Source organism: Leuresthes tenuis, unplaced genomic scaffold (genome assembly GCF_036924035.1).
Source record: "Leuresthes tenuis unplaced genomic scaffold, fLeuTen1.0.hap1 SCAF_18, whole genome shotgun sequence".
Taxonomy (NCBI): Eukaryota; Metazoa; Chordata; class Actinopteri; order Atheriniformes; family Atherinopsidae; genus Leuresthes; species Leuresthes tenuis.
The window spans coordinates 18,826,289-18,898,377 of record NW_027325372.1 but is presented as its reverse complement, the minus strand read 5'-3'; the positions used below and the strand labels follow the sequence as shown (position 1 = coordinate 18,898,377).

General features: G+C 40.3%; 4 protein-coding genes across 6 annotated transcripts; 1 reads left to right on the top strand and 3 right to left on the bottom strand.

The window, feature by feature from the left end:
• Positions 1-32,274: 32,274 nt before the first annotated feature.
• On the top strand, positions 32,275-37,363 carry gja4 (gap junction protein alpha 4). The gene is made up of 2 exons (XM_072370877.1): positions 32,275-32,354; positions 35,064-37,363. The coding sequence occupies exon 2, from the start codon at positions 35,073-35,075 to the stop codon at positions 36,219-36,221; it is 1,149 nt and encodes a 382-aa protein (XP_072226978.1). The 5' UTR covers positions 32,275-32,354; positions 35,064-35,072; the 3' UTR covers positions 36,222-37,363.
• A 7,890-nt stretch (positions 37,364-45,253) lies between these two features.
• smim12 (small integral membrane protein 12) lies at positions 45,254-47,738 on the bottom strand. Of its 2 annotated transcripts, none has more exons than XM_072370914.1 (2): positions 47,585-47,738; positions 45,254-46,396 (listed from the first exon to the last, which is right to left on the bottom strand). In XM_072370914.1, exon 2 carries the CDS (start codon positions 46,366-46,368, stop codon positions 46,093-46,095), a length of 276 nt encoding a protein of 91 aa, XP_072227015.1. In that variant the 5' UTR covers positions 46,369-46,396; positions 47,585-47,738; the 3' UTR covers positions 45,254-46,092. The 2 variants fall into 2 exon arrangements, with proteins under 2 accessions (XP_072227015.1, XP_072227014.1); XM_072370913.1 differs by having other exon boundaries at positions 45,254-46,389; positions 47,585-47,737.
• A 2,109-nt stretch (positions 47,739-49,847) lies between these two features.
• pef1 (penta-EF-hand domain containing 1) lies at positions 49,848-54,634 on the bottom strand. The gene is made up of 5 exons (XM_072370374.1): positions 54,532-54,634; positions 53,140-53,386; positions 51,858-52,013; positions 51,126-51,269; positions 49,848-51,053 (listed from the first exon to the last, which is right to left on the bottom strand). The coding sequence occupies exons 1-5, from the start codon at positions 54,550-54,552 to the stop codon at positions 50,824-50,826; spliced, it is 798 nt and encodes a 265-aa protein (XP_072226475.1). The 5' UTR covers positions 54,553-54,634; the 3' UTR covers positions 49,848-50,823.
• An 830-nt stretch (positions 54,635-55,464) lies between these two features.
• Positions 55,465-61,073, bottom strand: gjb9b (gap junction protein beta 9b). 2 transcript variants are annotated; one of them, XM_072370863.1, is made up of 4 exons: positions 61,029-61,073; positions 56,199-56,682; positions 55,668-56,092; positions 55,465-55,583 (listed from the first exon to the last, which is right to left on the bottom strand). In XM_072370863.1, the coding sequence occupies exons 2-4, from the start codon at positions 56,586-56,588 to the stop codon at positions 55,547-55,549; spliced, it is 852 nt and encodes a 283-aa protein (XP_072226964.1). In that variant the 5' UTR covers positions 56,589-56,682; positions 61,029-61,073; the 3' UTR covers positions 55,465-55,546. The 2 variants fall into 2 exon arrangements, with proteins under 2 accessions (XP_072226964.1, XP_072226965.1); XM_072370864.1 differs by lacking the exon at positions 55,465-55,583 and having other exon boundaries at positions 55,650-56,092.
• Positions 61,074-72,089: the final 11,016 nt, after the last annotated feature.

Here is a 72,089-nt window from a genome sequence, read left to right as displayed (position 1 = left end):
GGAAGCAGCTACTGTGTGTGTGTGTGTGTGTGTGTGTGCGCGGGTCTGTTCATGTATGTTGCTGCTGCTTCTTCCACATTGCCCAACTTCAAAAGCATCGTCTCCACTTTAATCTTCTCTTCTCCTGCACTGCGGACCCGAAAGAAAGACAGAGGAAAGAAGCCCTGGCCCTTTCTGCCCCTCCCATGCCTCCGTGAGATGCCTCCATCTTTCTGTATGCTGCTCTCTCGCAGTTTCTCTCTGTAACATATGGATCATCCACACATACACTTACCCCATCCTTAAACTGCACACACTCCCTCTCTCTCTCACACACACACACACACAAATATTCAGATACTTGCTGTGTAAACACTGCACTACTTGGCCTTGTAAAGAATTACAGTAACAGCCTCATCGTTTCTTCTCCCGATCCCTCTTGCAAGTCACATTGCATTGCAAAGCGTTGGTGCAGTGAGGAGAATGTATCAGGCATGTTAAGTCATACCAGGCGGGGGCAGAGCTGTGAGTAGTGAGAAAGCTTGAACTGGCGCCTTGCGATTTCCACCGCTGCTGCGTCAAAAATTGAAAAGCCAATTCCAATTGGACCCCAGTAATTAGAACTGACCTGCATGGCTGCGCTGAATGTGAAATGAGAGAGAAAGGAAAAAGAGAAGGGCAGAGTGGAAACTAGGACAAATGACCTACAATTCAAAAAGTGTTTCAATGGATGGGTATGAATGAAGCCCGTGGAAGCTCCCTGTCATCATAATGACCACATGATTATGTTTGACAGTCATGTTGGCTCCATCTAACCGATTCATGCCACGTTTGAAAAAGAATTAGCACATCATGAAGGGGAAACCAGCTTTCTGCTTCCTGTCCTTGTTTTGATATAAAAACTGGAAGTTCAACAGGTCTGCCTCGGTTAATCAGTCACTATGAACACCTCTAAAGGTCTCTAATGAATAATTTACAACTCAAACTTTTATCATAACCAAACTGTGACATTGCTATGGCAAATCTTGGGTGAAGGCATCTTGGGTTTGTGCTTCCTCACCACTTAATCTTGCCCTGAAAGTTGCCCTGTACTGCTATTCAAATGTTCCACTGAGACTTTTTAATCAAATGTATGAAAACAAAACAAACTTGTCATGTGGTACCTCACAAATAGTGCACAGAAGCTGTGCAATGCATCAGTCTACACAGATGTGCATGAACTGCTACGGAGCTAAAGGTGTGTTGCTAGCAAACCTTAGCACCGACTTCCGCTGACGGTAGCAGGTTGTTATTGAGATTACCTGATGAGAATGCCTGGTGAGCAAATAATTCTCCTCAGATGCTTCAACCTTGAAGTGGGTAATCTTTTTCTGCCTGTGATGCAGGATTTGAGAAATTATTTGTAAAATGTGCACCTGAACCATATCTGCATCTTAAGTTGTTCAGTTTCAACAACAATCATGTAGAGAGTAAGTTGTGATGTATCCTGTTTTTTAAACATTTTCATGCGAGCTACGATAACGGGGCCACTGTGGCTCTACCAACAGTTGTTTTGTTCTGATATATTTAAAAGCTTTTCAGCCTTCGTTAGTATGTTGAAGATCAAAATCATATACAGCTGCAGTCAATGCTTTAGACTTTGTAGACTAATGCAATACAGTCTAAAAGAAACTTACAGTTTATACAAATCACACACTAGCTACATTCATGTAGTATTTGAAATGCTTCGGCTGCTGTCTGCAACCATCTACTCCTATAATTCCAGTATATAGTGGACGAGTGTTGTATTTGCTGTGGTTATGCTTTTGTGTGTCTTTTAGAATTTTCCATAATCTCCATCTCAGATACTCAGATAGCTGTACTTCCTTTTTATTTTGAAACCGTTTCTTCCCCATGAATTTCACTTCGCTTTGCTTCACGCCGTGGCTCAGTTAGTTAACTACCTCTGTTTTTCCCCCCCAGTTTATTTCTCCAGCTCTGCTGTCACCCTGTTATATTTCACTCTTTAGATTCCCTGCCACTGCAATGCTTTTGGTTTCTTACCAGTGAGTTTTCTTTATGGTTCTTTTCTGTGTTTTCATGCCTCCTGCATTTTGGGTCAAGTTTCAACAACCACCACTCCTCTGTGGTGCTTTGGCTCTATTCTCTAACTTGAGATGCATCATAAATCTATATTCACAACAACTGTACTGTTGGAAATAATAAGATAAAGGTCATATTTTGGTGTGTTTTAATGACATGGAGTGATCCATTATGCCCTATACTACTGTATAACTGTACTGTCTGCATAACTTTTAACTTAGGGCAAGGGTAAAGTTAATTTTGTGTACGGTCAACATGAATATGTTAGCTGATTAAGTTAGCTAAAAAGAAGAAGCCAAACTGAACCATTATCCCTGAATGCTTCATACTACTAATAATAACGTAGTTGTGTCATGTCACCCTGCTGCTCTTTGCCTTGAGACGATTTCAGCTGAATTCTTTTAAGACTTTTGGCATGACTCTCAGGAAGATGCTTTGCCAAGCTGGACATGTTGGCTGCCATCGCTTTATTTCACAAAATGTAAAACTTACGATGTTAGTTTTTTTTCGCTTTATTTCACAAAATGTAAAACTTACGATGTTAGTTTTACATAGGACCTGCTTTTCAGAGCAGTTGCAAAGATCTTGTCATTAAATGAAAAAATATCGGTGCTAAAACTTACCCACTCCTTACTGTACAGAATTAGGATAAAGTTGGCATCACTTTGTACGACAATAACCTAATGTGCTTTACAGGTATGCATCTGTCCAGCGAAGAACCATCTAGAATCCTTTCTATATCTTGCTAGTGTTAATTCAACCAGAAACTTTTACAAGGAGGAAGATGGGGATAGGATGGTGCAAAGCACTAATGTAGAGACCCCTGTGCACAAGACTGCTAGCTCAAGATTTGTCCTGTAATTACATGGATATCTCTGGCTACCACACAATAAAAATTGACATATTTTACAATTCATATGTTGTCATTCCTGTCAATGGTACATTGACACTGCCTGACAGGAAACAGCAGCAGAACGCTACATTATTGTCTTACAATTTACAACTGTGGATTGTGACATTTGCACATTTCGAACGTGTGGGCAAACGTGCTTTCTGGCAGGACTGAGCTGTCTATAGGGTTCATTCTGATTAAGATATATTGTCACACTGTCTACTGGCCAGATCCTCCTTGATATCACGCACCACTATTTCTGTTCCATGCATCTGACCATTATATACACATTTCATACCTGTAGTTTTGGGTTATTCAATGCTAAATCAAACATTTTTAAAAATCTAATCAATAAACCTGTTTTATGTTTTATGTTTTATGAACATTTGGTCTTTCATTTGAAGGAAAAGAAACAAGTAAGAAAGTGTTTGTTCTTTTTATTAAAAAATTAAAATGAATTCCATCAACTCATTAAGAGGTAATGAGCCAGACTCAGCAACATGGATCCTGGACCTGCTACACCTTCAGGCATTTTTTTTTTTTTTCCAGGACCATCGATAACACCATTGCTTTTCCCACAATGACAAGCTAAAATGTGGAAAAGGTTTATTGTTTTTGCTGCTGCTACTGTTATTGCTGTTATTATGGCATTTTATAATCCACCCCAGCATCTGCTGAAGTTACCTTTCTCTTGGGGGAAAGTTAATATCACTCTCGACTCTCTAATGCACTGAGCTCAGTGTTGTTTTGTGCATGGAGAGACAAGCTCAGAGTCTCACAGCCAACATGAACAACACCACATATTCATTTAGGACCGAATATGTCAATCTTACATGATGCGCTGTACCGACTTTATGCAACTATGCAGCCTTTGCGTTAAGCTTGGCACAATAAAAACATAAACCGGAATGAACCAATCACTCAAAATGTCTCGGTCTCAAATTTTAATTTAGCTTCAGCCCAGATGATAATACTTGCTTGTAGAGTAAATTAATGAAAGCTACTTACTATGGGAAAATACAACCGGGAGGATTTTTTTAATAGATACTGTGTTTATTAAAAGCCTCTCCCTCATCATTTCAACACATCACCTCCTTATGACCACCACCCTCGTCTCAATTCATTCAGCACCTTCATCCAACCTCTATATGGTGACCCCCCCATCACTCATCCTTCCTTTGGACTGTCCAATTTCATAGTATGTATCTATGAAAATTCCAAGCTTTCCATCACACTGACCCTTATATCTTTCTCTTCGTCCTCCTCTTTAACTCCCTGTTGGTTTTGCCTTGACCCTCATCTTGTCCATCAACGTCGGTACCCTCCAAAGTTGATGTCCAGAAGTGGCGACCCTGACGGACGCCAGAGTGGGGAAAATGAAAAGAGGAAGGGAAAAAAAAAAAGAACACGTAGACCAGGGGGCGCAAGTTCAGAGAAGCTAATTTAAAAAGGTCAACAATGAGTGACAAGGGAAATCTATAAGTCTGTAGGGTGGCTGCACACGACATGAGATGTGAGCAATGGGAATAAATTACACACAAGTACACACACACAGCAATGCACATCACTATGATTCTATTAAGTCCAGGCAGCTTCCACAAAAACAAAAAAAAAAATCTATCACAGACAACAATAAACAATATCTAACTCATACACGCCTAACAGTTTGTGGATGTAGTGCTTTTTAAACGCGAGCAGAAAGATTAAAGCATCAATAAGCTGTTTTGTGCACTCAGCATGTAACAAAGAGCACAATCAGTAATTCAGCTTCCAAACACTACTTAAATTGGACCAAAAGATTTGCTTCTTTGCTTCTCTTATCAGCCCACATATCTAATACATAGTGCACTTATTAAAACACAATGTCCTCATTAGGGATTCAACCAATGATCTGAACCCTGCAAGGTTAGTTTTCCCTTCCTGATATACGACACAAAGACTGATAATCAAAATGGTTAGAGGAAATTATCTCTCTAACTCACTGTACATGATCTGAACACCACCACAGAGATCAATTTGACAGCGCGTGCCGATTCTCTTCCACCAAAGCAAGTCAGGGATGAGATGGGCAGCTGACGGATGAGCTGGGGTAAAGTAGCTGACAGGACTGTATATATTTAATGTATAGATACATTTAGAGGAATGGGCTTTATGTGTTGTACAGTTACATATACTGTATATGCACTGAATGCTTTACCCTTGGGTAACAATATATCCAAACTGATATACAGTACACACACACACACACACTCTGGCATGGGTAAATGTATACCATTAGTGGGTGCTGCAGCTACCAGATCTCTGGTCGTGCTCAGTCTCTAATGGCCACAGTGTTGCAGCCTTGCAGTGATCTAGCAAATGCAACCAACTATCATCCTGACTGGTGTGTGTGTGTGTGTATTTGTATGCACATCTTGCTCAGATGGAGCCTATATGGAGCTAGTTTTATTTTCTATTTATATGCCAGTTGGTTTCTCTGCGTTTTCACAGTGAGGAGTCATCTATTCCATTTAAACCTGCAATACACCATTTATGTTGTACGTTAGGGTACAAATAACTGGATATTTATCTTTGTCATAACAAATAAACAAGTTAATCTCTGTAAAATTATTCTCTTTTCTCACCGGGTTCATATTCAGTGCAGTTCCTCATTAGCTGTAGTCATCACATCCCAGCCAAAGGTCAGGGTCCTTGCAGTATCATGTCGGGTCAGTGGACCTATGCTCTGCTATATGTAGGTAGGTCAGAGCTGCACGACAGCAGTGTGACCCTCCTGGCACCGGCTGCTGTTACTGGGCCTCTGCCAGCAGAAGCACATTTTAACCTGAACTTGCCCCAAATGGTAATTAGACTTCCTGTTATTGTACGGTGACGTGATACAGAGCCGAAGTTTTCACTTTCAGAAAGACTTAAATAACAAACCCACAATTTAATCTGTGGTTTCTACAATGCTGGTTTCATTTAACTGTCAAATTACTTTTCAAGTCATGATCACGACTTAAATGGATTCTCTCAGCTGGAAACAGACTTAATTCAGTGAAGTGTTCAGCTAAATGAAAACATGCCAAGACAATCTAATGCATCTGATCCCACTGCACAATTTGTTATTGTAAGGTTGTGTCAGCCAGTGCCATATTTCTTGCCACTTAAGTTTACAATATGAAACTGTATTTGGGAGTATTGGAGTGTTTCATCTAATGGCCATGGAAAATTCGGCAGATCCTGGGCACTTTTTTTGTGCAATAAGGTTAAATAATTGATTTTGGCTCGAGCTTAACCACCATGATTTTATTTTTTGTATGTTGGCATCTACAATTTCCAGTCATCAAAACTGATAAAATTCACTTCAAGCTGTTAAGGACAGAGTGAGCACAAACTGCGCCTGTCACAATAACTACATTATCTACTGGAGCCTGGCCGATTAGCCAATTTAGACGCTAATTTTGGCCTTTCGTGGATATAGTGGCACATGTGTAAATGTTCTTTGACATGTGCTGGTGGCACTTATTTTGCAGAACACATTCTACAGGAAACAATACTTAGAGAGATTTCAAATAGGTCCCTAACCCTAGAAGAGAGACATCAGGTAGTTTTCACCTACGGGATTGTGGTTATATGAACCTAAGCTGTTATTCTTTTTCATGAATCTCGTTAACGATTCCCTCATTTTTCACGAACTTTAGAGCCTTTTTACAGGCAGCTGAGAGAGACCGCTGAGTTGCCAAATAGGGCCGCATGATATGAGGAAAACATGTGATGTGCAATGTCATCGTTGAAAATTGTGATAACATCAACGAATTGCTGAACATAATCACACGATCTTTCCATCAGTTTGAGTTTCCTGATATTTAACACTAGGGGGCATAGTTGGCATTTTGATGATGTATTACTAAAGTTCAATATCTTATTGCAACTTATTTGTTTTAGAGCTTCTGCGTTGTAATTTTCGTGCCAAATCTGTCTACACAGAAGAGGAATATCAATTCCTGACCAGAAATGAATCGTTTTTGCAAACAAAAAAACAATTAGTGAACTTTCTCCGTGAAAAATTGGTATTGGCGTCAGTTCTTCGATTTCTTATCAGTATGGCTCTAACGTCGACATGAACTCGTTCCTTTTAGCAGACCACGTAAAGTGAAGATAACGTGTTACTCAACTATGTGTTTTTTTTCTTTTTATCATCTAGGTTATTTTGATACATTTTCACATCTTCAAACTTCAGCACTTGCAGTTATTTCTTGGACAATATATCACAGAAACAAAATAGCTAGTTATTGTGACAGACCTTGCAGTAAAACGTGTTAATGTGTCGACGACGTGCACTTCTGCTGACATGCGCATGTGACACAGTAATGAATCCCTCCATGATATATCCACAACATGATGCCGAGGGAGCCAAAGCATTGTTAGAAGTGTTAAAGCAGAGCTTTTAGGCCCTTCATTTGTCGGCTTCTGGCAAGAACACCACCTTCAGCTGACACTCTTGCACGCGCTGTATCACACCTATGACGGGAGGGTGAAATATATGACAGGATTTTCGCTGTACAGATTACACACAGACTGAAAGACAAACTCCCACAGACAGAGACAGCAGGAGAGGGAAATGGAAAAAGATATATTGCGCATACAGGCCTCCCTGTGTTTATGACACCCGGAGGGAGGAACAAGACCACTGAGACTTTACTCCTTAAAACCCTCATTTAGTCTGCCTCTTTGTCTTCTTTTCTGCCTCATTCTGTTCCCTGTCACAAAGCACCGATCTCTCCATCATAACCCAGAGTGACTCAACACCTGAGTGATCCCACTGTCTCGTCCTACCTTTCCTCCATTTTCATCTCCCTTCTCCCACCCTGCTGGATTTTTTTCTGACAGACAGTTGAAGGCAGCCACACAGAAACATCTCCCTAAAAATACCCCCCTGAGGGACCAACCCTGTATTCTTGAAAAGCAAGAAGCTCCCTCAAGGAGAAGGCTTTGGACAAAAAAAAAAAGTGACGAACAAGCCAGAGAGAAACTAACAAGATAAGATCACAAAGACAACTCACTCTATCTTCATTCCCCTTCTTTTCCTCAAGCAGCAGTGCACAGCTAGGAGCAAGGACAGCAGGAGACAATGAGGCTTTTTTTTTTCCTGTTTAACAGCTACACTTGTTTTTCTCTTATGATGTGTTACAATTTTTTGGACCTTTTCCAGAAGACAGAAACTTTGAAAAGCCTGTGAAGCACAAAAAGTCTTTTTTTTTTTCCAGAACTGTCAGTCAGGGCTGATAAATCTAACTCCATTAATTCAAGTCACTTTCATTCCCTGAACTGACAAGCAGCCTTACAAATCGTGGCTGGATATTCTGATGCAGCCAGTCTTAGATGAGATGAGCAACCTGCCAGTCCATAGAAATAATGATCATGACAGAATGAATAACAGAAAGTCACCAGTGTGGTGGCTTGTGAGAAAGACACAGCTGAACAATCACTCTTATAATTATGTTTCATAATAGCATGGCATAGGATCAAATGACAGGCAGGTAAGTAGAAGCTAAGTTCATTCACAGTTTGTTGCGATGTAGAAACCTGCTGCTGATGCTGTACAAAGTAGATTATCTTCTATTCTATGATTTATGAATGTTTATCTACACTATAACGAGAAAGTATGATTCCTGTCAACTGTAGGTGCTGATTCCAGTTATGCCCAGGTTATGACTTTTTTCTAAACTGCTATAGAGTAATAAATGTGGTCTTAGATAAGAAAATTCAAATTCAAAAATGTTCCCTTCAGTCCATATATTTAACCTTTAGGGGCGCTGGAGCCTACCCCCGCTGATATTCGACAAGAGGCATTTAATATGCTGGACAGCCAGCCGTCCATCACAAGGCTAACTCAGACAACCATGAAAGCTCACACTCAAAGCTAATTTACAAATACCCAACCTAATAACCCTGGACTTTGGGAGGGAACTCCACACACCAGCAATCCCTGATCGGGAGTCAGCTTAGATAAACAATGCTTATACTAATGGAATTTACGGCTTGCAGTGAGGTGTGCAGATTTTGGTACGCCATCTAAAAGAAAAAGAGCAGAAGAGTGGAAGTGTTGGAATCCCCAGGTTAAGGCGGTATAAGAATGAAGCCACGACATCAAGAATTATAAGCCATGCAAATTGACTTACGCTCACAATTTTTGTTTCCAGACATCAATTCCAGAACAATTACAAATTGCTGATAGGAAAGAAGTGTCTCTCATAGGACGTACCATAGGGGTGTACAGATTAACTGGAACTAATCTGGATCTGATATTAACCATGTTAATAATGGATATAATTACATAACTACATGGATTTGTAGATTATTCATAACAGGAAACAACAAGCTCTTTTACAGACATATTAAGAACTGTATCGGACAACACTGAATCTAATTGAATCCCATCTAATCACACTTGATTGTTCTCTTTAAATATTCATTGTATCTTAAGGAAAAGATACACACCCCTAATGCACTTGTACATATTTAATGTCTTGTTTTAGTGTCAAACCACAGGTGCCTCTGTAGACTCATTCCTCTGTAACAATGTCATGCTGCTCGCTCCTTCACCCCTTATGGCCATGACACTCATCTCCTACTAATACTACACATCTTTGTTTCCAAAAAAAAGATACATCCTTTATGGCCATTTGCTGAAACAGCAAAAGCTATTGCTTTTCTTAGGAGGCCAGTACGAGTCAACTTTAGGTGTAAAGTATTAAAAAACAAAAAAAGCCATCTTATGAGAGTATGAAGAAATCCTTCTTTGCTCTTAGTATCAATATTGCAAGGTTCTGGGCTGGTTTATGCATGTCACCATCAGTGATGCCTGGCAACAATGCCTTCAGGATCTTATGCATTATTCAAAAGGCCCAACAAGCACTAGGCTCTGCCATTATCTATTTAAATCTGAGCACAGGCATGTCCCACTGAAAGCCTGTACTCACTGCCACCTGCCCCGCTTATGAGGGAAAGAAAAAGCTACAGAGAGGAGACAAGGGACCACTCCATGTAAGAGAAGACGGAAAACATGGAAAGGAAAAACACTAGAGTGAAGAAAAAGTTATTATTGGGGTGGGAGGGGAGAGGGTGACAAAGAAGCAGAGAGATAGATAGAGGTCATAAGAAGATGAGGAAACAGAGGTGGAGGAGGAATTAAGCATGACAGCTGGTTAGGTAGGAAGGTTAGTACAGTACATAGGGAGACAAAGTCTTGTAAGGCAGGGTAAGAGGCAATAGAGGCAGATATTATGGCAGGAGAATAGACTGGAGGAGGGAATGAGATGAGGGGAGAAGATAAGAAGGAAGAAAGTGGAAAGAAGGAGGGAGGATAAAAGTGGGGATGCAGCGCGAGAACTACCAGCCAAAAGATAGGAAATGTGGATGATCAGACTCAAGGCAAGAAAGGAGGAGAGGAGATGAAGGAAGGAGGGAATCTTGTAAATTTAAGAACTCAAACTGAGAGGAAAAGACAAGAAAGGCCCGGGCATTAGAAAAAAGGTGCACTTTGACGATGGAGGAGGTAAATAAAATGAACAAAAACCACATTATGTAGCCTTTAGAGACGACTCCTCTCTGTCATTCTGCATCGCTCTCTTCCTCCCACCTCACCCCCTTCCATCATCCATTCATCAAATGACTGCCACCCCTTCATCCTGAGTCATCGATGCAATTGCTCATCCACTCCATTAGGCTATCATCCTAGCCTCTTTCATTCCTGCCCCCACCCCAACCGCTCCTCTCCATCCTATGATCATCTGCGGGTAAAACACATCCCTCTTACAGTGCAGCCAGGAGGGAGAAGCCATGTCTATGGCACAAATAAATCCAGTCAAACAAGTCAATTCATTTGACATCAAGTCTTCCATAATGCCATTTCCATTTCCTTGCCACTGGGGAGAGATAATTTCACATAGTCAATCAACCCATTTCAAGGATTTTCCATGAATCAAACAAATGCACTCACTGCAGCAGCTTTATTTGCAGTTCAGAACAATGCTGCTCCTTTCTGTACATGTTCAACATCATTTGTGAAGGCATGGACCATTACTTGTCTCTGAAATACAGCACAAGTTTTTTCCATTCTAAAAGATCAGGTCCTAGAATATCTCTACCTCATTTAAGATACGACCGATATACGTTTATCTCAGACATTTGTGAGTCACAAATACATGTAAAGAGGTCAACAGGGTGGTGGATGTGGTAAGTTGTAGCAGTAAGACTTTGGGTCTGTCTACATGGAATGGAGCATGCAGACAAATGGAGCATCAAGGACATACAGTATCTGTATGGATTCTGGTTTGAGGATTACACACACCCATGAAAAATAATAAAATGTCCACACAGAGCCTTGCACACTGGAATATTCTAGACAAGTGTGTGGAACATCAGCATAGGGCTGCACAGTTTCTCAAATAATTAAGTACTATAGCACTATTAATATGCACTATATGAATATTGCAATAACAAGTACAATGTAACAAAATCAAATTCTCCAATATCTTTTGGGAAACAAGCAACTGATTACATTAAAACTACCCGGTTATTAAGATAAGCTAATGTTTTCTGGCTAGCTTAGCTGTGTGACATCCAACGAATGTGAACGTCAGCTGTAACAATGAAGAATAAGTATAAGAGATCTCAGGTTATGCATGGAGCAAGTGCTGTCTGCGCTGTTGACTTAGCAGGGTGTTGCAGGAATTTTGAAAATGAAGGTTCTCTTGTCTGACATTCCCTGAGCAGGAAGCAGGATGTAGGGAGTGCTGTTAAAGCAGACAGTAGAATGAAATGCACAATATACACCAAGCTGACAATCGGCCATCAGAAACATCTTGACCATTTTCAGTGTGTAACAAACCATCTGCCTTCAACAGGTGCAACAGGTGTCAGCGAGGAAAATCAGTGACTGTTTTTTTTTTTGTTTTTTTTTTTTAAAACATAGCTGAACAATCCATGATTTCACCAACTTAGTGCGGTTTCTCCTTATTCTTCGTCTTCAACTCATCCTATGTTCTCTCACAACTTTCTGAATTTCTTTTTTTTTTTTTTTACTTCCTTGAAAGAAAGTTACTTGAGAGATTGCAAAGTCACTAAATCTAAGATGCCAATAGTATTAGTTGGTCAAGAGTTAACATGCGTGAGCGGAGAGGAAAAGCCAATGATGAATCTTACCATCAGACTGCTGAAAATAACTGGGTGGCCTGGCTAAGGAAGGTCCACGCGTGGGGTGAAAACTGGAAACATCTGTCATTTCAGCAGGAAATTCAGTAGAAATGACAACTGCAGAAAGTTGAAACAGGCCACTGACTTATTAAATGCAGACAGAGACATTTAGGTGACATTATGTGGGATTGATACACTTTCTTCAGCACTCATCAGATTCAGTAAACTCAGTAAAGATCCATTTCCAGGGAAACAATGGGTCTTATTTATTAAATCATGCAGAAATAGAACGTGCGTTTCACAACTGGTTGCCAACTGTCTCCTGTTTCCAACTGCCACGGCAAACACTGCACAGAATGTGTGCATTTCCTCTGACTACAGAAAATACAGTACACAGAAGGAGGCAAGCTGGATTTATTCCATTCTCATTTTGTCACGGTTCAAAAAAACTTGTGAAATGCATTCACACACATGAATGGATTCCTATTTTTCTTTCTGTGTCACTTGAACTCTAATCTTTTCAGCGTAGCAAATGGCAGTGAGTCATGGTCATCTAGCCCAGAATTAATCGATTCATCTATCAAGAAAGAAGGCAAGACTGTAAACACACAACCATCCGCAAACACACACTCCTCTATCAATAAGTGAATGAACATATGCTAATGTGTTTTCTTTCCAGAGGCACTTGAACCACAGTCCTCTCGGTTCTGCCTCTGATTTTAGCGTGAAGTGCCCCCTGATCATTCTGCTGCAGTTCTCTATGCAGCCCATAATCACTGCAGCACTTGCTCACTTATTCTGTCAGTCAGGAGGAATGAAGAGAGCCCAGCTGATGCCCAATACTCCTCCACACTCTGTTCCCCATAACCCCTCACAAACACCCTCATCAACAAACACTTGAGTAAACACTCGCAAAAAGTGCAGCTGAAAGCAAACAGACAACCCTGGTGCACAAAGACACACACACATGCAGGAAAGGCCACCTCACCTAGCTTGGGATGGGCAATGAACTTAGGCTTGCGGCTTGCTAGGGTGGAAAAGGGAACAATTTCATGCCCAAGTGCATCAGACGAGAGTACACTGGGTACACGAGCAAACATTTTTCCACCCAGATAGGTTACAGCAATTACCCTCGCCTCTTTAACCCTGCTGCTCGCCTGCGAGCTCTTTCAGGTCTCATCCGCGAGACGATTCAGACGCAGGGTTTGCATTGGAGTGCTGGAGGTTGCCAAGGTCCGTTTCTCTCCATTACATCATTTTGGGCTAGATAAGCGGTCTCCGGATCGACTGAGAGTGTGTTACTGTACAATTAATGGCGAGTTCTGGTTGACCCGCTATGCTGCAATAACAACAGCGGGTGTGATTAAATATGTGCCATCAAGGGGATAAATGTGTCGAGACAAGGTGCTAACACTCGACTAAGAGAAGCTCTACCGTGGTTACAATGATGTGTGTAGGGGTGTGTACAAGAAAAAAGAAGAGAAGTGTGTGTGTGTGTGATGCCCCATGTTCCACCTAGCCTAGATTAACAATACACGGCCTTGCTACTTTATTAGTGTTTGTCTCATGGCCAAAATGTCTTCTTGCCAGAAGAGGGAAAAAGATTGCCTTTTTGACACAGAAGTGTCCATGTATCTACAAAGAGCTGAAAAACAACCTTTAGTTCTGTATGATGCCTGGAAAGATTATACTGAATGAACTAAAATGATATGAGGATATTGTTTAATGACTATGAGGATGTAGAACAGTCTTAAAGGCCCATTTTTAATTTCAAAGGCAACATAGCCTAGCAGAAGTTAAATGGAGGAGACCATCTTTCATGATTACACTCAATACAGTACATTTGTGCTTTTCTTTTCTCATTTCCAACTCAATCAGCTGTCTGAAGCTCTGGGCAATTAGGGTCCTCCGTAGACAAGTTATTTTCAGTATTGTTTATTGGGAGAAATGCTTTACGGGCACAGAGGAGTGGCCCGTGCGTTTCCAGTGTGTTATTTCCTTTAATGTGCTATGTGGGAGAAGTAATTGATTTCACAATCAAAAAGTACATATGGAAAATATACTGGGATTTACAGGAGCCCTCTAATGACAATGCATTTCAATCTACAGTAGACAAATAGGGAAATGAAGATGTGAAACAAACTTCCCCTGTTGGGGAACAGATTGTTTTGATCAAAGGCCAAATTTGTCCCATGAGCAACTACTTCCCAATCTCTGCCATAAAGGGAAAAGTTATTTTGAGGGACCTGCATGGGAATGAAACCCTCTCAGCTGAGCAATCAGTAGTAGTAAAATCATCAAAATACACCTACATTAGAAGGCTTCTGGATCACTGGTAGTCAGCAGTTAACACTGAAACTTTGTCTTCAAAGTTTAAACAGTTGTTCAAACAAAGAGAAAGTTTGAATTTGTCATTTGTTGGACATAAACACATTTTAAAACCAAAAGAGAAATCTCATTTGAAGCAGCTTCAAGTTCTCTGCACCTCAGGTAAAACCTAGTAAACAGGGGAGAAATATCTGGAAGATAGCTGCATGTCAGACACTCTGATGTTTGCACAGTCAAACTGACCGCCAGAACATTGAACTCACGATGAACAACTGCAACACACACACACACACACACAGTAACTTGGATTCCCTGCTAAGAACCTCATAGCACTCTGTCATCTTCACACAGTTATTTACTCCAATGTCAGACACGCCTTGGCTTGCAAGAAAATCTAACACATTCACAGTCCAAGGTGGGAGAAACAGATTTTCTAAGAAATGTTGTTGAAACAATAAGAAAAGTGGCCAATGTTCTGTGGAATAATACATCAATAAATGTAGTTTTTCTAACTTTGCAACTACAATATAATTCCTTTACGTTTGGATATCACTTTGATGTCAGACAGGACCCAGCTGTCCACTGGATCCATTCAGTGAGCTAATTACACAGAATCTATTCTCAGAATCTTTACTGGATGTATACAGGATGTATGTATTGTATTACACTTACAGCTGGGAGACAGAAAAGAATTCAAAATTCAAAGCAGCAGAGGCAAGGATTTGGATTTTTTTCCATGATGCAGCCTGAAGCCCCCCCCCCTCACCATCTTAAAATCTTACAGCTTATCCTATCACAAATCTGTGATCTCAAAGTCTGAACCTAGCATAAATAACAACGACAATGTCAACCAGTTTTATTTATTCATTTCACATGCTAAGCAGTGCTGTTCATGATGAGGAAAGTGGCATTCATGGGTAATCAACATCAAAGTGATACAAGTATTTCTTTCAACTCTCCTAATGGATGCCAACAAAAGAAGGTGACAGTGAAATGAAAAAAATGAAGGTTAGTTTGTTCAATTTGACATAATTAAAGCGACTCATTCCACTTGTATGACCTGGTTAGAGGGTCTGTAAAGCAAGCCTAATGCTGTGTACACCGTCAAAATACTACGTCTTTGCTGATTTGTGGTCTGCACAGATGTTGCACCACAAAGCAAGAATGGCAGACTTTGCATCTACAGCAACATTTTAGCAGGTACTAAATCAGTTCTCTGCTTGGTAATAGAGAAAATAAAAAAAAAACAGGACTGTCCCTGGTTATTTTAGTTTCAGTTATGTCTTCAGCATCTCATCACGTCATCTCTGGCCGCCTCTCTCATAACAGTCCTCCCCTCCTTCCTGCTTTTTGGCTCTGCGAGGAACACACAGCTGCAGGACAGACAGCATCTTAAATGACTAATGTTCTACCCACTGATTAACTCCAAGGTAAATGTTATACTGTTAATTACCTTAGCAAGATCTTTACAAGCAAATCCAATTGGACCCTGAACCAGTCGTGGTAGCCTCCTCATAACTGGGTCAGTGTATTATCCCATCAGAAAATTAACAAAAAAAAATTTTAAAAAATCATTCCGTGTCTCGAGTAAAAATCAAGAATTTCTCCAGTTTGCATCATTTTTGTACTCCGATTCGTTTGACTTCTGTTAACATTGAGAGGTTCAATGACTACTGAAGCTGTAAGAACAATCGAGTTGATAAAAACTCCTACATGATCGAGCATGGTGTGCTTACATCAGACATTCATGGTCGTCACACTTTGTCAGTCTGAGCCCACTAACAGCCCCGGTTTTACAAATAAATGCTCCTCATTGACATGCAATATGCAAAAGGGCCTCAGTTTGGGTCGTAGGAGTCGGGGGGGCTCTCACAGGAAATACGGATGGAAGTGGAGAGGTGAGGATTCTGCCTTTGTGCAAATACACGTGTACTACCATCAGTAGTGTCCATTCAACTTTAAATGAGAGCATTGGAGCCATATCGAGAGCTTTTCTTCTAAATAACAATGTGCTGCGCCACAAGTTTTTTTTATTAATGCAGCAGTCGGCTTTAGAGGCAGCTGTAGTGATATGAAAACACTCAAAGCCCTTCACCTTGTCACACGGACCTCTATTGCTTCCCTCCTCCTGCAGGATGTCAGCACTGAGCTTTATTCTGTGGAGATGATAACAGAGCTTGAAATGGCTATTCCGTTAGTTCCGGATTATTTGGGGGAATTAAGAAATGTTAAATCGGAATGGTGATGACTCCAAAGCAGCTATTATCAATGGCAAGGAAAACCGATATCATGGCTTTACATTTCAAACATGGCCTACACATGCTTAGTGTGTGACATAAAATAACAACTGAGCTTCGAAGTCGGTTTTCATATAACGTGGGATTATTAACAAGCCTTCAGAAGCAGACTGTGGCTCTCTGGTGACTAGTCTAGTTTGGAAGCTGCTGGTGTTTAGTCATGTTTGTGTGCACCATCAGGAATGACTGTCATGGATGGAAAATTGCCACCTACTATTAGACAGACCACCATGAAATTTTGAACAGATGTTCATGGCCCCCACAGAATCATATGAAACCTGGTTCTATTTCTCTCTTTCAGGCAAACGTAAGGTTTTCAATTTTGGCCGATTTTAAATCTTAATTAACCAGCATGTACAATCATCCCCCCCCCCCCCCCTCTTTCTCTTCTCTTTTTGGATACTTTACTGCATGTGATAAAACATGATTACCAAATTACCAAATCTCTAAAACTGTACAAGGTTGAGAGTTTTTAAAACTATATCATTGTAGTACATCATTATTTATCAACTGTTAAAAGGTTTGAATATGTTCAGGATCTTCATATATATGCATTTTTATGTGCATACATACATCTGCGCTTGGTTTCAGATACCTGTGGCCTCCAGCTGGTGAATCCTAAAAGCTTTAAACTATCTACAATCATGTAGTCTCCAGCAGATCTTAAAACTGGATAAATAAAGCTTCAAAAGAACAATACCTGTTATATTACAATATGTCATTATTTATTACACTAAGCTCAAAAGAAAGAATTAAGAGAGTAAATAGCAGTCAGATGCTGCTAATCAAATGTCCTTTATTATCATCACCAAGTGTGAGCACCTTTATAAAAGGGGTAGTTTAGGTAATTTACTGGTCAGGAGCATTCAGGTGTGTGTGAACACAATGCCAAGGAGGAAAGACATCAGTAATTATCTTAAAGAAGAAAAAAAATGGTTGCTGCCCATCAGTCTGGGAAGGATTATAAAGCCATTTCCAAACAATTGGAGTCCATCATTCAAAAGTGAGTTTATTAGCAATTGAAAAAGATTCATATCAGTTTAAAGAAGAATTAGTTGTGATCTGAGTGCGTTTCAGTCAGTTTTGGCCCAATTCCAGGCAGTTCAAATGCCTCATGCAGGCATATAGGTTGTACCAGAAACAAGTACTGCTTACATGGCTCACAGTTTCACAAAGGCAACTTCAAGCCAGGTGGTATCAGGCAGTACGGTAGTGGAGGGATGATGATCTGGGCTTGTTTGTGGGCATCTTAAAGTTATCTGCATACCAAAGCATTTTAGAGTTAGGGAGAGACTGATAATGTCATAAGGAACTGATTATTTCAATTTTGGAATGCTAAAAGTGGTTCCACAGGCCACTCAAACATGTCAACTTAGTTTTCCACACACTGCCCCTGTATTTTGTCTTAGTTTTTGTTAAATAATGGACTTTTTTTCCCCCACAACTGTCCTTCTCGTAGATATCCAACTGATGTGTGCATCACTTTGGGACAAGAAACTGTTTCTGAAGACACGAAACAGAATAATAAACGGATACCTCTCATTGTCTGTGCTGCTTTTCCCACTTCCTCAGGTCATTTCATTCCTGTGAGAATGGAGTGGGCAGGGGCCTTAAACAGATGCCAAGATGAGCATTTAATCCTGCACCCATCAAGATGGAGCATCTCCACTGAGCCTCTTCTGTGCTGGTGAAGAGAAAAGACTGGGACTGTGGAACGTACCAACTTCAGCCCTGTGTGTCTGTGTGTGTGGTTCGGGGGAAAGAAAATTAATTTCAAGTCTGAATGAGATAAAGAAACCATCATTGTTACTGTATCTTGCTTTCTTAATGAGCTGTCATTTCTGGTTAATGAAGGAGAGAGTTTGAGCTGACAGATTGGGATTGTCTCTAAATCTGCTTTTTAAAGCTGAGAGACTGTTTTATTTGTTGTTTCCAGCTTTTACTTAAACCCAGCGCATAAAAAGTTAGAATAGAAAAAGCACTGATAATGAGTCAGCATCTCTTCACTGACAAAAACTCAATAGTAAAACTGGGACTTCTTTTGTGTCTAAAATCATTCAATTTCTTTGTCAAACTAACATTTTTTCTTTTTTTTCCATTTGAGGGACAAAATGAGCACTGTACTGCAGAATAAAAGAACCGGATGCTTCATCATAGCATTTTCACAACTGATGGATTCCAGAGTCAAAGAAAAAAAGAAAAATGCAATTTATTGAAGACGTCACCACTGGAAACAGAGCTCCTTCTGAAGACTCCAATCTCAGCATCACATTGTCTGAATCATTTTAAAGACAAAAAAGGGGGTTGATAATCAGAGAAACATACCATATTTACAAAGAAGAGAATCTGACACCCCTTTGTAGCATTAATAATTCACTGCACTGCCTTAACACTAAAACCTGAGATTTTAGAGGCTCGGTTGAGTTCAAATGTACCTAATGCACACAACCCATACAGTGATACCAATGCTGACGTTACCACACCCTCCTATATATAAAAACACACTAGCACACACACACACAATGCACTGCAAACTGGATCCATGAAACAGAGGGGAAAAAATATTCAGGTACATCGACTCAACTTCATATGGACACTGACAACCCAAGCTTACATGGTCATCTATTCCCATCACACACCACAGGAGAGTCAAACCAACCATTTTCTATGCCTGAGGCATCTGATCTTTTGGCACATCATCCAATACAATTAAAGCCATGCCATATAACAAGCCAATGCCAAAACAGGGGTTGTATTGCAGCGGCATAGCAGTAAAAGAGGCGGTAACTGAGACTATTCATCTGAAACTGGATGTTGGGGAAGAGATGATCACCATCTTTAAAAGGATACGGCTGTGCTGTAAAAGCTCGCCTCGCGTACGGGTAGAATATTATTAATAATAATAATCATCATAATAATAAATGTGCAGCATCCAAAACGACCCCACCTCGGTACTAGTATCCCCCCTGAGGGATTCCTGGACCGGGTGGTCCTGAAAGAATCATCTTCACGCTCTCCCAAGCGCCACGCGCGTTGCACGCGACTGTCGTTTAATCAATTTAAATGTCGTGCACCACTGCTTTGCGAAGTAAACACTCCACTTATGCAGCCAGCGCGAATTCCTCTCCGGGACACACACTCACACGTAGGCTATAGGCTACCACACAACTGAGAGAGGCGCGCTTTCACGGTCAGCGAACATTTACGCACGAATCAAAGCCGCGGATCGCAAACAGACACCCGAGTGTTTTCCGTGTGGGTTCTCAATTTCCTACCAAAATCACTTTGGTGCTTTTGTTTGTTTGAGCGTGTGTTTGCAAAGGGGAGGGGAGGGGTGGGGGGGTCGTCCTGCGTTCGGAAATGGCGCAACTTCTCATTTTTCCTGACAAGTTGACACAGCTGGGAGCCCCGCTGGCAGCAAACCTGCGGCTCCCTGATGTTTAATGGAAGACTGCGCCAGTGGAAGCGAATATCCAGTCGCTATCCTCAGCATATAGTCGAAAAACAAGAGCCACATGACAACCCTGCTTCCACCGCATGCACGACACTGTGCGTTCAAAGAACAATCGCAACTGCATCTTTTTTATTTTATTAATTTATTTTTTCATCTTATTCAAAGGCGTCTATCAGTCTTCTTACCTTCTTAAAGTCGGGCTTTCGGGGCGATGCTTTCACTGCGTTTGTCTGCGTTAGAGTAAGAGGAACACACGCCTATTCCACAGCTCCCCGGTCGCTGTGCTGAGAAGAACGGAGGATGGAGAAGCAGCAGGGACAGCCAGCGGTGTCTCATCCTCTCACTCTCTCGCTCCACACTGAAACCGATTGGTCCACAGGATCCTCGGCTGCCCCTCTCTCCGCTTCTCTAGGAGGGGCCAAACGAAACGAAACCGCCAAGTCCGACTCACTGGAAACGAATCAACCTCTGTATCATCTTGTCTTCATTTCAAAAAGCATCATCTATCTTTCCATTATATATCGCGTTTTTTCACGGTGCGGTTGCACAAAGTCAGCCAATAATCTTGACTCCTAAACAGGTGCTTAATAATTATTAACTTTTAACAATTTTATAAATTTCTAGTCAATTATAACCACTTCAGAAAAGTTCTGACAACAGAAAAAGAGAATCCAATTGAACAAACGAGACTGAAATGTTAAACTTTGTCTTCTTATTCTTTTTAATAGGGAACAAAATGCCGGTCCCGCCCATAAACTAGAGAACATTTTTGATCTTTCCGCCCAACAGAACGGTTTCAACTCTGGGTGTTGGTGGGTTACTTCACAGCTGTACCTATTTTTCAACATTTCTGTCGGATTAAGGTCAAGGTGACTTTATTCTTCTTTAATCAGTTTGCTCCATGATTCACAACTCACCTGAGATCCGGTTCTCCAGCAGATGTCCTGACCATTTCCTTTACAGTTCAGTGGTTTACACATACAACATTTAAAGCATTTTGGCCCACATCTGCTACTACAGATACTACCGCCACCATGTTTCACAGAAGGTTTACTTGTTCAAAATGTAAGGCTTTCCTCTCTCCAAATAGTGTGCTTCTTCAAATAATTCTATTTTGGTCACCTCTCTACTAAACTGAGTGTGGGAGGAAATGTTTTTATTCACACCAGTCAGACACTGGTTCATGTTGAAATATGCTAAACTTTACTAAAGCAGTAAGAGATAGGTAGAACAGCAATTGTGGGGGGTTAATTATGCCATTATATTTTTTCTGTTACTACAAATAGTGTTACGTTTGACTACACAAATTAATCAAATCAACTCAAATGTCACTTCTCAGTAACATTGCAGTCCATTCTGAATATGGCATAATGGAACACACTTAACCTAATCTGCCTGCTGTAAACAATTCAGAGAAGAAGGCAAAACAGTGGAAACTAAGACATTTTCAATAGGCCTTACGGTTAATTCAGGATTGCACAAGTTTTTAATTATGCAATGAAAAAAAAAAGGATTTATTCCTATGATTTTGTAATAAGAGAAGTGTTGTATACAATGCCAGGCAGCTTAAGCCCCTCGACAATGGTCATGTCAAGGCTTGTTGTATTAGCCAATCCTTTATTTATGTAATTGTTCATCAATTACTTTATTTGTTTGTCCATAAACAACAGGGAGACTTTTTTTTTTTTTACAGGCGCTGGAGCATGCTTTTAGCATTAATTTCTCACCATGATGCAGAGATCAATTCAGGGATAGCCTCCTTTGACCTCAGCGCTACAAAAAAACACACCTACATGGCTCATTTACTGCAGCAGTGAAGGCCTTTTGCTCCCTCGACAATCACGTATAAGTTTTGAGAGATCAATGTACTAAAAAGGAATTGAGGATTGCACATGATAGTTCCGATATTATTGCCTCTCAGTATCACTTTATGCTCGAAAACATCTCTGTTCAACTCTTTTTCTTTCATTGGCAAAAACAAAGTTTTCCTCTTCCAGGACTGATAAATATTCATGATATACACTGTAAGTCCTTTCATATTTAAAATGTCCAAGGCCTAGTAGAAAGTGCAATTTTTCAGAAAACATAATAAATTATTCTACTGTATAACTTACTGTTTTCTTCTTGTGATTTTCACCCACAGGCAAACGGTCATGCAGCATTCCACCCACCCTTTAATTTGTGGCTGCAGCACTTCCAACAACAACACAGTTTAAGAAAACGTTATCGCTGTAAATGATGCAGATTTCTAGTCATCAGTATTTGTGATGAATAATTGATTGCTTAAAACAGACCTTTCAATTTGTAAACAGTAGCTGTGGAACAGGAACGGCTTGGTTGCATCGGCAACCTTTAGTTTCAGCACCATGGTCAGTGACACTGATAAAAGTGAGTCGAGTGAAGCTGTCAGCGTTTTTGGGTTGTTTTTTTTTCTCTAACTCTTCTCACCACACTGCTGAGTAAAGGCAAAGATGTGTCGGCTCTCAAGATGACACTGTTAGCGAGAATAAGATCAGAGGAGAGACTCTGCTTAGTGTCAGATGCTCGTGTTAAACTTTGCTTCACACTGTCTGCCCTGTTGGGCTCAGTGTGATCACATCTGTCTTTGATTACTTTATGAGGTGGGGTTTCAGATCATGGGGGATGCTTGGAACTGCTCGAGTCGAAGGACACTGATCTGCATGAGACATGGGCTGCACTACACTCATTCAAAATGCCACGACTAAAAAAGTAATAGGTGGGTAGAACAAATGAAATAATCAAATCATTACCAAGTGACAATGCAAAGTATAGAGCAACTCATCTTTTGGTTTATTAGCTTCATTATGTTTGTGGTGCCCCTCGTTTTCTTGCCAATTGCCTTCCCAGCTGTGGCACACCCTGCTGCATAACCACCCCACTGAAGTATTTGTAGACTCCAGCTCTCAGTGGAAGGCAGGCTAATGAATATTTATTGGTTCACTGGGTCAAGGTGTAATATCCACTTTTTCGACGCGGCACAACATGAGCTTCTGCATCTCATGTACGTGGCAGGGCATTCATCACCAAGGTGGAATCGTTAACAGCTGAGCCTTGCACCAGCTGCTTCGCAGCCTACCCGCAGATCTGTTTGCGTCTTCATTAGCACTTGTCAGAACTGTGCTCAAAGCAAGACCTCTGAAAGCCTCGACTTTGACTCACCACCACTGTTAAATTTTGATGTAAAATAAGATATTTTCATATTAGTTTTCATACTGCATACAATCATCTGAAGAAGAAAGGATATCCTTTTTCCAATTCTTACTGTTTACATGTCAAGGCATAATGAAAAATCAGCTTGTCCTGACCAGATTTGGAAATCAGGTCAAATTAACCTCCAATGAGCAACAGCACATAAAATATTACACTGTGCCATCATTGTACAACAAACCAAGTCAATATGCAGACAAAGTGTGTGAAAAGCAAAGTCCATGCCATGATTCAGCTTTTAGAGGTACCTCTAGCAGTGGTAACTTGAAGTAATCCTTTTCTGGATGTTATTTCACTCCAATCATTGTTGGCTAATTTTACTACTCTTCTTAAGAACGCATCTTCGGTTTCACTGTGGTTTGCAGGCATCCGTTTGTGCACATATGCCTGGCATTTTCCCATCAGTCTGTTGCAGATTTGCTGCTGTGCTTGGTAACATTGTTCTGTTGCAGAAACTTATTTCAGCTAAGCTTTACTTGCCAGACAGATGGCCTCACATTTGACTCAGGTCAGTGATCACAAGGTGTCCGTGTCCTGCGGCCGTAACTGAAGCCCAAATCATGAGCCCCCCACCACCATGCGGCTGGTATGAAGTGGTTGTGCCAACATGCTGGATTTGGTTTTCACCAAATGTGGTGCCGTGCATTGTGGCAAAAGCATTTCCACTTGGGTCTCGTCTGTTCAACAGAAGTGTTGTCATTTGTCCAGACGCAGCCTAGCAAACTTACACTCTGCTCTCCTTAGAGAGAACAGGCTTTCCCTGTGGAAACCCCATAAACCATACCTGTTCTGTCTTTTTCCATTTGTAAGCTCATGAACTTTAACATTTAATATGGTAACTGAGCCCTGTAGAGCCTGGGATGTAGCTCAAACATACAGATGATGACTACCAGTCCCCGTGTTGCCCTAAGTACAATAAACATTTCCAAACGAGGGTTAATCTACCCAAACCGAGAAAACACTTCGACATGGAGCTTACATTCGACAGTTTGGGTACATTTTCAAACACCTAACCTGCATTTTGTGACAGGTTTTCAACGTGCACTTATTAGCACATGGCTAATTAGCATATGGATACAGAAGGTATTGTAAAACTACCTAAACCGCTGTAGCTGTATTTATACGCCTCTGATACAACACGACACTAATTTTAAGCATGCATAACAACTGCAACTTACCAACATACCACCAGTGGGACACGGTGTCATCAATAGACGATGAGAGACAGTGACATAGTCTCATGTTCCAGAGGGGAAAAAAACGACATTGCACTCAGTTTAATTACGCACAACACGTTGCGTTCAATGTCATTACGAAAAAAAAATCACCGTTTAATATTATATGCTTATTTAAAAAAGATTTCTGTAGGTTTCCTTCTTTGTTAGCTTGCTTGCATCTTTCTGCCACCTAACAACTTGAGGCTCGGTAAGCAAAACTTCATGGCCTGGTGGTAGGGGATGCCAGGCCAACACAACAACAAGTATAAAAACAAAATGGACAAATTTAGTAGGGGTACTCTTAATTTCTTTTTGACATTGTGTTAAAACACACACTTGAATGCTCCAGACTAGCAAACTGCAATTAGTCAAGTGCACTTGATTAGCAACACTTGACTGCTAGTACACAGCTGACATCTATGAAAACAGTTAAGGTGCACAATGCTTCTGCATTTTTGTTATATAAGCAATGACAAGTGTAATATATATTTTATTGTTTTTTTTTCTAATGTTCTGGTACACCAAACCTTAGAATTGCAAAGAGCACTTCTATTTTCACACAATTGTCAGTTACCTTTATGGAGATATACTTTTATGGAGATCTTGTGAGCCCTGAATTGCTATGGTCACAGGATCCACGGAAATGTGTTTTCTGCAACTGAAACATATGTACGGTGTACATTTTAAAACTTTTTAGCTGATGCCTTTCAGTCTGGCCTTTTTTTTTTCTGAGGCCGTTCATTGTGAAAAGTTTTTTTTATGATGCCTTTTGGTCCGATTAATTTTTTTTATGTGGCTGTTTGATGCGAGTGTGACAGAGGTTTTCCTGAGACCTTATACCTTTTCATCTGAGGTCCGATTCTGAAGCCTGATCCTGAGGATGTCCTAAAATGTACACCGTACATATGTGAAAAAAACATAACGTCTTTAATGTCACAGCATCACAGCATATGTGTTTTTGATGTGTTGGATCTATTGAAAGAAATGCTGGGGATGGAATGATAAGGAAGACTAATATATTGTTTTTTCTTATATAATTTTGAAAGAAAGTTTTAATCAGAGTGCTGTAACTCAGTGATGAAAGGTTTTGAATTCCAGTTCCTGAGGTCACAGGATCATATTAAAAGGTATCTATTTCCCAACTAAAACCCCCAGTAAAAATGTAAAATATGCAACATAACAGAACCCAGCCCAGAGTAATGAAACAAAACAGCTCTTATTTAACCATGACCAATCCTTCAGTAACAAAAAATACTCATAAACATAATATTGCATTTCTGCCAATAGAGCTCCCTAAATATCAACTGCATGAATTTTAATAGCCAACAGAAGGTCTTCTCTTTGTGATAGCTCACCTGTGGGTCGAGTTCATTATCCTCATTTGACAAAACCCATTGATTACCTTCTAAAATCCAGCCACTGAGTTGATCCCTAACCAAACATCATGACCTCAATCTGAGGTTGCTCTCCTTTGGGTTTTATGATGTGCAGAAACTTGCTGATTTGCTTTGCCCTCTTTCCTAATAAAACTGTCATCAGCTGCCAATGTGCACTTCAATGGCATTACTCCAAGATTTGGCTGATCAATAGTGCCTGTCAAGGAGTGGTCCCTGGGCCTAATAAGATTGGGATATGCATGAAGAACACATAAGGATCTAGGACACATTCATTTCAACGGTTGCTTGGTTTACACATGGCATTGCAAAGAAGAGTTGAGTATTATCTATATATACCCAAACCAAATGAAAAATGAAGAACCAGATTCGGGGTACAGCTTTTGAACAAACTTGTTCTTGTCAGCAGAGTGGTAATCTTAAAACTTGTAACTTAAAAAACTTGTGTTTTTTGTTCTGTGACACCCCATCACCTGTCTTCTATCAGCCAACCAGGCTTCAACACATAGTCCCTTCAGAAGATCTATAGCTGAGCCAGTGTCATGCATATTTAATCAAACAACATGCAAAGCTGTGGAACCCAGAGCCCATCGCTCATGTAGCTTTGACGTCTTCACTAACCAAGCAGCACTGATAGAAACACTGTTTTTCCGTGCTGGAAATCTACTGTTAAGATGACAGACTGATAGAGTGAGAGACACTGTTGTGCTGTCCCTTAAAAACACACACTCACACAATACAGACAGGCTCCACTATATCATTTGATGTCAAGCCCTGTAGAAGTAGAAATATTTTTATTTGACATTTTCCCTACAGATTAATATTGCTTGATATGACATGGGACAATGATTGTTCCACTGAGACTTTTTCATAAGAAAGAACTGCAAAACCGTGATGTTTACGGATGTGCAGTGTTTTTATTTATTTAAAAGAAAAAAAAAGTATTTTGATAGTTTGTTTATTAGTGGTGTAGTTAAGTTAGGCTTATTGTAAGCACCCCTAAAAACAGATAAAGATAAAACCAGCTGAGCAGAAGGAACCTCAGGGTTCAGACTTTGATAATGAACAACATTTGAATAAATAACATTTTAAATAACATTTATGACACTATTTGTGTAAGAGGTTGCCTGTTTGAGACTTGTCCTGCAGTCTTTTTAGCAGCCATACCTCTAAATAGTTAAGCTGCTATAGGCTTAGACTGCTGGGGGACCTCATCTGTCACACCTTTCCTCACTTAGCTCTCTTTTCCCCCTGTTTAATTTCTCAATTGATTTTATGTACATGTGACATTATTGTGGTTATTAACTTGTGTTTCCCTGTTCCCTGCGTTATGGTGTTTTTCCCCCCTCTTTTCCCTCTTTTCTGTCCTCTCAAACCCCAGCTGGTCGAGGCGGATGGCCACCCTTCCTGAGTCTGGTTCTGCCAGAGGTTTCTTCCTGTTAAAAGGGAGTCGTTCCTTTACACAGTCGCCACAGGCATGCTCAGGGCGGGAGATTGGACTGAAGACAAGTTTCGGTGCAATCTGTTGGTTTCCTTAGCTAGGATATTAATTTTTGAATTGGCTCTATATGAATTCATTGGATTATGATTACAATGAATTGAATTCCAATTGGCTTGAATTAGACTATATTACTTAAGTGCCTTGAGATGACAATTGTTGTAATCTGGCGCCATATGAATAAAATTGAATTGAATTGACTTGAATTGAATTAAATGTCACTAGTTCCTTACTTTTTTATTGGGCTCTCACTTGCAATGGTTAGGGTTAGGTGTTAAGCGTATATGGGATGGGTTAGAATGAATGTATATGGTTAGCTCTACACATTACAAAAATGCTTGGCTTGACAGTTCCAAAAATTTACTTGGTTACAGTTTGCATATTTTCTCTATCTGTGCCTTTCATTTCCCGTTGTATGAAGGCTGCACCACAACAACAACAACACCAAAAAAAAAAAAACACAGCAAGGGAAAGTTACTGTCACAATTTAAAACCGTGGATTGTGAAACTACTACATTTTGGACAAGCTGACGAACAAACAGGTTTTCAGGGTGAGACTGTATCGTCTTCATCTTGGTGTAACATATTAGCATGCTAATATTAGCAAATAGTATTCTAACTCACGTGATGTTCACTGGTGGTTGGCTATTAGCTAACAATTAGCTCCATAAGCCGAATAGCATTTTCCTCCCCAACTGCGATTTGCATGTTACCTTTAGAAAAATTTGAAAATTAACAAAAAAATCTGCCTTCAGGAATCACAAAGCAGCAACCTACAATCTAAAAAAAGATTTTTGATGAAAATTTGGATTGTGGGATATGCCAGCAGGAGGCATACTGGTATGTTTTGGTGGATGGTTGGAATTTTTTTCAAATAATGTGTATAAATCATGTGCTGGACTGACTAACTGTTGGTATAGCTATCTGTTGATGTATATTTTACGTTTCAACTCCTCTAGTCAGATTGTAATTTGTGGAGGGGGCAGCCTGCAGCCTCCTTTACTATTGACAATGCTTGCACTTAATCATTTAGGAAAGCAAGGGTGATTTAACACTCCTGCCATTATTTATTCATGTGAGAATATACAAACATGGGCATGATTTGTAGGCTGTCAGTACCGTCTTTTTTTCCAAGGCAACCAAAGATGTTGAGTAAATGGATGTCTTTGGTCTTTGGTTGTTACATTTTAACCCATGACGATACATCTATCTCTAGTTTTTTGTTCAGTTGTTTTGTGTGATTTTCTGGTTGAAAACAGACAAAAAAAAAAATAATTTCCACAGATCTTAGACCTATAACTTCACAAGTTGATGCCGTAACTCCTTTTTGGATTAGTGTTGCCATTCAGTATTCATATCTGCATCATTGACTTCACTGATGTACACTCAGGACTAACTCAGTCATGAAATACAACAGTGAATGATAAAATGTGTCCAGCAGAGAGGAATTGATTGAAGCTGAAGCTGGCAATTTGGATAGGGAGGCGAGCACTCCCCCATTTCCTCACCGCTAGAACACAAGAAGGCGTAACACATCTCCTGAATAGAACCAGTTCTATTACTTTCTGTCAGCTGTCCTCACTTCCCTTTGAGCCATTCATCTACAGATGTAATGACCAAAGAAAAGAGCAAGACGCTGATATGTCAGAATGATTCACTGTCAATTTACCAGGCTTTTGATAAAGGTCTGCTCTGTGCAGCAGCCTGTTACAATGACCTAGCCTTGTTTTTTATCATCTGCATATTGACACATAATAATGACACAGTGATGATTAAGAATAGCTTTGAGAACACGACTCTTCAGCAAAAACTGGTATTTGACTGAGTGTGTATTTAAAAGGTGGGCTGGCCATATGTGGCTGGACAGGTGCAGACATCTTATGACACGTGATCTGGCGCTGTACAGTGAAATGATGAGTAAAACGGTTTCTGAATTGGTGCTATCATGGAGTAGAGAAGCACTGTGTGAATTTCTCGTCGACATGAGAGGCCCATTGTGTTTGATGGTCATGACAGTGTGTAACCTAGCTTGTGTTGCAAGTGATTTAAGATATATGCCAGCAGCCTTTTATCTAAACACAGAGGGGCTTGTTTCTAAAAAGAGTCAATTTTCTATCCATTTAATTGTCACATGGTTTTGTATCTAAACCTTATTCTAAAATGGCTGGGACTCTGAGTGTATGTAAATAAACAAATATAATATGAATGTAAATAAAAACAGATTGCAATGATTTGCAAATCTCACAATATTCTATTCACAATAAGTGATAGAAAACATAACATTTCGAACGTGTGACTTTTTAGTATTTCATGAAAAATATTACCTTTATCTTGAATTTGATGGCAGCAATACATGTAAAAAGAAAAATTGGGACAGGTCCATGTTTACCACTGTGTAGCGTGCCCTCTTCTTTCGACAACAGTCTGTAAATGTCTGGGAACGGAGGAGACCAGTGACTGGACCTTTGGGAGAAGAATATTGTTCAGTTCTGGTCTGATATAGGAGTCTAGCTGCTTAACAATCCTGAGTCTTCTTTGTAGCATTTTGACCTTCACGATGCACCAAATCTTTTCAGTTGGTGAAAGGTCTGAACTGCAGGCAGGTCAGTCCAGCCTTGGACTCTTCTACAGTCAAGCCATGCTGTTGAAATAGGTGCCGTATGCTGCTTATAACTGATACTCTTAATTATATATACAAGGCACAAAGATGTGCAAGTTGCCAATTCCACAGGCAATAATGCACCCCTATACGTATTTGTTTTCGAATCATGTTCACATATGGCTTCTTCTTTCCATGAAAACAAATTTAAACAGAATTTGTGGATGGCACGGCGAAATGTGCTTACAGACAATGTTTTCTGAAAGTGTTCCTGAGCCCATGTACAGATTTCGTACAGACGCATGCTTTTGGAATCATGGCTGTTTTTAAAGCAGAGCCACCTGAGGACCTGAAGATTACAGGCATCCAATATTGATTTTTGTTCTGTTAATCAAATATACATGAATATAAGCAAGTGTGAACACCTCATCAGCATTCAGGTGTGTGTTAACACAATGACAAGGAGAAAAGCAATGATCTTAGAGAAGCAGTTGGTGTTGCTCAGCAATCTGGGAATGGGAGATGAGGCTGTTTCCAAAACAAAAGTCCATTATTCTACAGTGATAAAAATTATTACAAGCAGCATAACATTCAAAACAGCAGTCATTTAGTCTTTACTGTCACCGAAAGGTGAACAGATGCACAGCATCTGTCTGATAGCTCGAGTTTGGACAAAAACTGGGTCATGCAACAGGGCAATGAAAGAAAAGAATTAAGGTGTTGTGAAGGTCACGTCAGGAGTCCAGATCACAGACTGACTGAAATGCCATGTTGGGGCCTTGGGAAAACGGTTCATAAAGAAATGCTGAAAATCTAAATGAACTGAAGCAACATTGCACAGAAGAGTGAAGACCTCCGTTGATGTGAGATGCTGAAATTGTCATACAGATTTCTTCAAGTTATCGCTGCTAAAGGTGGTTCTACAAGCCGCTGAATCGTGGGGTGCACTTAGTTTTTCACACAGCTGGCTCACAGGCTGAGCTTTTGTTTAATGAATAATGACACAGTGTAATGTCATGCGTTGCTGTTCATCTCAGGTTGTACTGACCTCATTTTAAGACGAGCCGAGGACCAGGTGACTGTGTTTATTATGTCCTGACAAGTAAATGCTGAAAGAAGGTGCTTTTCCTTTTCCACACAAATGTCTATAAATACCCTTATTTACAAGTATCTGGTTTTTTTTCAATGTAAAATCTGAAAAGGAAGATGCATTTTACAACATCTGTGAAGATAAGAAAAAAACAAAACAACAAAGACACAATTTTCCCTAGTAAAGACATGAGCGAATCAAAGCATGGAGTTCCAGAAAAATCCATTATTACATGTACACCTAAAGTGGAATCTTGATAGTTAGACTGACTGTAGAAAAAAAAAAAGAATAATAGTGTTTTTATTTAAAAAAAAAACCCACAACGTTTAGGCTTCTGATAAGAATCTTAAATGAAACAAATCAGCTGAGGAGTTTCATTGAAGTCATGTGCTTTCTGCAAATAAGGTGACTGGCGCCATTATGTGGCATAATAGAAAATTACACGAGTCTGGTCGTCAATCAGATAGTCAGATAATAGTCCTACAGCTGTGGTCAATGAAATAACTTGTTTAAGTTCTCTACAAGGCGTCCGACAGCAACAGTAGAGATGCGAATCTTGCTAATCTTCACATTTACTAGTTGGAAGCAGCTAAACGTGGTAATTAAGTTCTTCTATTAAATTTCAAGAGTGCACAGCGTTGCGAATTCTCCTGAGAGGCTGCTAAAACAGGTCGTTTTTGTTCGCCTACGTTAATAAAAGTATTTCTGCCACTTTAAAACGACATTTATCCACTTTCTCTCCATCCCAGCCTTTAGCAGCCAACACGCGTCTCGCCTTTAAACCAAGTCACCTCCAACCTTTAAATAACCGAAGGCGAGAGTTATTCCCGGGCACTTAATGCTAATTGCCTGCCTTTTAAACAAATTTAAGAGAGAAACAAACAAAAAAACAAAAAAGAACGTTCGCGAGCAGTTACCCAGAACCGCTCATTACGTTTCCTGGACGAAGTTCCTGAGGGGAGGGCCCGTGAAGCAGGCATGGGAAAGTTCTCCCCACTTTTTCCGATTACATCGAATCTTTTTAAAGAAGGCGAACCACCCGGAGCGGACTGACATTGAAAGTGGAGCCCAGCAAAGACTGAAAGGAGACAAAACCCCGCTTCACGAGAGAGAAAGGTAAGACTGATTTGCTGGGGGGAAAGAAACGGGATTATGGTTGAGAAAACATAATCATGTGTCCCGGTGCTGTTCTGTAGTTGTGAATGAGTACATTGTACTACTTTCTTTTCTTTTCTTTTTTTTGTGATTTTCCTCCGTAATGATGGTGTATCTGTGATATTTGTACCTGCACTGTAATTAAGACTGGACCTACTTTCATTTCAGTCACTTTAACTCAAATAGTTTCTTGAACTCAGTCAGTCTGTCATTGTTGGTGTTTTTCTTTAAATTCACGCGGATTCCTTAGAATTGACATGTGACACAAATGAGTAATAACTGACTTTAAAAGTGGACTCTGTGTGATTCGCTCACTATTTTATCATGTTCTTTTTCTTTTCGTTTTCTTCTTCGATGATTTGTTGAGATTTTGTGGTATTGTTGTGTAGAAACGACAGCAATCCCCAAAAACAATGCTGTCCAAATAGTACCAGTCCAGATTTATGATTATTATCATATCTGGGCCCGTTCGGTGGGCCATGCATCCCTGACCGTCCATTGTCCCCTCTCATCCGCTTCATATATATTTACGACTGAGGAGGGAGTTCTTTTCTCAGAGGGGAGAAATAACAGAAAAACATGAACAGAATAAACAAATGGACAAGTGTCACAGCAGCGCTTGAACTCCCCCACACAGGATGTTTATTTAGATGCTTGTGCGCGTGCGTGTCCTGGCCTTCCCAACAAGCTGCTGTGTCGTTTCTCCTTCGCAGCATCCAACATCCTCATTCGATAATTCCAAACAGTACTTTCATTAAATCAATAAGATGATGTAATTCGGACCTGGATGAAATAAATCAGTTAATGTACAAATCTGCACGTGTTCTGCAAACTTGAGAGCGGCCTCTCTTGGACTCATTCACTCCAGATTTGCCTTGAACGGGGAAAGTGCTCCATATTTCTGTTCATATTAATTCTAACTTTAGCACCATGTGTTTTTGTTTTAGTCTGCTTTACTGTATGGGGGCCTTGCCTCTCACAGCTTGATGATGAGGAGTTAGAGCCCACCCCAACAACACTGTGAGCTCATGGAAGAACTAATAGAGGACTGCAGCCAGATGCACATGTTCCTTAGCAAAAAGAGGAAAAAAGAAAGACACCTTTATTTAGTAAAGGTTGGATAGTCTTAGCTCATGTGTTGCTTATTGGAAAAAAAAACCCAGACATTCATGCTTTTGTTGCATGTTTCTGAAAGCTTTGGAGACTTTAGTAATGGAAATAAAAAAACAAACTACCTGTTGAGTTTGAAGTGGTGCATTAAAACCAATCTGTTCTGCTTTCTGGACCAGCCTGAGAGTAGCTCAGCTCAAGATGTGTGGGAATAAATGAAAACTATTGTGGAACCATGTGCAGACTTTAGTGCAAATGGAACATATAAAAAATCAAGTTTTCTTGCATTTTGAAATTGTTTCGACGTATTCCAAAATTCATTCGCTTTGTAATCTTTCCTCAGTTTAGCTACACATAATATGTCTAAATAGTTTGAGTGTTTTGTTGAAATATTTATCGGACATATTATGCTTTTTGGCTCTCTCCCTTTTCTTAAGTTTGTTGCTTTGCTGTGCCTGTGAAGGGTCTGCGCAGTTACAAATCCCAGAGGTTTAAGTTATTTTTCACCCACAGAAGATGGAAATATAAGACCCCCTTTGCAGTTGAGGCTTTTAATTCTGAACTTGAAAGAGTCACCATGAATCCCTCTTAGTGGTATGCTTTCTCATTGTTGACTTGTACCCAGCCTGAGATCTTGACTCCAAATCTTTGTCATCTTCCATCTTTCCCACTGTCCTGCTTAATAGTCTCATAGTATCTTCTGCAGGAAAAAAAAACAAAAAACAAAATGACTTGTTTGACTGTAGTGATGTTATTAATGAGGCATTGCTCAGTGTCTGGTTTCCTCTGCACATAAACGGCTTGAATTATAGTCAAATGGTTAAGTATCCATTTAATCAGATTAAGGTATTTAGCCTCTTGTGGTCTAGGAGTCATTCAGGTGCCTTTTGATGAGCACTCAGAGGTCTGTCACATGCTTGTTTTGATGAAAGGCATCCTCCATAAAGTCGCTCCTCCATAAAGGCTTGATTGGTGGAGTGTTGCATTGATGATGTGCTTCTCCACAAAGGAACTATGGATCTCTCACACAGTGATGATAGGCGTGTTGCTTACCTGTCACTCCACGATAATTTGCTCCTGATTACCCATTTGGCTGGGTTTTTCTTTGATCTTTTCTGAAGTAACAAGTCATTCCAGGGACTTGTTTGTCAGCTCGTGAGAAAGTGAATTGATTCCATTTTAAGATGAGGGTGTGTAAAACTGTGAAAAGTCTCTGTTGCATTCGGTAAGCTGGAGAACTCCTTGTTTGCAAAACCATGTTTTCTGTAAATAAACATTTATAAAAAAATTAAAAGAGGATGTGGATTATATCGCTATAATAAATGTCTGGAATGCAAGGGGTATGTTTTTGATATGCTTTGTATCTACTGTATTTGTTGCTAAAGCATTTCCTCAGGGGGAAGTCTGGGTCCAGAAATGTGCTTGTCCTGTTTAAAAAGTTATCTTCCTCCAGTATGTTCAGTTATAGCTTATAGGTATCTGTTAGGTTAACTTTGGTTGATTTGTTTTCTAAATACTGTCTTATATTTTAATCTTTTATCGATTAACTTTCCCTCCCAGGAGCAGAGGATGTCCAGAGCTGACTGGTCCTTCCTGGAGCACCTGCTGGAGGAGGGCCAAGAGTATTCAACAGCCATTGGCCGTGTCTGGCTTACAGTACTCTTCCTGTTTCGCATGTTGGTGCTGGGAACTGCTGCTGAATCTGCGTGGGATGACGAGCAGGCCGACTTCGTCTGCAACACCAAACAGCCCGGCTGCAACGCTGTGTGCTACGACCGAGCCTTCCCCATTTCCCACTTCCGCTACTTTGTCCTTCAAGTCATCTTTGTCTCCACTCCGACCATCTTCTACTTTGGATATGTGGCTATAAGGACTAACGGCAAAAGAAATGTTGAGCTGAAGGATGACAAGCGCGCAGGAGCAGGTGGTGTTGAGAGTAAGAAATGTGAAACTGGGATAAAAAGGTATGATAATGCGACGAAAGACAGTGCAGAGGTGAAGGAGGAAGACAAAAGTGGGAGGAGTGGGAGAAAAACTAACAAGGCCCCTGTTGAGGCTCCCAAACTGAAAGGCAGGCTGCTGGTTGCATATGCACTCAGCATTCTGCTAAAAATCCTTCTAGAGGCTGGATTTATTGTTGGACTTTGGTTCCTTTACAACGGCTTCTTCATTGCTGCAAAGTTTGAGTGCACAGCGTGGCCTTGTCCTCACACGGTGGACTGCTTTGTCTCCCGGCCCACGGAGAAGACCATCTTCACCATCTACACTCAGGCCATTGCTGCCATCTCCCTGCTCCTCAACTTCATTGAACTCATTCATCTAGCCATGCTCGCAATATCCCATCAGCTGGAAAAACGCTCACGCACCCAGGACTACCGTCCTCGGTTTGAGCAGGTACTGGCACGGCAAGACGCCCCAGAGCTGGGAGTCACAGAGGTGTCACATGCTTACAGCACGGGGAGCCACGTCACGCTCCCCATGCAGGGAGAAGCTGAATCACATACCAACCCCTGTGAGAGCTACGCTGATACAGCGATCGAGGTGAGCTGGGAACCTGCAGAGGGTGGAGGTGACTTGCTTCCCAGTTATGTGAACTGCATGGGGGCCATGAGGAAAACACATTCCCTGAGAGCTCATTATAAGAAAACCTCACACCACACTGGGAAAAATCCGAAAGGTGCCAACAAGGGACACTCAAAGCTAAAACATTATGTGTGATCCAATATGCTACCGATGTACATGAAGGCTCTGTTTGGTTCCTGAGTCTCCTTGTTTTCTTATTTTTTTGATAAATACTATCCTGCACATCACACTTGACGAAAAGGAGTGCGTTCAGAGCTCAAATGGGAGGCAACTGTCGAGCAGTCTCTGTTTTGAACTCAGTGCCCCAGAGGCAGATGTTCAGATTTACCAGATAAATGAATCTATTCAAAATGAAACATTCTGAGAACACTGCCCTAAAGGCAAAGAAAAAACGAGACTGCACAATAAAAGAGGATTTAAGTCATAAGATGCCTCTGCACATTTAATGGCTTCTAGTGCAGGGTGTGATTTGGAGAGAAAAAAGGAATACTTTAATGGGGAGGGGGTCGTCTGCGGAGGAGCTGAGTGTGAGTTTATGGGAGGGAATGCAAATTTAAACCTATTCCCCTGAGATTTGCACTGTAACCCCTTGAGCTGTTTGAAAGCCCCTTGCTCTGTGTCCTCACCATGGAATGTTCTGGTCTCTGGATCCAGCTCAGCTCCCGGGAGGATAATTGCTGCGGCGTGGATGCAGGCATGCATGCATGCACACACACAATATACATTTCCCCTTTCACCCAGTGAGTTCTGGTCACTCAGGTTGGGGATGTGGACTGGGAAAAAGCAAAGGGAGCTTGGGATTTCTGCTGCTGAGCATGTCTTGTCATGGCCAGTGACTTATAGACAAACATCCAGTTTGAAACCATTCAGTAAGAGACAGCAAGAAGTCAAAGTGTTTGCACATTGGAAGAACTGAAAGCGGTACAGAAATGTACAAATCCAATGAGAAGAAATGGATGATGATGTGAAAACTGTATTTAACTGAATTTTCTAAGTTGTTGTGAAGGACTGCAAGTGCTGATATTTATTATTTGGATGAAAATAAAGTTTTAATTACTGCTAATTCATGATGATGCAGTCAGCTTATGATAGAACTGTCACATGATCGTACCTCAGATAACAAAAAAGTCTAATAATCTCCTGTTCATTTGGTATACAGGCTGGTATGACATTGCTTTCCACGCTGCCAGACTATCTTTACATTATTAAAAGTGGTTTTGAGCAACAGTTCTCCAGGCTTTCTGAAAGTTACTTTTTGAACGCATTCTTAGTCCTGTCTTCTTTTTTTTTTTTGGATGATTTGAATGAATCCGTGTTCTATCGACACATAACAGGTGACTTAGCAAGAGCGCATCTTCAACAGTGTCTTTAGGCACTTTGTTGTTTAACAGTCTGTTGCAGAGACACATCATTTATTCCCACTGACAGACATTAAATGTTTTGGTTTTTTTCACCAACAATGAAATTCGAAAAGGCCCTTCAGCTGAAGACTTGACGAATCTCAGCATGGTGTGCGGGGTGTCTTTAAACGACTGAGGATAATGTGGAGGATAAAAGAAGAAGTGGCGGGCTTTAAAAATTCATCAACAGTAGATGAAGGAAGGGAAAGTGTTTTAGTCTAATATTCTGTATTTCCACTTATGTTTGCACATGCTTCAATAAAACCTTGCACCTCTTCCCCCTTGTCTTGGAAATATAAACAAAAGAGAAGTTTTTAGATCACAACGACTTTTTGCAGAATTCTGTGAGCTCTTTTCCTCTGAAATGGATCGCTCAGGTGTAGGATGGTGTACAGGCTGGTTTGATTCCCTTTTCCTTTCTGAATACGATATGATATCTGTTTGGGGGAAAAGAAATCTCTGAGGAGAATATTTCTTCCTTGTCCAACCACACACTTTCCACTATCCAGGCATTGTGGCTGTAAAGAGGAATTGGATCAGTCAGGATAATGGAATAAATAGAAGAAAGCGATCTACACAAAGGTGGGGATAGGCATTACATGGTATCATGAGCATAGCCTCCTGGGGGAAGAAATGAAGGGAAATATCTTTGATTTAATATCTGTTTTCAGATCTGTGGTCCTGGCTATGCACGGAAGGAGGGCATCACTCATAAGCCAGTACAACTTTATACATGCTGGAGCCGTACTTTATGTTCTATTTAATATCCCCTGGAGAGGCCTGGTTGTTAAAGCTTTTTTTTCCTTCATTTAGAGGACCTGATAAAATCCAGAACTCTGCACCTTCAACATGGGTTCTCGCCCATACTCTGAGAATATGAAGCCATATGTCTTTTCAGAAATGTAGCTCCAGCCTTCAGCTATACAGTATTAATCTCGTGTAATTTACTGAACTGTCTCCATGACGATAAGCAGCAATCTATGGTAGGGAAGGGGGATTATGGGAAATTCAAGTGAACCGCTTCCTCCTTGTACGAACAGCTTGAACTGTGTTTGAGGTAAAAGACGAACTGTAGCGAGCAGCTGAAAAGCAAATGAGGAAAAAAAAAATCCAGCATTCTGATTTGTTTTTCCTGTGGTTTACCAAAATGTTTCAGAATTTGATAATGTTAGGAAGGCAATGTCTCAGTCCTGTGAGTGGAATGTGTTTTTATTGCAGGCCCGTGTCAGGGATAAATTGGCAGTTACTGTTGAGAAAACAATCAGAACAGCTGCCCACATCAATGCCTGCTCACGAGAACTTTGCTGGCATTCGTTCAGGGCCTTGTTATCTCAGACTGCATGTGTGTGCGTCCATGTGACTGCTCATGCCTGTGTTTTCACAAAAAGCCAGGGGGTCATGAAACAGATTGGACAGGGCGACCCACACGGGCCCACTGTCGCCAGCCGAAGCCAGCAACAAAACAGCAAAGCTACCTTTTGCATCTTTAGTACTTGCAGCCGATCCATCCGGAGAAGCTCAACGCCCTGTTCTATTCTTTCCACAGACTAAACTCTCACCTCCTGTTCTGAGAAAATAGAAACTTGCAGGTTGAAAACATCAGTGAGAGCAGGTTATTTGCTGCTCCACAGGACAGTTCGTGAAAATTCTAACCCCCTAACAGTGCAGATAAAAGTTATGTTTTGGTTGCTCTGTCAGAACAATGGGACATTAATAAAAGGCTTCCCAATTCATTGGTTTGATTACCTATTAGTCATGTCCATACTGTTTCCTATAGTCAGAAATGCAGTATTATTCAAGGGATGCCTTAATAAAAACGAAACAATGGAGATAGCTCTTTGTGTAAGGCTGTGAAAATAAAGTGAATTGGGTGTTTTTGGGAAGAACTCTGTCTCTGAGTATTCATTTAGTTATCCTCAGTGGTTACACAGGGATCAGATACAACTGTGACTGTATTTCCTGACATTGTTGAAGTCACTGCTGATCCATTTCCTCTCTGTGTGAACCACATGCCGTTGATCATACACAAAGAAAGGCAGTCTTGCAGTTTGGTGAATGACTTTACACACAGCTACAAAGTCTAGGGACACACACTCACACTATAAAAACAGGCATTTACATTGTTGAGCAGTTTAAAGGGTCATCAAGCTCCCTCCTTTCAGGAAATTCTTACCGCTGTACCCTGGCCCGTAACTCTGGACTTTTAAAGGTTCACCTGCCCTACCGGCCAGGCCTGGCCAAAAATTGTCAATCTTCTTGCCAGCTGCAATGTTGAAAGCCCTGCATATCTTTAAGGAAAAACCCTTAAAAAAGCACACAACTCACTTAGATGCAATGTCATACTCTCAAGAAATCAGGAATGGTCATCATGACCTCCCTTCGCAAAACTCAAGACTTTCACATCCACAAAGATCAACAAGGGAGCAGCAGGTCTTAAAATAGCAGCCACAGGGTGGATACGGTCACCAAGGTTATGTAATATCTCTGTATTTGGACGACTTTAGAGGTTGTGCACTGTGCATAACATGGAGCGCTTTCAGTGGTTTAGTGTTTATATCACAGAGAGCTTATTTGAGGAAAAGACAAAAGTGTGCCAGCCCCTTTTGTTTTTCTTGACATGAATTCAAACAGTACCCACACACGACTTTGTCTGTATCCATAACAATGTCATAGTTGTGCACCATGCTCTTAATTTGGGTATTTTCCTCTCTCACAGCGGCACAAAACTGCTCGTTCCTAAATTTAAATCTAGGAAGTGGGTTTGTATCTGTTTCCTGGTCCAGTATTGTTTCCTCCGAGGGACTGGTTGATGGGGATTGTTCACACTGACAATGGCCCTGTTGCACGCATTGTTGCATTGTTTTGTGCTTATTCCCTCATGCTTGTTGACCGAATGCCATAGCTGCACCATCAAAGGCCTCTAAAAGGATGGGGAGGGATTGGGCAAAAGTCCTGCTGTGTGGCTGGAGTCAATTAAGAGGACCAGTACAACATATAGCTCACAGGCATGTGTCCACGTGTACAGGAAGGGGGTTGAGTTAGCTGGTTTAGGCTCCTTTGCTGGTCCTGCAAAATCGTTCTGTCATATAGCTGAATAATAAGTACCGTCCTATTGTACATCCCTTATGATAAAACGGAACTTACAACCTTCCAGGTTTTTAATATTTAAAGCTCCGGTGGTCCATTAATCACTGACATTTCAGCACTTCAAATGACTAACTTGATGTTAAAGAGGTGCCTGTTCAGTGTAACTCCTCTCTATATATTGTACTTTGGTACTTCCAAATACTTTAGTTAAGCTATGATTTTCTGTATTATGCCAAAATCCAACTGCTCCCCCCTCCCAATTCTCCTGCTGGCCAACACTGACATCACATCAATGTTTTATATTCAAGTGCCCTTACACCATTCTTCATGCTGTACTTGTATAAACTGAAAAAATGTGCACCTAATACCAATTGACTGTTTCTACTAACTTTTCAGAGGAGAGAAAGTAGTGCAGAGAACCACTTTTCCGTATTTCGAAAAGTGGCAGACTGTGCACTTATGCTCATGTTATATAATGCAAGAGTCTTTGGTTTTACCGCACTTAACTTTGATAATTCCATAGATGCCATCACATTTTCACCAGTGCCAGAATTGTACATGGTTTTCCACCACAAATAGTGATTTAATTCTGCTAAAACAGTGTTTCTATGAGGTAGTCTTAAACCAGTCTGTACACCCTGGCTGGCAGTTGAATGTTGTTTTTGTGGTGTGTTCATTGGCTTCTTAGTTTGCTCAGATGCTGGTGAAATGAGGAGTAAAAGCAGGGTGTCTTTTATTGCTACTGGTTCTTCGTGTCACTTTGGTGAATAAAACCCCCCAGAGACACGTGTTGGTGACCAGATTTGATTGTGCAGCAGCCCACACCCCTGGGTTGCAGTTGAGGGTTTTGAGTGATCTGACTGACAGAAGGGTCAGATTTATTGTGGTTCAGCTACAAACCAGAGCTGGTTGTTTTTTATCTAGGTAATAAGAGATTATTAAAATATCACGTTGACCCTGAAGAGCCCACAGCACGTGCCCACAAAAACTAAAAAAAAGCTAAATATCTCCATGGTTACAAGGCATTCAATTCTCCATTATTTGGGTATAAATTTTTTTATATTTCTGCAACTGACTCCAAATATTTTACTACTATACCGACTTGTTTAAGAGCAGTGGAGCATAACCCTGCCTGCCCTCAGCTCCTTCTCTACTTCCAGCGCTCTTTAACCAAGAAAAGCCAATCCAGTGGCAACCTGTTTGTCCACATTGTCAATCACTTTCCAAACCGCTGCAGTGTTCTCTGTCTCCATGACAACGGCTGCTCCTTTCTTCATTTCTGACATCTTTGCCAGGTGATGCAAAATGCTTATTTACCACTCTCAGTGCACCAGTGTGGGACTGTTGAACCTGACACAAAACTTAGAAAGATTCACCCCCTGCCGCTCAGTACTATCAGAACTTCTTTGTCGAGAGCTTGAGTGTTGCAGAGTTTGATTTACTCACATCTCTAGCTTTGGGGTAGTTTCCTCCTTTGTTTTTTAGTTTAAAGACATCAGCAAACTAACCTCTGTCGGGAAGGCTCACAGCTGTTTGGCGCTGTATTTAGAGTTTATGACGACTCAGTTTGCTCTGTTTGTAACCACATCTTTCTGTGTGACTAACTTGAATTTGAAACCTCCCCACAAGCACATAGTCAACAGATCATCTTTTCTGAAATCTGATCTTCCGCGCAAAAAACGAGGATGACACTAGTTCACATAACTTTTTTAAACTATTTCCTCTGTGTAAAGGAGTAATTCTACAGGGTGGACAATGAGGAGCAGCAGCTGCAGTGTTCAGACCATAAAAGTTGGAAGTTAGCCAAGAGCTATGGCAACATTTACTGGCTTTCCTAAAGGAACTTCAAACAAGATAATATCAGTATGTTCTGATAAAAGCTTGTTCTGCTGCCCCAGAATTGAAAATATAATGCAGTGTTAAGAGTAATTGATAAAAAGATTATATAAATATTAGAGCTTTTATGTGTTTATCCTCAGCATTTTCCCTGGTTTCTGTGTTCATTTTTATATCACTCAAGTAAGGACACTTTGGGAAGGTGAGGACATTTAGATTGGCACAGGATAGGGGAAGGGGGATGCATTATGTCAACGAATGCTGCTGTCTGTGTGTGTGTGTGTGAGTGTGTGCTTGTTTAATAAGGGGATGTGGTGCCCTTCCAGCAGGCAAGCGGCTCTATTGTTCAGACGGCAGAGAGAACACTGTCTCCTGCCTCTCCACTCAGGATGTAAGATTGGACCTCCTTAAAAAAAAGGAAAAAAAAAAAAAGAACAGCCAGCATCACCCGCACCCATTATCCCCATCATCCAGCAAAAACAATGGAGCACCTCCCAACATCCCCCTCTATTCCCAGGAGCCTCAGCGCACAGTTCCCACAGTAGTGTCCAGGTTTGAGGCGCTGGGCCATTGTTAGATGGCCAACCTGTCCTCTGATTGTTCCTTGGAGGATACAGACACACACAAACCCACACACACTTTTAACACACTTAAGCACAACAGGCTTCCCGTTAACTTTTAGCAGAATTTTGTTGTAGCCTCACCGCCACTTCTCCATCTTTACTATTTTCAAACGGAAACTTCCACCAGCTTGAAGTAATTGCTTCTTTTAAAAGGCCCAACCGAGGCCACTGGAGTGGAACGGGTCATTTCGCTGATAGCAAACTTAAGAGGGGAGAAAAAGGCTCAAGATGGCTGCAGATAGCACAGTATTTACCACACTGGTGCCAATGTAAATCCGGGTCACAATCTTTCCCATTTTCCCAGCCGGCAGTGTAACGTAGCAGAACCTGTCCTGGCACAACGGAAAGGTTGCAGATCTGTTTTTACTACAAGGGAAAGCCACAGAACTAGACTATACATACTAGTCTAATCGGTTCTGTGCTACATTTGTTAACTGATCTGAGTCGGTTCGTGATTAAACGCAATTAGTCTTTATTTCCTGATCACAGCTCACAAAAATGATGAAGATGCCCATTTTTTTCTGGGTTGAAACTGTCAATTAATTAGCTTATTAAGGTGATTTTTTTCCTCTTTTTTTTGCCTGGACAAGCTACAACATTACTGACGGAATTAGGACCGCGGCAAAATGCCTTTACAAGGACATAAACGCTCCATTTCGCTCTGCGGATGCACAATAGGAAAGAAATGTTCACTCATAACATTCTAAACGTAGATATAAGATGCACATCAAAGTTCACAGCCCTGCCAGTTAACCACTCCCTTTATCCAAAGTCATAAAGCTGCACACACCCCATCTGTTCAGATATGTTTGACCAGTTTATCGCAGCAAACTATTAATTCTCATCCACCAACAGAGACTCTTTGAGAGAAGTTATGGGACTGATAAGTAGGTATCATTTGATCAAACTGTTTGTGTTCCTTTTAAAAAAGGCAGCACGAGTAACGAGTGAAAGCCTGATAAACACATACAGTGTTTGACCGTTGAGCGCCACATTTACACGAGGCCGGCCTCCCGAGAGCAGATTCATGGATTCATTCGTGTTCGCAGGTCACTGTGAGGGATTTTATTTGGTTCAGCGCTAAGCTTCACTTTTGAATGATTATGAAACTAAATCATTTTGTACACGACACGAACAAATGGAGATATTGCGAGCAACGGATCCAGACCCTGAGAAATTAATGGCATCTGAACATTAAAAATGTATCAAATAAGGAACTGCAGAACTAACCTTTGCGAGAGCTGGATTTACTTTATAGGTTTTTTTTTTTCAGAAATCTTGGGAGTATTTAGTTCTCATTTAGGTTGTTATGTTTTATTTTTGAAGCCACAAAATGATCCCTTTTAACTTTTGCTTTGGGTTCCTTTGTGTGATCAATTGACCCAACAGGCCAAAAGTCAACGACTTTGTCATTTCCCCCAAAATGAAGCCCCTCTTGAAACTGAAAGAGCAGAGTCATTAGTTCCTTCCTTTGACTTTGATGTCACTCTCTCAGCATTGTTTTGTACCAGAGGAGAGGGTGGAGGAAGAATCAGATTGAATGCGAAACAAAAAAAAAAAAAGTGATTTATCATCTCGTTGGGGTGAATTTCAGGTCGATGTTTTCTTTATGGATTCTTTGACATCTTAATAAAATTTTATGTAATGTACTCTGGTAAAAAATCCCTTTCAAGCTTCTATTGTGAAGGGCTGTTGCTTATATTGGCAAAGTTTTAACAACATTCACCAAGTTTATTTTATTTTATGTCATAGAGCAGCATTCATTAACAAATGCTAAATTTGACTTCTGTAATAGGAAAAAATGGAAAACGTGCCAATGAAATTCTAATTTTCCAGTTGGGAAACACAAAGGTACCGGATAACAAACGGGATTCTTTCTAAAGTTAACTGTGCAACTGCCTGTGATAATTTGTGGTTAATAGCAATCCAAGAAGCAAGAAATGAGTTCCTCCTTCCCACCTCCAAGGTGCAGCAAAGGCAGAAGGATTGATATTATGTGGAAACAAAGATGAAGAGGCTGGATAATTCTACTGTGCACAGACGCAGATGTCGCATGTCTAAACGACTCCACGCATTTGACATCTTCAGAGGTAGGTGTTATTGAGTTTGTAAAGACTTATAAGATATAAATAATATATGATCCCAAGCGGAAAACCTTTCCCCCCCCCCCCGTGTCCCCTTTCAAACAGGCAACATCATCTTAAATTACAGTCAAACACACTTTTAGCCAATCATATGTTTTCCTTTATTCATCACATATTTCTACAACGCAGAATTCAAGATGTTGGTGGCGCTAACCACACAGACTTTCTAAAATGAAAGTATTATGAGCACGTTACAGACGATGTGCCACGGCAGCCTTCTCCTCCTCCCACGCCGCTGCCGTATTTTGTCACATTCCATCCAAGGTTGCACGAGATAAAAAGAACAACAACAAAGAGCTGTCTTTCTTCTTTGCTTTTATGTTCACAATCAGACAGCCTTTCTTAACATACAGACACGGTTAAATGACAAACACTATGTGACAGGTGTGTAATTTAAAAAAAAAAAAAATTCAATGGCAAATGACTTTTGAGCGACTTAACATACACAAAGTTCCAAAATCTGCGTCATGCTGCCACAACCCCGGAGCTATTCTTTTCCTCTTTGCACGAGCAGAAGACCAAATTAAATAAAACCTTGCCACCAGATCAAGAGTTAAACACCCAAAGGCTCAATAAATACGTCGTTGTCGTTACAGTGGCTGAAACAAACAGCCGATCAGCACACGACCAAGTATGTGCACCATCAAAGGAATGAGGGTGTAAAACGTCAAAGAAGCTTTGTCTCATTTAAAACAAGAGCCAGAATATGTTTTTTTTTTTTTTATCTACTAAAAAGTGTCCACCCTTCATCTTCATCCAGGCAGGCTCGTGCTTTTAGGTGGTCATGAGGGAGAAGTATAGCTGAGGTGAATCGTGAGAGTGAGTGATTTTTGCCCTGTAGTTCACCCTCTTTGCTCCCAGTGCACCATCCTCCTGGTGGGAAGCTGCAAACACAAGTCTGTTGCACCAACAGGAGTTAGCTCTTTTCAGGTCGGTTCCTGTTCAGAGCTGCTTTCGGTGTGAACTCCAGTTTCTCCTTCAGGCTGAGCACCTGGGTGCTGTCCTTACCCAGTTGTTCCTGCAGCTTTCTTTCCTCCCTCAGTTCCAAGATACTTTTCTCCTCCTCCCGAGCACTGGGAGTACCTCTGATAAACCACTCCAGGTGGTAGCCCACAGCTCCGACCACAAAAGCTACAGGGAAGGTGATGTAAGGCGCATAGGCCCGCATCGCAGACCACACCACAGGCCACATGATTGCACACCGCTTAGGTTCCTGGGTGATCCATGGAGGAAGAAAGCAGATGAAATACATTAGAATTTGTATTAAAGAACAATAACTTTTTCCAAGACATCCCCAACTCTGATTACTTGTATATTGTATTAGTTTACAAGTAATGAGAGCTAATCGTATTTAATGGTGACTGGCCCCCTCTTGTGGTTAAATGACGGTTATACCAGAGTATGAACATCACAAGCATTAAATTCTATAAGTTAAAAACAAAACGATCTGCAATGTTGCGTTTTAAAATAATAATAATGAAAGAAGTCAAGTATTTTTCTTGAATTTGAACTCAAGCGATGTAATAAATGTGTACTGGTGCATTTCTTAAGTTTGCAAAACGACTGAGCTCGAGCAGAGGGAATTTTGCAGGCGCACTGTATTATCAAGACCTCTTCAGTGAAATTAGAGGGCTCACATGTCCTTTTTATGTCCTCTGCGCATTGACCGACGAAAAAATAAATGCACAAGTGACAATTAGCTTGGGTTTAAACTGGGAGGCACTCACAAATCTCTCAGAGACATGCACTTAACTAAAAAAAAAAAGGAAAGAAAAGAGGGTACCGTGTTTTGGTAAGAAACCATCAACACAACCCTGACATGTCATCTTAAAGTTAGCGTCGGCAACTCTTCTCATACAACTGCTTTTTGCACATTTCACCATAAACAAGGTCAAAATACAATGGTTTTACGCTTTTTGCGGCATTCAAGTTAGCCGAACTGAAAAGCTAAATCTAATTGTACAAGATTAGCTTTATGAACACTCGACACCGTCGAGTTCGCCTTGTATATCAGCACGAAGTTACATTTTAGATTGCGCTATGGAGTTCGCCATGTCATCGGTCTACAGTCCATTAAACCAAACGAATTACGACGGACTAGACGCGAACAAATGAACACCATGACTACAATTGTAAATATTTTAAGAACCTAAAAGCCAGCGCGCTATAATTTATTCTGTGCCCATTACTGCAAACTCCTTGCAGCGTGCCGTTCATAATTAAGTGGCTAGGATACCTTTAACTAACTCTGACACAACCTTTACAACGCGGGTGGTGTCGCTTTGGAGCTAAACCTTAGGAGCTAAACATAAAGCTCTATTCCGTTTGCCAGAAAACAGTCAATCTGACACTAAGATCCTCTAATATTTTCAAAGTGACATAAGTTAATTTCGTAAGTCTACACTCACCTTTGCCGTTATCACGTTGACACTGCAATGACGTAGTTTCCGCGTGCTGGTTTGTCTTCTTCCTGGTTAAACGTTACTGGCTCATCAGCCTTGAAGGTTTTTCTCTGTGCTTTAGTGACGCCTACTGGTAGAGATAGTACACTACACCAGGTTAGGAATTGCAAAGCGTACATTTACATTTTTTTTTTGTTGTTTCTTTTTACGATGCACAAACACTATAAGTGTCGATAAGCTCAGCTACCTCCCTTGTAATGTTAGTGGCAACTAATAAACTGCAAAATTGTATGAAATATAATATACATATTCACTACAACATGCAAAAGCATTGATTTATTCCATGCTCATATAATCAGGTTTTGTTTTTAATATAACAAAATTGCATTTTTTTAAAAACATATAATGCATATAATGCATCTACACAAATAACTGGAAAACATTCCTGAGACTGTACTGTGGGACGTGTGTTCTTAAGATAACATACCTGAAATGTTTGTTTCTTCAAAGAAATTGGCCTGAAGCCACGAAACATGCCATCTCCTCCTTTGAAGAAGCATTTCCCACAAACTGTCAGAAAACACTCATTAACAGCTGACAGACGGTTCCGTGCCATCCAATAAAGCACGAGCTACCCTTCGATGACTACCTTCAAGCACCTTGTTATTTTCTCACATCTAAAAAGCCCTGTATGATGTATAAAGACAAAGCCTTTCAGAAGATTGCTGCAGTGCTGTATGGAGACACAATTCAAGAGGCTTTCTTTCTTCTTTGAAGGGAAGCAGAAAAACTGTATACCTTTCAGCAAGAACATATATATATATATATATATCAAAATCGACTGCGAGGGGAAAGTATTTCTCTATGCTGTGATAGTCTGTCGGTAGTGAATCGGTAAGTCGTCTTGGCAAAGCTCTATATGATTGATGAAACTTATTATTCAGCCCCCAAGCTGAAGTTTTACCAAAATACTAGGCCCATAGTTGTTTGGGGTACAGCCTGTCCTGGAGTGATGACCAACAAAGGCTCAACGGTCCCTTGAAGTACTGAGGCCGAGTTGGGGAAAAAAAAAAAAAAAAGAAGAACAATATCCAAATTTGTTATCATTAGCTCCAATGTTGCTGAAATTGTTGTGATTAACAGCACTCTGTGTGGGCGATTATGTTTGAAAAATCATTCTTTTAAGCGTGTCGTCCCTCTGTGCTGTTCATCTCGGAGTTGCCAGGACTGGCATGTGATCAGTCCTGAGAAATAAAGAGAAATGTGCTCATCCCCTGCGGGCTAACAACAGTGCTCGTGCCAGCTCTGCTTTACCAGGGCACTTGGCAGTGCCGGGACTATTGAATAACTTTCTCTTTATTCATGAATGAGAATTGGAGCTACACTTGCCAAAGTTTTTAACTAAACTACAACCATCTTATCAATCCAAATCACAAACTGAGGCCGACAGTGGCGCGTCACAGCCCCCTAACCCTCAAGCCCCGTGGACCTGCTCTATTTACAAATGTCAGGCATGGTCAGCGGTTGGAAAATTTCCTCATTACACCAAAACAAAAAGAAAAAAAGAAAGACAGTCAGTACTTAGGTTAAATCACTGCTGAATCACATCAGCTGGAAAAAGTCTGCAGCGCCCTTTTCTGTGGGCTTATACCATTAAGCACTTTGGACCATGACTCCTAACTCCCCAAACTGCATGTTTTGAGGAAGGTTAAGACACTAAACACGTGTTAACAAACAGAGTACGGTAGGATAAGTTATACATGTGACACTGAAGCGTGCTTAAGGGCCTTTGACAGCCAAGTTTCACCTGAGATTAAGATGTAGGGACAGGGGTGAGGAGGAGACGGATGTGGAATATGACCAAAAGCGATGCACAAGAGAATTTGATGGATTGCTTGTGATTTGGGGTGAAACAGGAGGACTCTTGACACAGACTGTGATCAAGCAGAGGAACAGATGGTAAGGCAAAGCATCAGCAGATGTGGGGAGGAAAAAAAAGCATTTTTTTGCTCTTCCATGCAGTCAGCCTACACTAGAAAAGGGAGAAACAAATGGATGGTTTTGGGCATGTTGAGATCGAAATAGTGTTGGAATTTTCTACAATTTAAGACATTTTCCTAACTGAAACTGTGACGTAAACCTGTGGGACTGACCACATTTTCCAGCCAAGAAAATGGTAATAAATCTATTACTGCAAAACTGATGCCTTCATGTGATAATATTCCAATGATTCTTACAGCCCAAACCCGAGAATGAAGTCAGTCAAGAATATGAATACAAACTATTTATTTGCTCTTTTGCGTTACAAACCATTTGGCATTTTCGAAGAAATCAAAATACAAATACCTCAGTGTAGTGTATTATCCCCTAACCACAGGCCCTTTGTGTACTGGCCAAACAAATACTGAAGCTCCCGTGTAAATGAATGAAAGTGGAAAACTTAGGCACAGTTTATCTCTCTCATTTCAGTTATTGTCACGTTAGGTTTAAAAGGGTGCACTGAGGCAAAAATGACTTTACAATTCTGACACACACACATAAAAAAATGTGTCCCACTAAATCTTACTGTGCTGTAAATTGAACTACGAAGCTGATCCCTGTCCAGCCGTAGCGTGGAAATATCTTCTGGAAGCTCTAATTTCCTCTCGTGTGTATTCTTTTTAAAGGTTTTATAGTAGTATTGGCAAAAAGAGTATGCTAATTCTGCATGTGATTAAAGAATCATATGTGATTTTGCAGCTCGGTACTGTCACGGATGAGGAGCTCTGGTGATTTTCTTCTTATTCTATCACCGTTTTCGCCCATATGCAAGTTTACTCTGGCTCAGCTGTGACGGACGTGTTTCAAGTGGAGTCTAAAGTCAAATAATCAATCAATTGCTCTATCGGGTCTCAGTTTAACTACTCATTACATCAAGTACTGGTACCAGTAAACAAGGCATCTTTGGTCAAACTGTGACTGTTTGGAATGAGAGCATATGGAGACCGATAGACAGCCACAGTCACTCGGTGTGTGGTAAAAGCAAAAGCTTCAGCCATCTTTAAAATAGCCATTGGACCTCAGTCAAGTGAAAAGTGTTGTGCTGTCAGCACTAACAGCAACTAACCTTGGAATTATGTGTACTGGCTGCTGTAATAGCATTTGCACTGCAGCATGTGGGGGCACCTGTGGCATAGGTTGAACAAATTATGACCTGAAGATGGAATGATACTGAGCATCCACAGTGCAGCGGAGCTGTTGGCGGCTCACATGAGCCTTGTGATGGCACCAGACAGGAAGTCCTCATAGCTGAGGCGGATGTTGCCCGCCATGGCGGTGTCCCTCTCCCTGAACGTCTGTGTCATGCTTTGCAGCTGCGTGCACACCTGGATGAAGCGGTCCAGCTGTATGCCGGGGCGCCCGCCTCCTGTGCTGAAGCGCTGCACCAGCGTCTCGGTGAACTGGGGGCTGAGGTTGAAGCCCATCTGAGCTAATGCTGAGGAGCGGAGAAAGATGGATCAGGGACTGAAATATCACAATAAACCAACAGACAAGCAAACGGTGATACCTTGGTGTAGCTCTGTGCCACTGATGGCTCCTGAGCGGTCCCTGTCATATTGCTGAAACAACGCTCTCCACTGCTGCATGAAGTCCCACAGAGCCGAGAAGCCAAACAAGTCTATTCGACCTGACCGTGTCTTGTCAAACATGTCTAAAAGGAAACATAAATCAAAGCACGCTCAGATAAACACCTATCAAAGCACCCCCCCACCCCACAGTTACTGTTCTACTTTCTTTCACAACAAAGCACAAATGTTTCAGCGTGTTCCCACTGAGTCCCTCGTCCATCATCATGAACCTTCTCCTTGTAACAAGTCACACATTTCCCATCATTGTAATAGAATACATTATTCACTGCCGGGCAAATGCAGCTGGACTGTAAAGATAGTCACACAACTAACAGGCACCCAGACAAACAGGACTGTGTTTTTTTTTCTTCCAGGCCAAGTCCTCACTGCATGTCTCCTATTAGAAGCAGAGGAGATCTTTGTTTATATGTTTGGAAACCCTGAGGGAACTACTTACACCGAGCCTACTTTCTTTTTATCTGCCATTCTTTCATCCATTTATTGATCTTTTTCTGGGTAACTTCCCTCTCTCATTTGCTGCAGCTATTCAAGTCGCTGATAGCATTTCCCCCATACTTTAACTTCAAGTCATTCTGCCTCCAGAAACCCTGTCAAGGCATTAAAAACCAATTCATCAGCCGATCGCTCTGTTCAGCGCCCGCGTGACTTACTTATCATCATGAAGCAGGTCTCGTCATTAAAAGCGGACCAGTTTGAGTTGACGAGCGCCTGTTTCAGCTCCTTTGGGTTGATGAAGCCGCTGCGGTCCGTGTCGACAGTCTGGAACCACTGGTACGCTTCTGGGTTAACACCAGGAGGGACGTTACCTAAGCAGAGACAAAACGTGAGAGGAAGGTGAAGGGGAAAGAAGAGCCGTTCAGACCGGCTTTGAAGTCAGTTGTTCTCTCAACATGGTCTTACTTCCATCTATTCTTCAGTCCCTTTTTTCATGACCAACCAGTCTGATTTACTCTATTTCTCATTTTCAATCCAAATATATATTCATTTTTTCTTCTTTTCTACCACTTATTATTTGGTTATTATTCAAATAAAGTTCCCTGGCTCTGAGAAGTTGCGTGGAGGAACATAAATAATGAAAGAAAGACAAAAAGTAAGAATATTCCTGGAAATGAAATGGCTGCTGTGCTCCAGTGCTAATGCCATAAAAAAAAAAAAAGAAAAAAAAAAAGCAATCATTAATTGAGAACCTTTCTCAGATTGTGTGACGGCTGGAACCGTGCTGCCTTCGTTCAAAAGAAACTCCAATAATCAATCTTTTGGCAATTATAAAACCAGCTGGGATTCAGCTAAAAACTACCTCTTCCTCATCTGCCGCACAGGCTCAGTGTTTCATAAGCACCGAAACAGTGAAGGTAAAGAGACGATCGGGGGTCTTTGGAGGAGCCACCTCCGCAGGAGGGAGGCAAGCAGAGAAGAGGTCTGAGAGAATATGGTGTGAGAAGAAGGGAGTAGAGAGACAGCTTATCGTCGGAAAAATTAATGGGGATAGAAGGACAGGTGACACTCCAGGCTGGACCCTGATGGATTCTATCCCTGTGGGGAACGATGGCAACACACACCATCTGGTTCTGACTTACGTTTAGCTGCTACTAGAAACAGTGCAAACATGGGCGCGCACACACACACACACACACACACTCTCAGCCCATCTGTCTCTTACTCTGTTTAGCCCTCGCTCAGTATTACCGGAGTCATCACTCCAGCCGTGCAGTCCTGCTGAGGGGCACAAACTGAGTCCTGTCGCTACATGACTGTCTGCGAACGCGAGTAATTTTCTATCCATCATCCCACCAGAAGGCGAGAGAGGAAGAGAACGGGAGCGGCAATGAAGAAGCGGCCTGAGAGACGACCTGCAGTATCGCTGTGTATAAACTATGCCTGTTAAAATCTTACAGGCATCCAACTGCTTACAGAGCTCCAGCTCGTCATTACCTGGGGGGGCATTGTATCCGTTAGGTCCTCCGTAAGGTTGACCCCCGTAACCCCCATAATGCCCATGGGGGGCACCACCATGTCCGGACCCATATTGCCCTCCATGACTTGGGACTCCATAACCGCCATAGGGACCACCTGTTGGACCTGCTGCCCCTCCATAAGGAGCTGAGGGGTGAGCCCCATAGGGACCCCTACCTCCGCCATACGGAGCACCTGGTGGTGGGTTGCCTCCTCCTGGATAGCCCTGGAGGGAGAGATAAGGACAACAGTCACTAAAAAACTAAAAAAATGGGACAAATAAAAGCCATGCAAGGGCCATCACGAAACCTTTCACCATTAGGAGTACTAGATTCTAAGTAGCTGTAACTAACTGTGAAGAATAAGAGACTAAGACCTATGGTGTTCAGATCCTTATGACACTTGCAGATGAGCTCTGACTCGAGCTGATTTTCACGACTTAACCAGAGACACTGTTCAGAAGGCACACACTTTTTCTTCTTCTTATAAGGTCAGACAGATGTGTGTCAGGAGTGACAACAAAGCCAGAAGGTTGAGAGACTAAACACACCAGTGAGAACGGATTGTTTCAGAGCACAGATCTGAGGAAGGGCACCAGACACTGTCTGCGACATTAAAACTGCTCTAAAGCACGACGAGCCCTTAAACAACTGCTTTTTTTTTTTGCTTTGTCATTGTGGAGAATTGTCAGCAAACTGATGAAAACTTGTGTTGGTCTGAAACTCTGTGTGTACCGTGTAGCTTCTCACATAACTTACAGCTCCAAATAGCCCGAAGGTATGTTTACGCTAATTACACATGAAGCTTTTTAGAGATAAGACTGTTTTGTTTACCGTTTACCTTAACTTAACACTTATTGCGGTAATTATGAACAGTACTTTTTTTAAATTATTATTTTTATTATAGCTTAAGTGTCTTAAGAAACCTTCAGAAGGACTTATACATTATAAAATAAACGTATCCCTATCATTTTTAGCAGGAAAATGACTCAACACTAGATAACTCGGGTTAAGATAAAGCGCACTCATTTAAATAACCGACTAATGATCGGACTGGCTCACTATTTATCGATAAAATAACAAAGAAGTTAATGAGCTTTATTTTCGCCTGGCAGTTTAAACTAGGAAGAGTTTATTAGTTCCACGGTACTCCGGGAATGCTTTTTCATATTAAAAAACTGCAACACTAGCACCAGCTGACGTTGGAACAACACCCTGCTAACCACTGCAAACAAATGAATGGTTGACGTTTCTCGTGTAAACCAGTAGTTACGTTGCATCAAGCTAATAAAGCAAAGTATACACTACTTAAACAATTCAGACATGCCAATATAACTCACACAGACAAGACACAAGCTGAAGTTTTCAGTACCTGGCCGTAATGGAAACTCATGTTATGTTTTACAGACTTCACTTCCTCCAACAAGGCATCCGTAAATGCGGATACAGCGCCGGCTGGTTCTGGGTCGCTATTGGTTGATTTGTCTGTCAATCGAAGCTTCGAGCTCTGCTTCTGATTGGACAGTACAGTGGAAAAAACGATGACTACAGAACAACATGCCCATCCTTTTAGTCAAATAAAATTTGGTGGTTTGTTCGTGAGTCACTCGTTGTGGAACTCAAATGTAGGTATTCCGGTTTGGCTGTCCGGGATGACAGCCATAATAATAATTTATTGTGAAAGGAAGAGAGGACACACTGTAACAGTGTGGGAAAATGACTTTATAGGTTGCAACAATAAATATAAAATGTTGAGAAAAAAAATATATCATCTACAATGTTACTTAATTTCTTTAAAAAATCTTTGAGGGTACAGGAAACATTTATGTATCTACAACTGGCTTAGATAAGTCCAAATATATCTTCATGAAGAAATTCTGATTAGAAATAGATTTAAATCTCTGTTTCTGATTGATGCTGGAAATGCACTTGTGTTAAAGTTAAAATTTTTCAATTATATCTTATTATATCTTATTCATTAGCAGATTTATATGTATATATATATATATATGTATATATGTATATATATATATATATATATGTATACATATATATATATATACATATATATATATATACATATAAATCTGCTAATGAATATATATATATATATATATATATATTACATCACCTGGGATGGTCTTTTAGCAATTTATACTTATAAATGGCAACAAACACTTACATTTTCTAGTAGCAAATGATACAATTACAAAAACAGAAATAGACACAGACACAGACATAGACATACACTTATTCTCACATAGCACATCATTCATATTACATCGTTCCCAAAAAAATACTCTAATTTCCACTTCAAACCTCTATTTTGACAAATACATTTGGGTTCACAGAGTGATACCTCAGAATGTCATTTAATATAATAATATCTACAAATCCCTGATGTGAAGGATGTCTGTGGAGTCTCTCCGTACTCCACGGAGACTCGTGCAGGCGCTTCATGTGCTTGGCTTCGTTTTTCAGCAAAGTCTCTCCCACACCGAGCGTTACTTTTTACTAGATGTTGCCTTCTCAGCTTTGATGTTAGTGAGGTTCTGGATAGAGACCGTTGGATCCATTCTGACAGAGTTTTTGGACCGGAATTCTGTACGTGGTGCTGACAGCGGTGCCATCTCATGACTCTCTACAAACATTCTTCGGTCTGCCTCTATCTTCCTCTTAATTAATTTCTGGATACGTTTGCAGATGAGGTAAATCATCTCACAGATGCACATGAAGATGCAGGCTGCAGAGGTAACCACCATGAACAGTGTGAAGATTTTTTTTTCTGTGGGCCGGGATATGTAGCAGTCCACCGTGTTGGGGCAAGGCTCCAGGGAACACTTGGACAAGCGGGGCATGTCATAACCTTCATAAATGTGGTACAGGATGTAGAGGAAGGCAGCATCAAAACTTGCCTTGAAGATCAGACTCGCCTATGAGAGAGGATGAATATGGGTTAAAAAAGGGGTAAATACAGGCAGTAAGTATTTTTTGGATTTTCGATCACACAAAAAGTACATTCAAATTCTTTGCTCTTACCAGGTATGTCCACCACAGTCCCCCACGCTTCTTGCCAGGGTTGGCATACAGATGGGCACCCTTGTGGGAGGTGGTGTACTTCATGTCCTTCTGCTCTCGGTACTTGACGTGTCCAACAACCATAAGTGACGGGCAGGTGACGAAGATGAGCTGCAGGGCCCACAGGCGGATGTGAGAAATGGGGAAGATGTGGTCATAGCACACGTTGTTGCAGCCTGGCTGGGCAGTGTTGCAGACAAAGTCTTTGCTCTCATCTCCCCACACCCGCTGAGCTGCGACCACGAACACCATCACCCTGAAGACGAAGACCATCGAGAGCCAGACCCGACCGAAGACGGTGGAATATTTGTTGACTCCGCTGAGGAGCGCCTCCAGACCAGACCAGTTCATGACTGCTGCCTTGGAGGACGGGACGGAAGAAGCTGAAGGAGATAATGAGGCTGGTCAAGAGACTAGCTGGGAGAAACGTCTTGATGATCCAAACCTGAGCAATGAAAAGAAAGTAGATTACAGATAGTAGTTCATAAAGCATACGGATGTTAAAACTACCTTAATAGGATAAATAAAGAGCGCTGCACATGTCATTCTATAAATTTAATTTACTTTTTTTTTACCTACTTTTTCTAAACTGAGGATTCCACAACAAGATGGTTGACTAGACAGAGAAAGATTTATAAAACACGAGTACAAGTGGATTGCCTGAGAAACAGAAGAATAGATTTCCAGGCAGCAACTTCGCATCTGTTTTAAAAGCAGGACAGGTTTCATAAGATAAGACTGCTCTATCAGGCATGTTGCTTGGCACTATGCCAGATGCTTTACTGCTCTGATCGGTCGTTCAAATTTCGTCTGGAAACTTTTCAGCCAGCACCCGCTGATTCTGCCCATAGGAAAGAAAACGTGACCAGAGAGGTTCTAGACCAATTTGCATGAAGTATTTGTCTTATGATGAGAGACTGAAATAGAATTCAATGGAAAGAAAGCTGTGGATATCCAAATTGGAGAATTCAAGACAAGAAAATAACCTGTGAGGTATAAAAAAGGTACCAAACTTAGGGGGCAAACAACTGCTGGATCTGACAGCCCAACAAAGAACTAACTCTAAATGACCTTTAGTCACAAGCTGTTTGCAGCAAAGACACACAGTTTGTTCCCATTTCTTTAGTTGGTTCCGCGGAAATGACAAAGGTAACACATTTTGAAACACATAAGAAATACTACTTATATTATTATTTTATTATTATCATAATTATCATTATTTAGTATTAGCTGAAAAGTTGACACATCTTGGCATTTTGTGCTGTGTTTCTTAAAAGAGTTTTGAAGAGACAAGTGGAGGACAAAGAGGAGTTGTTAGACTTGAAAAGCAAACTCTGCAGCAAATTTACTGGGTCTGAGAGCGATGTTCCAAAGACAAAAGAAAAAAAATCCAGCATCGAGCTGACTCATAAGCCGAGAGATGCATTTAACCCTTCAAATGATCCATCTACCGTTTGCAGAAGCCTCAACAAAACTGGTCAGCATGGAAGAGTCACTGTCAAGAAGCCATGTTTAAGAAAGGGGAAAAAGAGAGAAAAGGCTGAAAAAAAAAAATCGGTCTGAAATTCTTCAAGAAGCCTGGAGAGCTACTCCCAAGGACGACTTAAAGAAATAACAAGAAAGCTTGTCCAAGAGTTTTCAGGCTGTGGCAAAGAATTAACATAGAGGATAAAGGAATAATGATAGTTACTCACTTTCAAGCTTGTTAGAGCTGTAAAGACTCTATTTTGCCTTCTGTTTTGTATTTCCATGCATGTTTCAATTAATGATGGTATTGTAAACTCCATTCCATTGAAACGAATTTCTTGTGCAAAGGGTGGTTTTATTTAGTGTCCTCTCTGAATACACAGGGACGAGATTTCTGTTTGGGTAATAGAATATCTGAAGAAAATATTGCTGCTGTGTTCAACCATACACTCTCCACTTTCCAAGCATTGGCGCAATACAGCAGAACTGAATCAGTCAAGATAACAGAATGAATAGCAGAAATGCAGAGGTATGGATGAGTATTGTGAGGCATCATGAAGATTCTCCCGAGGGAATAAATGGTGGGAAATAAATGATTTAAAGTCTGTTTTTGAACCTGTAGTTCTGTCCATGTTCTAGCTCTGGTGTTCATGTTTACGCATGTGTCGATAGATTGCTGCACCTATTTCCCATTTTCTTGGCAATATTCATTGAAATGTGGGGAGGCTCACGCTGTCAGACTTTGGCACCGCGCTGTAGAGGCCCTGCATGTACTTGCCTGGAAAACTTAAATCTTTCAAACTCTAAATAGCCAGGTATTAACCTCGTTCAAGCTGAAATAAGTTGTAATTTTCAAAGACTCAACAAAGCTCTTCACAAAAACAATTTAACACGCCGCACCATTGTCTTCACAGAGGGAAGTGCATACTTCATGACAGGTTAGCTGAAGTGTGAAACAGGTTGAGTGTTGCTTTAAAGATTTACACGTTTGTGGTTAGAAGTTGATTACTTATTTGCAGTTTCAGAAACGATTTTGTAATCCAGTTATCCAAATAGTGGTTGATGCAAAAGTGAATAAGAGATAAGAGAAATACATTTCACATGCAATATTAAACCTTACATTTACAGCACAATGGATTGCATTCTTTTTTTCTTTTCTCTGCCTTTGTATCAGTTACACCGCAATAGTAACACTGAAGCCATTGCAGCCTCTCTATGGGGTTATTCCTTAGCTCTAACAAGCTGGATAGACAATCCCAAACAGAAGAGCATCAGGTGTGGAATCAAAACAAACAGGCATCATTTTCACAAATTCATTTTCTGTTATAGGTGTTTTCGCATTAACACAGAGCAGCCTTTTCAATACTGACTCATTATATACCAGTGGGTGAGTCATCACCTGAGCCTCCTTTTGCTTGAAAGACAAACCAATACTAGCCTCTCCATTAGTCGGCTGTTTGAACAGCAGTGTGGCTAAACAGGCAGCTGCGGTCGTCAGTGTAATCCAAAATGTCTGTTGCAGTCTCTCTTCTTCAGAGGAAGAATTTCATTTGTCACTCGCAGTGTCATGGGAGCTGTGCTTTGACATAATGAGGAAATTTACTTAAAAAAACACTAATAATGTGCATTTAGTGATCTTTAAAGATAAAGACTTTATAGGTGCAGCTTTTCTAAATCACCTGCACATTTTTTTTGTTATTTTTGAAGCTTTGAAATACATATTTAGTTTTGTTTAATTTAAGTGTAGACATAAGGAGAGTCTACTGCACTTCACAAGGGTAAAGCTTTGTCTGCCACTGCTTTCCGACAACAGAAAAAGTGCTGCTCTTTTACATTTACGTCTCATTTTGACGAACGCTCAAAGCTTGACAGAGAAGGAGTTGGATAACAGCCTCGCTGCCCAGTCTTCCATTTCAACTCTGTCTCATCTAATCCCAATAATTTGAATTCTGAGATGCTCCCTGTCACCATTTCAACATCACTGTAGACATATTGAGCTGTCAAATCAGTTGCTATTTTCTCTCTCATCCAGCATTCCTGACTATTAAATTACGTCGTATAAAAAAAAGACTCAACTCAGAATCAAAACACGGGCTTTTGAAAGCCAGACACGTTCAATCACTGCTGATGTTACCTGCACTTTACCTCTCCTTCTAAACTGATAACACAGCCACGGGCATTAATCTTATAGCGTGCCCCGGCCTGTGCGCCTGGGGACGGATGTTATTCAGTTCTACCTATAGAACAGTGCTTTTCTTTTCTAAAAGTGCCACACAGACTGGATCATCTTTAAGACAGCACTAATATCCCAATGCAGGTGCACAGTATGTGTCATTGCTTTTTGAGAAAATGCAGTTAGTATGGGATTTTCTGTTCTAATTCTGTGCAAAATTGCATGTAAGTTCGAGGTCACATTCAGCCCAGATAAGAGAGAAAAGTCTCAGAGACAACAGTATATCTTGTCTGATGGAGATGGCAAACCTGGACCACAATTTCTTTTCCTACTTGTTGTAGATTGCAACATTGACAACAGCCGTCCTCATCCATCTCTTTTCCAGGGGTTTGTCCTTCTCTTTGTTGTGACAGAGCACATATATTACTCTTTCTCGGATTGCGTGGTGCATTTGATACCAGTGTGCTAACTCACTGTGATGCAAATATAACTTTAATGCAACTGTGATGGACTTGTATAAATCGACAAACATAAACACTGACATGCAACAGGTGAGGCCCAAACATAGTTACTGAGTCAGACAATATTTGGTTATACTTCAGCACCTTTTCTTGCACAATGATATATCATCTGGGACTTGCTCTGCAGGTTGAGCCAGTGTGAAACACTTCTCTATTCACCAACGGTACATTGTCTATTTAAGTCATAGCTCCTGGCAGACAAGGTAGGGCCGAGGTTATCTTGAATGGCCATAATTTTCTGTCTTTCACACACATTTTTTTACCTTCAACCTGACAATTTTTAGACTAACACGAATCATACGAAGGAGAAAAGCGCAGGCGATACAGTTTTGTTCAAAATCCTTCCAATTGCCTCTCTTAAGAAATCTCACTCTTTGATATGTGCCAGAGCTGAACATAAATCCCCTGACATGAGTCTGTCTAGTTATACAATGGAAAAAGAGAAGTATGAAAAATGTTCTTGTTCTTTTGGAATACTTTTTTCCACACACTATCTTTTGTCCTCTTGGATCTTTTTTTGAAAAAAATAAATTGAACAGAAACTGAATTGAAATCCAGCAATCAATTTATGATACATATATTTTCTTGAGCCATAAACTCATAAATATAGACAAAAATAAAGCACCTTACCCTAGACAGAAGGAATCACTATAAAGAGATTTCTCCTGAAAAGGAAGTGAGCGTTGGATGTCAGCTTCTCTTCTGCCTGTTGCTAAATGGCTTGGTTTCACCTGCATATTTAAAAGGGGTTGGCTTTAAGGTGTGGTCCTGCTTTAAGAGTTAAGGACAGGGAGGAGCATTCCATACAAAGAGTTGCATGCTCTAACCCACAGGTAATTCAAATCTCTACTGGTATGGCGTGGAATAAACTCCCTCTGGGTAATTGTTTCGTGAAAATGGATGTGACAGAGAAAGACAGGGAAACAGTGTGACAGAATTTTGTGTACTGTAATGAGAAACCATGTGATAATGAGAGTGAAACCAAAAGAGATTTACTGGAAATGATGAGGAAAGGGCAGTTGGACACCCTCTCAAATCTGCATTTTGTTCCATATGACACGCGACTGAGGCAAATCAGTCAAATAGGATGCAAAATGTATTCCTTGTGTTAGCACTGGCTTCTGTCATTTAACCTTTAGATCCCACTTTATGTGTTCTTCATACACTCATATTTTCTGGCTTGCTTGAGTACACAATTGTGAGTGCATGCATGTACACACACATAAAAAGTGCACTGCAGGCTGCTCTTTTTTGCCCTACTCAAGATAAAAATACTGAGACAGAATTTAGAAAATAAAAGTGAAAGAAAATTACAGAAAGAGAGACTATTGATATGAGTGAAAACATGTCCCTTCTGGCTTCATATTAAACTCTCACAAAGTGAGTCACATTTCTTTATACTCAGCACTTAAACGTGTAACAGATGCATTCTCATGCTACAGACTCCCATGTGTTCCTCGGGAGGGAGAGATTTCTCTTTGTAGAGGGTTTTTTGATTGTTTGTTTGTCGACATAGTTTTTCTTTAGTTTCTGTATGATTTGCTGACACACCCATTTGCCAGGTATGCCATGAATGCAACGTGTATACTAAGTGGAACTACAGTACATGAACCAACAAAGATGTCCTTAAATAATAGATATGCAGGTGTTTTTTGTGGAAGATGAAAACTAAGTGCTCAGGGTTTTTTCCACACAGTATTGTTACTATGTGAGCAAGACAGAGACTGAAAAAAAATGGAAACAAAGGGGAAGAACTACCGCAGGGTGATTCCGTACTTAAGTTAGGGTGTGTCAAAGTAATGTTAATCAACCTCACCTGTAACTTAAAAGCCAAAAGTCAGGTTGTCTCATTTGGTTTCTATTTTACCCATGACACAAGTCAGTCCTTTTTAAAAATGGGGACTGTACTCAGCTCAAAATAGAACAGTCTGCAGAGAGCTGAGTTCTGCAATAAATATGATGCTATCTTGCACTGATGCGATGCAGACAGGAGGAAGATCAGACAGGGAGAAAGATGAATGCCTTTCAACAAAGAATGTTATTCCCTCCACTGGCCTCTAGAGAATGCTGATGCTCCATCATCTTAACATACTTTTTTCTTGTTAGGCAGACAGAAAAATGTAGAGGAAGGCAAGAAATCTTAAGCAGACTGAGAGGGGGAATCTCATCTCTCCTGTTACGACTGAAAGCTCCATAATGTGTTCGAAATATATAATTGTACTGACCAAATGTTCTGAAAAAAATAAAACATCTACTCTGCTTTCTGTCACAGCGACACATTTAACTCGTCAATCGCTTTTGGTTCTTGGAAGACATGGAGGTGCTCAGCTGATCAGAATGAGCTCATTTAATTAGAATGTCTCTGCTCTACATGAGGTGGGAGCCGTATCCTCCTCCACAAAGTCTTGGAATGAATATTACATGTGGAGGTGTTTGACAGGTGAGTCTGTGAGTGTGGACTGACTCACTGCTGGTCACAGTAATGCTGGAGCTCCCAGAGGTTGTTTTCATGCCTGGTATGTTTGTTTAGTTCAGTATGAACTTGATCGTTTCAACATTCCTCTAACCTTGCTGCGCTGGCCTCGTAAACACGTTTTGCAATGTGTGGGATGCTTGCAGGCATTTTCCATCATTGCAGTTGAGTTGTTAACCATTGTTTCCAGGAAATGTTGCCATAAAGGTAAGTCCCACAGCAGGTAAGTCCCCTTCTGTTTTGGACAAAAGTTTTAAATTCTTGTTATCTTCTGATATGTTACTTTCTCTTTCTTTTCTCTCTCTGGGCTAATGATGAGCCATGCTCACGAATTATCCGCCTCAAACAATGCGATTACATACATTTGAAAATAGGATAAATATGAAGAAGAAAGAAAAAAGATGTTTTCATAGTGCTCCGAATGACTCAAAAATGAACTTTTCTCAGCGAGATAAACCCAGTGTTGGATTTTGTAAGATAACAGTGGTTCCTCTTAAAATTAGGAAAATAAAAATGAGCTTATGCTTGAAGTTATTTGAAAATAGGATAAATATGAAGTATAATGCAGTTTCAAGTTAGTTTGAGTGAATACTTCCTAAGGTATGCGGTCTGTATGTTTCAGATTTTCAGTACAACTCAGAGTCCTGACATCTGCAAAAACCCTCAGATGACTCTGCGGATGTGGGATGTGCCTGTGGTGGACAGAAAGCTTAGTACAGGGAATTGTTGAATTGCTTTGTTGCACGGTGAGGGAACAAACCAATTCCTCTAAACATCAACAAGATGAAGTAGGTATTTGTTTTTTGGGGGAATTCTATACACACACCTTTTTCATCCAACCCTCTACACAACATAATGAATAACAACTTAGTATCTTCAGTCAGAGGCTTATTCAGTTCGACTGCAATTAGAACCTGTACATAAGGTCATTTCTACCCACTACAGTAATCACTTACAATGACTCTCTGTGTTAGGAGAGTGGCCTTATATAGAATGCAATACATCATAGTGATTTTTCTTTTTTCTTTTGGTTAATAACAGTTTTTCCATTTGTTTGCACAGTGACAACTGATTTTTTCTTTGAGATTCACTGAGATTCAATGCAATATCCACCAAAACGATGAAAGAATGAAATGGGTGGCAGCGAAGCTCAGGGCTGACCATAGCTTGTACAGCTGTACAAAGATATAGATTAGATTTGAATCTTTATGAAAGGTCAATGACAGACAAAACACAGACATAGTGTGGAAACGAAACTAAAATAGATAGGATTAGATTCACCAGGTATGTCACATCTGCTGTATATGCTCATGACTGTGGCTACCTTATTTAGATAACAAATGCTTGTGTTTGGTATGAAGAAGATATGACTAGTAATGTCTCTTGCTTTTCTTCTTATGTGCAGGAAGGCTGATTCATTCTTAACCCAAATGAATTCTCAGGAACAAAAACAGCTCACAGTGCACTTTCAGTTTATTAAATACCTGTCTCAGTTAAGCAACCCTCTTGGAGTCATTATTTATTCTCCAACAAACTTGTCTGAATACATATAAGTACGAAGAACCAATTTCATAAACAAGTTCTACCATTTTTTGAGGGGGTGTGAAGACTTTTATCCTGAAAGGGATATGATTCACATCTTTTTAAAATAAGATTGAAGTACAAAAGACTGAAATGAACAGCACTCGCACTGCTCAATACTGTGAATCAGTATGGCACACTAAACAGCACCAATTCAAGAGAGGCTTTTCTTAAAATGTATGTTTGAAAGTGTTCTTGAGCATTGAAAAATGATAAATTCCACTCTTAAGGAATGGAAAAATATATCACAGGCTGTTATATCACAATACATCTTTCCCCATGAATGTGCAGATGTAAGAGAAATATGAGGACCAAATGAGGAGATGACAGTATCGACACCTGTTTCCATACACTGCTTGTGAAATTCAAAGTTTAGCTGGTGGTGGATCACACTGCTGCACCCTGGATAGCGTGCACAATGTTTGTTGGCAGTCCTAGATTTACTGACAAGTTGTATTGCTCTGTGACTGGAAAAGTTAAATACGTTCAGAATGATTGGTTAAGCATGTGTATGCACACCCTCATAATGCAGAAGTCCCTCAATAAGTAGTAAAGCCTAATAGAAAATGTGTGAAATAAAACTGGAACAAGTTCATTATCCTAAATTTGCTCATTGAAACATGCAAATATTTTCAATTAGGAGATATTATCAATATAAGACCCGCATTCAGAAGTCACTTGGATTCTGTCTCTCACAGCAACTTATGTTTACAAATCCTGCACTTCTCTTTTCACCTGTCAGGTCTGACTTTACTTCCAATATCCTAAAACAGTGTTTATCCATCTGCAGATGTGGCCTTTTTGCCTGGTCTCTTTGGTCATCCTCAGCAAACCTCCCTCAACCAATGCAACTGTTCAAGGTCTCCTGTTTCCTTCATGACTCCCCTCCTGACTCTTTTTTTCTGTGAGACCTGTGCTGCCACAATCATTGCTCCAGCTTGAGTCATTCCCTAGTGTGTCAGAGCTGATGACACCAAGCTGGGAACAGCTTTTTTCACTGCATGTTGTGACAGCACCGTATGTCCATGCCACTGTGGATGATGTCAGGATGACCCCTGAAAGAGGTCAACGTATACTTTCTCTTCCTTTTCCTGTCCATTAGACCGACTCCAGAGAAATGGAGTTTGTCAAAATGTCAGTTATGCAAAATAGATATATAAATAAAAATCAGCAGTAAGCTAATTTATGTCATGATTATCTGATTACTGTGGATCATTAAAACTGACAAAAATTGAAATAAAACCAGACATTTACACATCATTAAAACCCTAATATAACTCTGAATCTATTAAAGATATTATATAAGGATGATAAAAATCTCCTAATTCTTTTCAATTCTACATTTAGAAATGTTTGTCTTAAGTTGTTGAAATATTCTAATCTAATCATGTTACAATGCATTTTTTTTGTCATTCCATGACCCTGTTACAACCTATTTTGAAAAATTGGTGGCTTTCATAATGATCTAAATGAACGTGTACATTACAAAACAATTTACAGTCTCTCCATTTCTTCTAGCCAGGAGCACGCTTGCCATGCTTATTATATCTTCTGAGCCCTCGGGATTATTCATTTTCTTTTTTTCCGTATAGAATATCCATGATTTGCAAGTCATGGCATTCAGTTTCTGTTTATACAGCGTTCCAGCTTTTGTGGAAGCTTGATTGTGTGGAAAATGAGTCAGAAGCTATTTTCACACATGAACACCGTGGGTTTTCAGGAGAATGTGCAAAGAATTGTGGAGAAACTGCAGACTGAATTGTTTGCACATTTTTTTTTTAAGGACAGGTTTGGCTTTTGCTTAAACACTTCCATCCCTGAATAAAAAAAGTCAGGATTTTAGACCTGTCTGTTTAATGACTCAGCTCCATAATTCCGTGCAACAAAGTTTGTTAATTTTTTTAATGTCTTAGGAAGGTATAAAGTGTTTCCATGCAAACCTCTAAATGTGCTTTTTTTTTTACTTTAAGCATGGCATCGTGAATTGGAGTGTATGAGTTTCAACCAAATCCAGTTTTTTCAATAACACATGAACATGACATGTCATTTAGTGAGAAAAACATTTTGTGATGATGTGCGCCATTGTCTTTTCGCCTTGTTTGAGTAGGTCAACATTTGAAATTCTACAGAGTAACCTCTCCTTTTTGTATGTGGGTCTAGTGATTGTGGTGTTTCAGGGAGCAGTGTGCTGCATAATAAACTACATTACGGTGTTTTACTGACTGCTAAAAGCATAAAATTTCTCTTTTTGTCTTTATGCAGTGAATACTTTGCAATGTGCTTAATATGTTGATAATTGGAGGACTATTAATTTGGTGCTCACAAAGGGATTGTTGACTTTGTTAATGTAGGTTCTTCAAATTCAAAGTCTTTTTTCATATGTATTTAGTGGGTCCATGAAAAATGAATCAGACCATTCATATGCATGTCTATTATCATGTAATCTCTCATTTCATAAATAATGCATGATGTTATTCAAAAATGTTCTTCAATTACCTTGGAGACAAATCGAAGCATCAAGTTTGTTCTGGCATAACAATGAAATGTAGGATGATGCTAAGTGATGGTACTGCATGCACAACAAGTGGTAATCTGATAGATGTTCTTTCAGATTGGAAGCCAGTCCTCTGAGGCTTCTATTTCCAATCTATGGAGCAATTCACTCCTCAAGTATCTAGTTGATTTCATTATTCATCTTGTTACAAGACAACTGCTGCTCTTTTTGACAAGGCTTGTTATCCTCCTGATCGCTATGTATATAAATGGTTATTCAAGTTACATTCACAAATTGAATTTTTGTGATGGCATTTTGAATATTTTCTTAATAGCGCCAAACAAAGTACAGTTAAGAGTGATGGAAATGCAATTAGTTGAAGTCCTCCAACCCATAGAGCCATGTAGGTTGTCTGTTCATATCATTAGGTATAACTCATAACAGCATTCTCTAAATTAGTGGCCCCGTAGGCAGCACTAGATCACACTGTTATAACCATATTAGTTTTTATTTGCATCCTGAAATATGACTTTTTCCATGATGCTTTATTATATGCTGGCTGCAAAAGTCATTATGAAGTATCTATGTTTGAACAAGAATTAAGGCTCTAGTAAGGAGGCTGGAGGCACAACTGTATTTTCCTTCTTTTCATTAATTTAGTCTTTTCTCTTAATTTCACTTGCAATATCACCTGCTCTCGCCATGTTTTCCAAACTACTTGGGAAGGCTTAGTTAACATAGAAGCTACTTATTTTGGGCTTGGAATATAAACTTAGGATAAGACAGATGCCTCTAATCTTGTCAAAATTGTAGCACTGAACCCAAATCTTCCTTCCACTTTGTGAGATAACAGTGAAAGTCACACGGTTACCAAATTCATAGATTCATAACTTTCTCATTATTCATATTGCTACTTAATTTCCAATGGCAACCCGTCAAATAGTTCAACCTGGTCTCAGGAAACGTCCAAAAGAGAAATGAAGATACATGTAATTGTAATTGTAACTTTGACCAAGTGGTTTTCAAAGCATAAATCTAACCAGCTAAATATTAGCCTGTTGAATTTGAAGTGTTCACTTCTTTTATGACAGATACTGGAAGTTCAATTCAATTCAATTTTATTTATATAGCGCCAGATTACAACAATTGTCATCTCAAGGCACTTAAGTAATATAGTCCAATTCAAGCCAATTGGAATTCAATTCATTATAATCATAATCCAATTAATTCATATAGAGCCAATTCAAAAAATTAATATCCTAGCTAAGAAAACCAACAGATTGCACCGAAGCTTGTCTTCAGTCCAATCTCCCGTCCTGAGCGTGCCTGTGGCGACTGTGAAAAGGAACGACTCCCTTTTAACAGGAAGAAACCTCTGGCAGAACCAGACTCAGGAAGGGTGGCCATCCGCCTCGACCAGCTGGGGTTTGAGAGGACAGAAAAGAGGGAAAAGAGGGGGGAAAAACACCATAACGCCATTCAAAGGATATCTGTTGGAACAGGGAAACATACGTTAATAACCACAATAATGTCACATGTACATAAAATCAATTGTGAAATTAAACAGGGGGAAAAAGAGAGCAATGTGAGGAAATGTGTGACAGATGAGGTCCCCCAGCAGTCTAAGCCTATAGCAGCTTAACTATAGGATGTTTCAGGATTACCTGAGCCATCCCTAACTATAAGCTTTATCCAAAAGGAAAGTTTTAAGCCTAATCTTAAAAGTGGAAAGGGTGTCTGCTTCCCGGACATTTACTGGCAGCTTATTCCACAAGAGAGGGGCCTGATAACTGAAGGCTCTACCTCCCATTCTACTTTTAGAAACTCTGGGAACAACAAGTAAACCTGCAGTTTGGGAGCGAAGTGCTCTGTTAGGAAAATACCTTACAATTAGATCTTTAAGATATGATGGAGCTCGGTCATTAAGAACTTTATATGCGAGAAGAAGAATCTTAAATTCTATTCTGAATTTAACAGGGAGCCAATGAAGAGAAGCAAAAACTGGAGAAACATGATCTCTCCTGTTAGTTCTCATCAGAACTCTGGCTGCAGCATTTTGGATCAGCTGGAGGCTTTTCAGAGAATATGTGGGACAGCCCAATAATAAGGAATTACAGTAGTCCAATCTTGAAGTAAGTCCTGTAAGGTTCTAGTCCTGTATCCATTAATTTGTGTCCCACAACACAAATCAACAGATCATGTTTCATGACAGTTTCACAAACTCCTGGATGGGGTAGAGCCACAGATGGAGCAGAACAACAGCTGACAGATGGCTATGCTTTTTTTCCCACAACAAAATCTATATTAGAGAGACTTCCTTGAAAGACAGAACTTGTATGACCAATTTTAACCCAAACTTTGTGTTGTACTTTAACATTTTATAAGCATTTTGGATGCACTTATACTTCCCAATTAAGATGATTTGATAATATAGCTACACGTGTGGCCTTTATACAACAAATTTGATCATCTGACAGCTAACACTTTTGCCTCATCTATCAAGAAGACAAAAATAAGTTATAATAATCTCAAATGATCTTCTTAATAGATGTAATTTGAATTCAGTTCAAGCATTTGTGGTTAAAAGTCTTAACATCATTCTTGTAGTTACAGTTTCTAAGGATGGCTATTTATATTCATTAGGTTTTTTTTGGAAAGCATTTAATCATTCAATGAGCCCAAAGCCATGTTTGTATTTCAGAAGACTTTGGCTTCCAAATTTGCCCAAACTGTCTATTTAGTTTTAAGAAATTGTCATCACTTTAAATGAATTTACTTACACAGATATGACAGATGCATCAGATGCATGCAGCAGAATGAGCCCTGCTTCTCTTCTTAATACTACTGTAGCTTTAGCTTGTGTTACATGCATGTGTCTGCATAGTACTGTTAGTGAGGTCCTGTCAGTCAGAGCAGGGACTTCTAATTACCATGGCAATTGGAATGACATGCTCGGCAGAGTTAGGTGATTATGCCTTCTACATAAGATTGTACGACTAATGGCGTGTGCGTATGCAAGCAAAGTCCATCCCGCTCTGCAATGTGAAAATTAAACTGACCGGCAAGGGTGAAGCTGAGCTGTCGAAATGCACTAGAAAATGCATGTGTTATGCACGTGTTATGAAGATAAAAGAGAGAGCTTCTATGAAACCCGCACCACATGTGGAATCACAAGTGCACCTGTTATTCCACATTCGTGGTGAGTTTCAGAGAGATCTCTACATGACTCACTGCAGCACATTCTGATCACCATTAAATGTGGCAGGGGTTTGAGTCATGAGAGTGACCTTTTCACTGTGTTAGGAGATGAATGTAACCAAATAGAAAAAGGTTTTACAGAATCGTTAAACAACATGGGTGTTAAAGACTAAACTCTGATACTCAGACAGACATGGACTCATTGTCAGATGAGAACATAGCAAGGACAGCACATCCTCCTAAGCTTAATACGGTGCTTTTATTGCTCATACTACAAATGTGAAATGGCATTATGAAAAATCTTTATGCTTTGTGAGAGCCTCACAGGTATTGAACTAAGTTTAGCAAGAAGGATTTTTCTTTCTATTTCTATCTGTCTTTCATTCTATTTATTTTTCTAAAACTTTGCAATGACTTTTAAAACTTTCTGCTAATGAGCACTGCCACTCTATTCATAACTTGTGTCAGGGTCTCCCCCCCACCCCCCACACACACGCACTTTCCTGTTATGAGTTTTCAGCTGTGATTCCTTTTGGCTGTAAATGACTCAGCAAGATGCCATACGTGCAGTGAAGCAGCATGGAGAAAACATGGTTGGGAGCACAAATAAATAACAACTGGATCTTTCAACCAACTTGAAACAGAGCAACAGAACAAAATGACTGGCAAAATTGAACCAGAATCTTATTTTCCTATAAATAAAACATAGAAACCTGTCATAAGCCCCTCAGAAGTCAAATGTTTTTTTGGAATTATCTCACATACCTATGGTGATCTCGGATGGATGATGCTTTGATTTCTTTAGACTACAGCAAATGGTGAAAATCTTATCTTCAATAGTTCATGTTCAGAAATGCAAGTCTGAGCAATCAGCTCAGAGGGAACTGTGGATTTAGAGACTACTTAAAGAATAAAGTAATTAATAACATTGTGGGGAAAAATGGAATGCAAAGGACTGAATGTGCAGCACTGAGGATGGCCCTTTGTCATGAAAATGCGAAGGAAAAAGCTCAGATGAAAAAAATGCTCTTTTGAATAGTCTACATTATCCGCTTACAGACAATGATATTAAGGGGCAGGTTTGAGTTCAGAGGAGACAATTACAACAAAGAAATGTTATAACCGCATCAAAAGCATACAGTCTTGATTACTACAAACAGAAGATTTTATCCATGAAATGCTCAAAGATGAAAACCGTACAAGTATAATTTGATTGCATTGCATCTACAGTGGGAGACCTTGTCAATTAAATGATGCCAGTATCAAAATTACTGTAGAAAGCACCAGGGCATGTATGTGGGTTCAGCTGCAAAATTGTGTTATATCAGTGACTAAATAAAAAGAAAAAAAATCCAAACTTCAAAAGGAATAATCTTAACAACATTGGCTTGTCTATAATGTCAACTTGCTTGTGGATGTTACAGAAACATAGGAGCAGAACTTCCCTTTTTTTCAGGGACAGTCCTTGTTCAAGTGTGTATTCACAGGGTTGCCAGCTCCCATGCTCTTGCTGTGAGACAGCTGTTCTCAGTCTCTCATGCTGCCCAAACAAAACTCATGCCAAATAAGAGGAGGCCTCTCAGCAACTTGTCAGTGGCAGAACAGCTAAATGGGTTAAACAGTATTTTTGTGGAGGATAGAGTCTGAACATAGGTTTTTTCCATAATGAACCAACCAAAAGTAATATTATGCACATGGCCAGACTTATCTGTGACAAGTTATTGATAAGCTTCGGCGTGTAATCAGTGATTTCAAAAGGACCCAAAGTTGTGTATCTGATTTCAGCTGTTTGAGGAAAACATTCTTCTAAGTTTATCAAATATATTCAGCTTCAGGGTTACCGCCAATCGAGTCCCCAAACCAAGAAGGCTCTGAATATTTATGCACATGCCACAACAGCAGTACTTGTTCATTATTCCCGACAGAGACAGAATCTGTCAGGACC

Coding starts and splice junctions, on each gene's coding strand:
- gja4 (XM_072370877.1), top strand. CDS start 35,073: ATGTCCAGAGCTGACTGGTCCTTCCTGGAGCACCTGCTGGAGGAGGGC.
- smim12 (XM_072370914.1), bottom strand. CDS start 46,368: ATGTGGCCTGTGGTGTGGTCTGCGATGCGGGCCTATGCGCCTTACATC.
- pef1 (XM_072370374.1), bottom strand. CDS start 54,552: ATGAGTTTCCATTACGGCCAG. Junction 51,270..51,857: donor GACCTGCTTCATGATGATAA/GTAAGTCACGCG, acceptor GTTTCCTTTTAG/ACATGTTTGACAAGACACGG. Junction 51,054..51,125: donor TGGCACAGAGCTACACCAAG/GTATCACCGTTT, acceptor TCCGCTCCTCAG/CATTAGCTCAGATGGGCTTC.
- gjb9b (XM_072370863.1), bottom strand. CDS start 56,588: ATGAACTGGTCTGGTCTGGAGGCGCTCCTCAGCGGAGTCAACAAATAT. Junction 56,093..56,198: donor GACTGTGGTGGACATACCTG/GTAAGAGCAAAG, acceptor CCTCTCTCATAG/GCGAGTCTGATCTTCAAGGC. Junction 55,584..55,667: donor AAGGCAACATCTAGTAAAAA/GTAACGCTCGGT, acceptor TGGAGTACGGAG/AGACTCCACAGACATCCTTC.